At 33.5% G+C, this 72,089-nt stretch overlaps 5 protein-coding genes across 5 annotated transcripts; 3 read left to right on the top strand and 2 right to left on the bottom strand.

The window, feature by feature from the left end:
• The first annotated feature begins 1,859 nt into the window (after positions 1-1,859).
• On the top strand, positions 1,860-11,491 carry LOC18056107 (mitogen-activated protein kinase 9). The gene is made up of 11 exons (XM_006451590.2): positions 1,860-2,461; positions 3,230-3,638; positions 3,710-3,837; positions 3,979-4,038; positions 7,498-7,647; positions 7,847-8,002; positions 8,950-9,087; positions 9,189-9,262; positions 9,739-9,840; positions 10,171-10,396; positions 11,051-11,491. The coding sequence occupies exons 1-11, from the start codon at positions 2,168-2,170 to the stop codon at positions 11,126-11,128; spliced, it is 1,815 nt and encodes a 604-aa protein (XP_006451653.1). The 5' UTR covers positions 1,860-2,167; the 3' UTR covers positions 11,129-11,491.
• A 3,675-nt stretch (positions 11,492-15,166) lies between these two features.
• Positions 15,167-20,744, top strand: LOC18056108 (kinetochore protein NDC80 homolog). The gene is made up of 4 exons (XM_024178407.1): positions 15,167-16,392; positions 17,421-17,667; positions 19,844-19,990; positions 20,216-20,744. Exons 1-4 carry the CDS (start codon positions 15,302-15,304, stop codon positions 20,459-20,461), a joined length of 1,731 nt encoding a protein of 576 aa, XP_024034175.1. The 5' UTR covers positions 15,167-15,301; the 3' UTR covers positions 20,462-20,744.
• Positions 20,745-24,278: 3,534 nt separating this feature from the next.
• Positions 24,279-27,084, top strand: LOC18056126 (double-stranded RNA-binding protein 4). Its single transcript, XM_024177754.1, has 6 exons — positions 24,279-24,321; positions 24,831-25,090; positions 26,237-26,447; positions 26,540-26,659; positions 26,755-26,783; positions 26,968-27,084. Exons 1-6 carry the CDS (start codon positions 24,279-24,281, stop codon positions 27,082-27,084), a joined length of 780 nt encoding a protein of 259 aa, XP_024033522.1.
• Positions 27,085-30,875: 3,791 nt separating this feature from the next.
• LOC18056127 (pentatricopeptide repeat-containing protein At4g02750) lies at positions 30,876-34,258 on the bottom strand. The gene is made up of 2 exons (XM_006451594.2): positions 32,618-34,258; positions 30,876-31,859 (listed from the first exon to the last, which is right to left on the bottom strand). Exons 1-2 carry the CDS (start codon positions 34,145-34,147, stop codon positions 31,053-31,055), a joined length of 2,337 nt encoding a protein of 778 aa, XP_006451657.2. The 5' UTR covers positions 34,148-34,258; the 3' UTR covers positions 30,876-31,052.
• An 815-nt stretch (positions 34,259-35,073) lies between these two features.
• On the bottom strand, positions 35,074-36,008 carry LOC112095657. The gene is made up of 2 exons (XM_024177755.1): positions 35,733-36,008; positions 35,074-35,622 (listed from the first exon to the last, which is right to left on the bottom strand). The coding sequence occupies exons 1-2, from the start codon at positions 36,006-36,008 to the stop codon at positions 35,074-35,076; spliced, it is 825 nt and encodes a 274-aa protein (XP_024033523.1).
• Between the last annotated feature and the right edge of the window lie 36,081 nt (positions 36,009-72,089).

Here is a 72,089-nt window from a genome sequence, read left to right on the forward strand (position 1 = left end):
TTTATTATCATTTAATAGATTTGCTATGCAAATATTCGGTTAAATTCTTTTGCAATCATTTAAAGATTTGTTCTCCAATTATTGATGATTTTTTTTTATTCCTATCTTCGCCTTAATGCATAAACATTGACATTATAAGTAGTATATTATTATATGGGTCAATTCATGTATTGACCATGATAATAAAAGAATAAGTATGATGAAATCATATTACCTCAAACTTAACCAAAAAAACATTTCTCAGTTTGTGAAGAAAAACTGAAAAATAAAAACTTTTTATTTTTGTATTTTTTATTTATAGTTCAAAACCGCATTCACCAAATGAAATTTACATTTTTGTGTTTTCATAAAACAAAAAATAGCTACCAAAAAACAATACCAAACACACCCTTTCTTACAATGGAATATCTTTTACATGTACTATCTTTTACGTACACCCCATTATGCTCTTAATCAGCCAGTTCAATAAGTTCTCCACATCTTGTTTCTAATGTTCTGAAGGTAAAAATTACCTTTAATAAGTTGGAACGAACTGTATGCCCCACTTAATTTGTTTTCATCATTTTTTATTTTATTATTCAATCAACAGCATTATATCACGTCAATTTATACAAAATATTTGTGGTTATAATATTATACATTAGATTTTATTAATCCATATCATATTGTTTTTCTTTTTTATTTAATCTTATTCAACTTCAAGGCAAATTATATAATGTCGTGATTAAAATAATAGTATTAATACCGTGATAAACATAATTTTTTTAAATTATAAATAAGATCAGTAAAAGGTAAAATAAGTAAATTAATATAGAAGTATAATTATTAAAATAATTAACATGGTTTCTATAGAATTTTAGTGAAAATAGCTTATTCATTTACTTTAATTAAACAAAGAAAAAAATCACTGATCGATTGAAAAAAAAGAGAGAAAAATTGTATTGAAAACAAGTATAACAAGTTTTACTTAACTTGTTTGATCATACATTTTATATTCATTTTAGGACATTTTTTTATTTTCTATAATAGTATTTGTTTACTTCACAAGTTAATTAAGCAAAATTATTTATCTTAATGTGGATCGAGCCAAAAAAAATTAAAAATATATTCTTATATTATTAGATACATATATGATATATCAATAAAATTAGATATAATTTTGAGTCTTATGCATACTTGTATTATCTTTTATTTACAAGTCTTTTGTTCTATATCCAAAATTTAGGTTTTATTTAACACTTAATGTTGATTTACTAGTTTTATATTATATTTATAAGTTTTTATTTTGTTTATTAGTAATACATCAATTTATTAGTTTATATTATTCTACTTATTTTATGGTCTAGTTATAAATTTTATGTTTCATCTCCTAGATTTATTATTTCATAGTTAGTGTTAATTTACAAGTTTTATTCTAAATTTACAAGTCTTATTTATTAGTTACATAATTATGTTTAATTACTATGGTATTAATGTTATGATTTTAATTGAAAAGTATATTATTTATTAATCTAACAATCTAACTAAAAGCTATTGTAAACTATAAAAATATTGTTAAAAATTAAATGGAAATTGCCAATTTCTCTTACTGAAATCAATATATACTATACTGTTTTCATAATATCTAATAATAATTCTTTGACACCATAATTTTATTATATTATCTTATTTTTAAATATATTTTAAATTTATATTAATTATAAATTAAATAAAATATATATATTGAAATTAAAATAAAATTTTTGAATATTATGAAAATAATAATGGTAAGTGATATTAAAAAAGATGACAGCGGTCAAACCGAGTTACATATAATAATTGCATTCACACACAGCACTATAATAACGTCCACGCAACACAAAACAAAAACAAAACACAAAAATCTCCAACGCAACACCTTCTGTCTTGTGTCTCAATCCCAAATCTCTCCTCCTCTCCTCATCTCTCACCTCCGCAAGCATCGGAGAAAGAAAGAAAATAAAATAAAATTAATACAGAAGGGAGAAGGAAAAGAAGAAAAACAAGGTACCCATAAGCAAATTAGATGGCAAATATGGAGAGAAAATAGGAGAGAGAAAGCGAGGAATGCTGGAATTGATTGGCTGTGAATAAAAAGAAAGAACAAAAGGCTGAGAAGTGAGCGAGAGAGAGAGAGAGAGAGAGTTATATGGGGGGAAGTAGTACACTCGTGGACGGTGTGCGTCGCTGGTTTCAACGCCATTCTTTTACTAATAATAGTAATAATAATAATAACAACAACAACAATAATTTTGATTCTAACAACAAGAAGAGCAACAATATCAATATTAGTAGCAGCAGCAGCAGCCATGAAGGCCAACATCTACAGCAGCTTACAATTGTTGAAGACTTTGATTTCTCTGGCTTAAAGCTCATCAGGGTACCCAAAAGAATCCAATTCCCTATTGCCCCTACACCTGCCACTATGGATCCTCACAAGAAGGTCTGTCTCTCTATTTCAGATCTGTTTTGTTTTATGTTTTTGTTGTTTTTTTTCCCCCCAATTTAGTCTTGTTTGCTTTTTAAGGCTCTTTGGCTAATAATCTTTGGGTTTGTTTAAAACTATTGAAGATGCCTTCAAGGGATCATTGATTTGCTTGGTTGCATAATAACCCCATTGCCCATATCCAATGATCATCATATTCTTTCTAATTTTTGTTGTGATTGATGATGGATACTGTGGTATTCAAATGTTCGTCTAGTGTAAAAAGAAAAAGAAAAGACAGTTCGTGGTTTTGGATCAAGAACATGTTTACTTTGTGGCAAATGCAGTTTAAAGTTTGGAAAAGAAAGCATCTAGACTTTCATTATGATTGTGACGCTCATTTAGGTTTGAGCAAAAGCAAGTGAAGAACCCACTTTTTGCTCTTTATTTAGCATTGTACAAAACCACTTTTAATTGATACTTGGGATGGGTTTATGAGCTTCCTGGGTAGCTATTTGAGTCTTGTGATATTTCAAACTCAAAATGAAGCTCGTGTTCTATTATGGTTTTTTGAGTTTTCTAAATCAATTTGCTGGATCTTCTGTTGCTTATAACTAGTTGAGCAATTTTGCTTTCAGTTGTGCTTGCATCTGTCATATTAAATCTTCAGATTTATAGTTCCATAGCCATGATAGACTAATATAACTTCTACTATATCCTTATGTGATATGTACCATAATTGTTCGTTCTGAATTCTGTAATCACTGGTTGCTAAGTGTTATGCAGAGTGCACTAGAAACAGAATTTTTCACAGAGTATGGAGAGGCAAGCCGATACCAAATTCAAGAAGTCATCGGGAAAGGAAGTTATGGCGTTGTTGGTTCAGCAGTTGACACCCACACCGGAGAACGGGTTGCAATAAAGAAGATCAATGATGTTTTTGAGCATGTTTCTGATGCCACGCGGATTCTGAGAGAAATTAAACTCCTTAGGTTGCTTCGTCATCCTGATATTGTAGAAATCAAGCATATTATGCTTCCTCCTTCACGACGGGAATTTAAGGATATTTATGTTGTTTTCGAGTTGATGGAATCTGACCTTCATCAAGTAATCAAGGCAAATGATGATCTTACTCCTGAGCATTATCAGTTTTTCTTGTACCAGCTTCTTCGTGGTCTGAAATATATACATACAGGTTGGTGCAATGCAGTATGTTTTGGCATTTATGTTTCTTCACAATGACTGATTTCTTTGAGTTCCATGCAGCAAATGTGTTTCATCGAGATTTAAAGCCAAAAAATATCCTTGCCAATGCTGATTGCAAATTGAAGATATGCGATTTTGGGCTTGCTCGAGTTTCTTTTAATGATGCTCCATCTGCTATTTTCTGGACTGTACGGTGCTCTGTGACATAAATGCTGAACTTTAATCTAATTCTTAAATTTACGCAAATTGCTTAATTTTGTTATTTTGAGTCTCAAAATTCGTGCCTCGAAACTGCAATGTGCTTAATAAAATTTTTAAATTTTGCGAAGGACTATGTAGCAACTCGATGGTATCGTGCTCCTGAACTATGTGGATCTTTTTTCTCCAAAGTAAGCTCCTCTCTATCTTTGATTTCCTTTTATTTTGTTTTCCTATCCCATTTCAAGTTGCTGAGGTGGCCTCGGGCATGGAAAATAATTACATGATGTTACTTTTTGTTATAACTGCATCATCATTATGAATGTTTCCTTGCATTGGTTTCTGCTGTTGTGTCATTGTTTCTCTGTATTCCTTGCTTTTTCATTCTCGATCTCTGCATCTTATTGATTCTTCCCTGTTTTGAAAAGTGAGATATTTTCTATACAACTTGCTCTTGGAGTTGCATAAGTTGACCAGAGAGAAATGTATGTTTACCCTTTCCAAACGTCTTCCATAACTTTTCTTGAGTGGTAATCTGCTAAATGTGGTGCCAAAAATTTTGCATTTGCATGTTGCTCCAGTAAAAATTGTGATTTTTATGGATGCACCTTGCACCTAACCTAACCTGTTTGTCATTGGCTGTAGCTTATACTTAAACTCTAATCTTATGTGCTTTTCGATGCTATCAAACTCACATTTTCAGTGTTTCTTTGGAATCAATTATTTCTAATTTCTTGCTACAAAGATCCTGTTTTAGAATTGTTAGGGTTATTAAATGTTAGGATTAGTAAATAATGAAGGGTTTTATTTTGATAAATTATGTATCTTTTATACAAGGGCTAATTAGTCGTTCTAGATAAATCACCTTCATTGATCTGTTTCCTTTTCTTCTCTGCCTTATTCAATCACATATGGACAATATTCTTAGAAATGTTTTTGATAGAGATGGCCAACGGGCCGGACAGTAGGGATGGCAAAAATCCCCATAGAGACGGATACCCTCGGAGATTTTTCCCATTCGGGGAGGGTATGGGGATAATTTCATACCCAATTTCTTATTCGGGGAAGGGACGGAGAAATATTTTTACCCAATTTCTTATTCGGGGAGGGGACGGAGATGAGGTGGAATCCTCATCCCCTACCCATTTCCCCATTTTAATTTTTAATTTTATTTTATTTTTTAAAATTACTAGTAAATAAATAATAAATTTTGAATTATAAAATTATAAGTATTGGTAAAAATAAAAAATATCAAAATATTTATATTATTAAACTTTTAGGCCTAATTAACTAATTAAAGTCCTAAATTTTTATTTAGGACATAAAAAAGACCGGACAGATTCTATTAGCCCAAAACTTTTGTTTTAATTTTAATATTCATTAAATATTTTAAATTTAAATCTATTTTTTATTTATGTTAAATCTATTTTTTATTTATTTTTAGATGTTATAATTGCCCACAGCAAATCACAATTTTAATATCTAATCTAATGTAATATTTACTCTTGATTTGCTTCGACTTAACTATTGTGCTGTAAAGGGAATAATCCACATTTTTAAAGTGCCAACGCCACCATTGAAAAGTTAATTTTGAATCTAAATTTGATTTTATTTGTAACAATTTTGTATTAGTCTATTAATTTATTCATGATAGTTTGTATCCCTTGCATGCTGCGTTACTTACTAATTTAATGTATGTGACTTTTGTAATGGATATTAATGTAAGATATATTTCGAACTTTACTTTTATTTGAAATTTTTATTTTAATATGATTAACTCAAAATCGAAAACAAAAAAAATGTATTAGTTATTCGGGGATCAGGGACCATCGGGGATCCCTTGTTATTATTCGGGGAGGGGATGGGGATTCTCTTAAATAATTTTGACGGGAATGGGGAGGGGACGGGGACATACGCAAAATATCGGGGATGGGTACGAGGAGATTGGTCCCCTCCCCTCCCCTCCCCATTGCCATCCCTACCGGACAACATATGGCACTACACGGGCACAGCACGTGTCCGTATAGTATGGCACGCCACGAGAACGTTTTGTTAGGGCACGCGGCACAGCACGGCACGACACACTCGGGGGCTGGGCTAGGCTGAGAATCTTAGGCACATGGGCCTTAAAAACACAACACGGTTAGAGATAGACTAAAACACGGCACGTAAAAGGCGCACGTTTCACTTTTTTAATGAATGTAAACTTAAAATTTTATGATTTTACAAATAACTTGAAATTGAATCTTTTAATATATTTTCTTAGCGTAAGTTCTTAAAATTCATTTAACTCTTGGTTTTGGGAAAAAAAATACTCTAATTATTTTATGTGTATAATTTATTAAGTGAATAGATGATATCATGATTTTAATCAATAACATTATAAATATCGTGATTTTATGAAATATATGTATTAGTGTTATTATAGATTGTAATCTATGATTGTATGTAAGTTCAAGTTAACAATCAAGTTTACCCTTAAGAAAATTTATTATTATTATTTTTATTGTTGTTATTGTTAGGTATTAAAAAAGAATTCTAATACCTTAATGTCGAACTTAATAGTTAGTATGACATTCTCTTACTATTATTAGTTTATTATTATTGATTATGAACTTGAGTTTTGAAATTTTGATTTCATTGAATTTGATTAAAGACACATGGATCCAAAAAAAGTAAATGGGCTTGAAAAAAATACACCAACAGCTTGACATGTCCTCTTAAAAAAATTTTAAGAAAATGCCTGTGTTGCTTTTTTCTTGGGCAAGGCCCACGGCACGGCACGGCACGAAGCACATGGTGGGCATGGCACGAAGCACATGGTGTGCACGAGCCTGAGCCCGAGCCCGCATGGGCCTTCCTTTGGTGCCCGTTGGCCATCTCTAGATTTTGATAATTCTTTATTTTTTAAATGAATGACGTATTACTACCTGTCAATGCTAAGTACATTTTATTCTCATCTTGTACAGAAAAGAAGTTTCCTCATTTCAGCCATATTTCTATCAACTTTCAAGATCTATAGTTTATTTTCTGTAACCTTGCTACCTTGGCAATTGAGACTCTGTAGTGCAGGGTTGGAATTGATGTTGTCATAGATTCATAATTGATGTCCTACCTGATTGTTGTCAAAAAGGCTTCATTGTATCGAGGCGCATTAGTTTTTTCTCTTAGTTTTGAACTTAACAAAGTCTTAAAGTTAGTTCAGTTGAAGCAAAATTTAAAATGGTATACCACCAACAGAAGTTTATTAGTTGTATAGGAATTCTCCTTACTTTGATGTGCACTGAATTTGACAAGATGCTTTAATAGTTTTGGGCCTAACTACCGGTGGAACTTATCAACCGATCTAGTCTGTAGAGCCGTTAAATATTTACAATTTCGCTTCATACAGTGATTGTTGATCCAGAAGATAAAAGTTTTTTTCTAAAGGATTGTGGAGTGTTTCTTGTTCCTGACCGTTGTTCTTGCTTTCTCTTGGTATTGGCATGTGGACAAATTTAATGGTGTTGCTACTGTGTTGTTCTATACTGAGATATTTGTTTTTATCTTGAACAGTTTGCATTATGAACTAATTAGTCTATTGTTTGTAGTATTTTGAAGATTGTATCAGGAGTTTCTGAGATTTATTTTTCTCTTACTTTTATTTTCAGTACACTCCAGCCATTGACATATGGAGCATAGGATGCATATTTGCAGAAATGCTTACAGGAAAACCACTTTTTCCGGGAAAAAATGTGGTGCACCAATTGGATCTCATGACTGATTTACTTGGCACTCCTTCTACTGAATCCATTTCAAGGGTTTGTTATCTACCCTAGCTTCTGCATTTCTTTATTGTATTACTTTTTGAGGTTGCTGTAAATTTTCTGCTATATGCTTTCTCTGTTGATGACCCAGCATTCAACTTTGACCATAAATTGTCCTGCTCTTTTTTCAATCTTCTTTTTAACCTTATATTAGTGCAAGTTACAAATAGTTAATTTCTTATGACATCGGCAGATTCGAAATGAAAAGGCTAGGAGGTATCTTGGTAGCATGCGGAAAAAACAACCAGTTCCGTTCTCTCACAAGTTCCCTAATGCAGATCCGTTAGCTCTACACCTATTGGAACGCCTTCTTGCATTTGATCCGAAAGATCGTCCAACAGCTGAAGAGGTATGTAAACTTTAGGATAAAGAAATAGTTTTGTTTGATCGGTAATGAAAATTTTACTTGGATAGTTTCAAAAACTAAATGGCAGAACACACCAGTTACATGCGTTCTATACAAGAGAGACCTTCCAAATAAATTCTGAAAGAATAACGTGAAATGAATAGATCTTAAGATATTTGTTGAAAATTAAAGAATTAACTTTTATATCTCTAAATTCCTGTGGTATATGAAGCAGTGGCACCTTAACTTCTTGAATTATATGATTATTTCTGTCCAACCTTTGACACCAATGAAGTATAGGAAGCAATCATTCCATCTACATGGCTGATGCACCTCTGAAGCCTCCAGTATGTAGTGTTTGACATTTTAGAGCACCATATGAGGTACTCCAAATTGCATAAAAATGCCGCCAACTAGTGAACATTTGACTCTCTTCATTAAATTTGCTGCTGTGTGAATTCTGTAGCACACAGCATCCTCTGCTTAAAGCCAACTTTGATGGAGCACTAGTACATCAAAATTTTTCCCGGGGAGATTAATACCTGTCTTCATCAGATAAAATGATCCAACAAATCCTTTTGTTTTTTATTCTTTTAAAAAAAAGTTTTTGTTTCTTCTGGGAATCATTCTCCAACCACTCGCATCTTTTCTAGATCTTCAATTTGCAGTTCGTTAAGTTCACTGAATGACACATGCAATAGCTCCAAGGTTCTAGTGCAGTCAGCTGCAATTTCAATCCTACAGCCAGATGCTGTGTCAAGCTATTCTAGATAATCCTGGATATGAAACTTTTACAGCTTCCTTCCTATGCCAATGCCAAGTATTTTTAAAATGACCACTTGTTCTTCTCTCAATTGTACACGCAATTAAAAATAAGAGAAGAGAGATATGCCGAATAATTGTATGAACACCATAATGCTTGCTGATGTCCCTGATATTCATGCCTGCAGGCACTAGCTGATCCTTACTTTCACGGGTTGGCAAATGTGGATCGTGAACCATCCACTCAACCCATTTCGAAACTCGAGTTTGAGTTTGAGAGGAGGAAACTGGCGAAAGATGATGTTAGAGAGATGATATATCGAGAGGTATGATCTCGAATGATTATTTTCCATTTGAAATATTGTTAGAATTATGATGATGATGGTTTTGTTTTGATTCTGATTTTTTTTTTTTTTTGAGTGAACAGATATTAGAGTATCATCCTCAGATGCTGCAGGAGTATCTTCGTGGTGGAGAACAGACTAGCTTCATGTATCCAAGGTTAGGCAATCTGAAATCTTTAATTGCTTTTATTCTGTCAACGTAGAATAAAAGATATTTTCTACTCAGTATCTTACATCAATTGCATCTCATTGCAATCATGTACCCTGGAGCATTTCTGGTCCTAGAGCCGTCTACTAAACTTTCCTGATACTTTAAAAGTGGAGATTGCTTAACACTTAAGAAAATTTCCCCTTCCCCTAATTTGACTTGATTAACATTGTCCTTCACTGCCTTTGCAATTTGTTTCGTGTTGATTATGACAGTGGTCTTTCATTAGCCATTCCTCGCTATTGATTTTAACTACTGCTGCATTATTTTATTTGTCTTCAAATTTTTTGCACTGTGTTTAAATCTTGAATACTTAAATTTTGCACGTCCTTAAAACTTGAATTCCATTGTCATTATTGTCACAAATGTTCGTATATAGTACATAATTTGTAGTACAGATGTGTTATACCTTTGTTTCTGTACAGTGGAGTGGATCGTTTCAAGAGACAATTTGCACATCTCGAGGAGCATTATGGCAAAGGTGAAAGGAGCACCCCACTCCAAAGGCAGCATGCTTCGTTGCCTAGGTATGTGTGCTTCTCCTAGTTTATTGCTGTTTTTAAGCCACAACGAGGAGAGCTGCTTCAGCAATCATCCATAATCTGCCTCTTCTGTGTATGAACATCTATCCATAAGTAGGCACATGTGTGCATTTATTTGTTTGTTTTTTTCTTCTTCAAATACCCATATGTTGAAAGTTTTGATTCAATTTGTTATGAGTCATATGATTCCTGGATTTTGGATGGCATGACAAGTCAGTCAAAAAGTTTGGCCAGTCATGTTTTTATTACTATTCTTTCCCCAGTTTTTATATTTAACTATGCAAGACCTGTGTCCTTTGTGTTATCTTTGTTTAGAGAGCGGGTTCCTGCTCCCAAGGATGAGAATGCTGGGCAAAACAATGATTATGGAAGAACTGCTGATTCTGTTGCTGCAACTCTTCAGAGTCCTCCAACTGAAAATGCAAACACAGAGGAACAAAATGGAATCAACAGGCCAAATTGCAGTGCCCGTAGCCTATTGAAGAGTGCTAGCATTAGTGCTTCTAAGTGTGTTGGTGTGAAAGACAGAACAGATAGAGAGGTAACTGCTGTCATTTTACACTATTGTGTCCATGCTGATATATTCCTTTGAATTTATGTAGAGTGAACTAAAGATTAGATGGATAGAATAGTATGCTGTAGCTGTTGGTGTTTACCTTTGCTTTTTTAATCCTCCCAAGGCTTGATGTCGCATGACAAGAAGATGAGGGTAATTTTCTGGACTAAAATGGCTAATGGAAATTAAATGAAATGGTCATTTTTGCGTGACTTTTCAACTTCTGTTAGTCAGAAACTGAAAATAGAAAAATTTGGGGTTTGTAGCAATATCATATTGCTTAGAAGTTTCCTCTTATTCTGTTTTGGGATTATTACCGGACACAAGAATTGGGATGATTGGAGCTTTCTTATAAGCAATGCTACAATTATCTAGCCTTGGCTTTAGCGTGTTTTTATGGTTATTTCTGAACTCTTGGTCTTTGATGTCAAAAGATACTAGAGACAAAATGGATTCAAATGTATATACGTGGGACACAACTTAACTTATGCATAAAGCATAACTTTCTGAAATTGTAATATTGATACAACAAACTTTGTGTGTGTGCGTGCACGTGCATATGTTTTTTCCCCAATTATTTGTGCTAATGAGGCAGTATGATTTAATATTTTGTTTGTGTCATTCTTGCTGTTGCCACAGCCTGGGGAAGCAATTGCCGAGGTCAACGACGAGGCGGTTGATGGGTTATCTCAAAAGGTTGCAGCCCTTCATGCCTAATTTGGCACTGTTCTGATCTTGTTTCTGAAAGAATCAGATGGCCTCCACCATGCCCATATTTAACCTATTATGAGGATATGGGGTGCTTGTAGAGACCTGCATAAAAGATCTTTACTTATTTTAGGTAGAAACTAACTGTAGGACTCCATTGTTATAGTTACCCTATATTGTGTTACTACTGAGGAAATACCCTCTTGTTAAATAATCTTAACGATAAAATAGGGAGAAAAGTTTTGGTTTGAAGAAATGAGATTGTGTGTGTGCGCAAACGCATGCGTTGTCGTTTTCATTTTTTTAATATATAAATTTCTATTGTGATAGCTTTATCAGAAACATGACATCATTTATGGAAAAGGAAAGTTTTTATGTTAATCGTTTGCATAGAAAATAATTGTCTGTAGGTTGTTGTCATTCACTGATTAAATCTGTAGCTGCCTCTTCTGTTAAATGTTGCAGACATCAAATCTATTTTTTCTTGGTAAATTTCTGTTGTTTGCAGAGCTGAAATCCTTCTCTTATGTTAATTGGTGCATACATCATGCTCGCTAATGCTATTATATGCTTCAGGGTAAATGAAAACCTTAATCCTTATAGCTTAGGGGAGTTGAAAGCTTGCACAATACGACAAACCCTTGTCTCTTTAGTTAGGGATTTGGCTAAGCTCAAAAAATTATGTTCTTTCACTTCTTTACATTGTAGAGATTGGAAAAAAAAAAAAAAGATTTGAGCTCTATTTGTCTTATGAGATAACTTAGCCATTAAGCAATCTATTTTTTAACCTTAGAGGGCTAACCCATAGGCCAAGTAATTTAGGCAAGTGGTGCGAGAGTTTGCAGGTAGTAAAAGCTTCTGCAATTACCTTACTAGATCAGGTTACATCGCCTATGAGATTATACGGCCTCCTCAGGTTACTGGTTCTTCAATAACCAATATCATATCATATAAGACATTCACTTATGAGCTACGACCTCCTATACATGCTTAGCCAAATGTTCAATGTTGATTTTGAGTCTCACTTGGATATATTGAAGCATTTGAAACCCCAACCTATAAATGGTTATTCCAGATGATGACTTACGTCTACTAAATCATACATATCCTTACCTTAGGCAATATAAGGCCATAGACTAAGTATTGGGCTTTAGACATAAACAATCAGTAAGATAAAGGAGGCAAGGTTGGTAACGGGACGGGTTAGGATTTGCTGATTCTAATGCTGTCATGAGTAGTAAATAGAAACAAAAATGTGATTCGATTATGTCCCGATCAGAATCCCAAATTTGGTAATGGTACCTGCAAATTCGCTCAAATCCATCTGCCAAATTCCTTCCGCTGTAGGTAATTTTGTGAATTGTGGGCAGGTTTGGTATGATAAATTAAAATCCACACTGGAATATATGCGAGTATCCATCAACCAACCTTTTTCAATTTTTTTTTTAAAGTTTAATAATTTTGATAATTATTATATACAAATTAATTTCATTATATAATTATAGACTATTATATACTTATTAAAATTTAAATTATACTTATAAATTATTATATACTTCTTATAACTATTATATAATTATGAATTATTATATACTTATTATAATTTTGTTCTTCGGAGTAGTGTTTAGAAAGTGTTAGTGTTAGAAAATATTAATATTAAATCATTATTGTACCAATCGTGTTGGATGGGTGCCAATGGTAGTGAATGAAATGAAGTTCTTTAACTCTTGGAGATTGTGTTGAATGAGAATATGAGATGATAATTGTTGCCGGTGCAGTAGTGATACTTTTGTGTAATTGTGTTGTTATTTTTGATTTGGTGGTTTTTTTTTTTCATTTTTTAATTGAAAGAACTTTTGCGGTTTAATGGACTTGTATATCTTACGCTTAAATTCGAGATTTGGTGTTGGGTTGATAATTGCCGTTGGACTTGTGTTTTTCTTTTTTCTTTTTTTTTTTTGGGATTGATGTTGAAGTTTTAATTGTTTATCTACATTGATTCAATTTGGAATTAAATATTTTATGTGAAATTTTAGGTTATTGTTATAAATTTACATATTGAGTTATATAATTTAAACTTTTAGATTTTATTAAAAATAAATTTTAACATTTGTGATTTTAAATATAGGAATGTGCAAAAAAACCTATCAAATACCATTGAGGATTTGGTAATTGTCAAAACCCATAGTGGACTGATTTTTTTAGAAAAATCAAAACTCACAGCAGATTGCGAGTGGATTTGGTAATTTAAATTTTGTGCGAATACAAGTTTGGTAATGGCAAACCCATAGTTGATGGTGCTCATTGCCATCTTTATTCCAAATCTCGATTGAGATGCTTAATTTTTCTGGACAACATCAATTTTTTCTCACACCTTGAAAATTTTATCACAGAACGACATGTCATACAAATATAACCGACATGTCATATGACTGTGATGTACATGTCGTCTATCTTATTTATTAAAATGAATTGTCATATAAATATGACTAACAAATGAGATATATTTAATTCGTTAAACGACTTGTCATACACTTCTAAAAACTCAAATTTTAAGACATTTGGCATCCCGACCACGATTTGCAAATGTTTCAAATCCTGATCAAATAATATATTGAGATAAAACTGATGTTGTTGGACGGCCAGGATCTCAAATCCTAATCAAGTGTTTGAATCCCTTGTTGGATGGCCAAGATCTCAAATCCTAATCAAATGTTCAAATCCCTTGTTGGACGGCCAAGATCTCAAATCCTGATCGGGTTTCGGGGAATTATGCCAACCTAAAACAATGCTACATAACAGGAATAATATTTTTTTCTCCTCATTTAAAGTGTTACTAAACTTATTTTCCTTAATGAATAGATATACTAACATACGCTGTTTATGGTAAAAATTGATATACAAAAGATAATCAATCAATGCATATATGATTTTAAAATATTTTTTTTATTTAACTGATTTTATCAATACTTTTTTTTTAAATTTGGGCAAAATTTTAGATTGTAGCTCAATAGTGGGCTAAGTGTCGCGGGATGAGTATGTTGCATAGGAAGTCGTACGGCTCTTAAACAACTTCTAGTACAAAAATTGCTAGGCAAGTATAATGAACTTCTCAAACTAGCCAAATAAGATGATAGCGGATATGCTAGAGAGAAGAAAGAGCAATATGGCCAAAGATAATTTTATTACTCATAAAAGAGAATACATGAGAGCTTACAAGGATGCTTGAGTTGCTTGGTGTTGTGTATGGTGTGGCGTTGAGCAAAATAGAGGGTGTCTTCCCCTATTTATAAAGGAAGCTTGCCTAGGTCTAGATGGTTTTATACAAGTGGTGCAAGTTGCCTAAATATCTCCTAGGTTTTAGAGAGGTCTAGGTATGCACAAGTGTGGAAATCTTTAGACATATGCAAGTTGTAGGGAATTTTAGAAATTGGGCTAAGCTAGTTGAATTTGGGTTGTCCGCTTGCTAAGCACACAATAGCGTGCTAATTGTATGAGACGGCCCACTACCAAGAGCACCCTATTGGTAAGCGCATTCCACTATTAGGCGGATTTTTGTTGAGCGAACCCATGCGTGCCAATTTAGCCTCCGTTTGCGAGAAATTTGACCAGCCCGCGATATTAGGCCATATTTAGTATTATAGCTTAGATAATTATATCTTAAAAGTTATAATTTTAAAGTGTATAAAAACACTTATTGCTATAGTTTGGAAGATAAGTTAGTTTTATCTCATATTAAAAAAAAAAACCTACTATATTTTATACTATTTTTGTCAAAAATATTATTTAAAAATCATATTTATCCTAAACTATTAATCTTTACTTCACAATTATAAATTTTCTTCAACACTCGATGCCAACCAGCCCCTTGCCCTAATATCTCAGAGAGGGGTTCTCTTTGCTGAAATTACTACTGGTATGGATAAAAAAAAAGATGATATATGTGTGGAAATTTTAAACCATTTGGTTCTTTATGATATTGTATCTAATATGAGGGACTGCAGTGTTATAAATCCTATCTAAAATCTAAGAGCTCGTATCCGCAAATCAAAAATCTACGTAAGCGGGAAACCAGAACACCAAAATCAAAATAGAGAGCACTTCAGATTCGATTGGGGAAAAAGAAGTCACCACAATCTCAAAAATAAAAATTTTCAAAACCCTAAACGAAGTCGCCAAAAGATGAGAGGCAAAGTCCGACGTCGTCCAACAGAATCGGCGCTTCAACCCACGCCTGACCTTTACGGCGGCAATCGGTTCGGCGGTTCACGGGACTCCGATGCCAGCTTCGCCAGTAGCCGACCTTCTTCAATCGGCATGGGTCGCGCCTCGGCCGCCGATCTTTACACCGACCGGTCCCACCAGAGCTCCGCGATTCGCGCCATCAACGCCCATCTCTCATCGCACTCTTTCCACATTGCTTTCCCGCTCAAACAAGTACCCTCCGTTAAAGACATAACAGATGTTATCAAGTTCCTCATTTCTCGGCTTGATTATCCTTCGACCACTAAATTTGAAGAGGATCTGTTCGTCGTCTTGAAATCCCTAAGCTGCCCTTTCAAGATCAACAAATCAACGCTCCGTTCCCCAAATTCGCCTCACAACTGGCCGGCTTACCTCGCTTTGATTCACTGGTTGGTTCAAATCGCGTCTTATAACTACCATTTGACGACAAATTCGAAAGCTTTTGTGGAGAATAACAGTATGTATATGTATGCTTCCGACAGTTATTTGAATTATATCGAGGGAAAGGATGAGGATGTTGACAACATTGATAAAGGTTTTATAGAAAAACTAGAGAAAGAAAAAGAGAATGTGAGCGAATATGTGGAAGAATTAAAGAAGAAGGTGAGTGAAATGGAGGGGGCGATGACAGGCCCTACTGAAAGAGAGAAATTAGAGAAAGAAAAGTGTGTTTTGGAGGAGGACTTGAACAAGTTCAATGCGATAATTGGAGAGTTAAACATGCGGAAAGAGAAGATGGAGAAGCTCGTGGAGGAAAAAGAGAGGGAAATTGGAAAGAAAGTGGAGGAGCATAAAAGGATTTGCGAGGAGAATGAGGAGTTCAAGAAGAGAGTGAAGCTGCAGACTATCAATGCGCGTGATGTGGAGAGGATGAGAAGGGAGTTACAGGCGGTGGAGAGAGATATTGCGGATGCTGAGAATGCAAGGAATGAGTGGGAGAGTAAAACTTGGGATCTTGATTCTAAATTGGGACGTAAGTTTAAGGAGCTCGAGGCACTTTCCATGGAATGCAATCAAGCCATGAAGAGGTTTTGTATCTTTAACCTCTGTATTTTTTATGTGTTATAAACTTGTCTATACTAAACTAATTGCCATAGTTTTATTTATTTATTTATTCAATATCACTAGCTTTAGTGTCCAGTCAGTTCAGAAATTAATATCAGCTGAATAGGATGGCTGACAAAGTCGTGGTTGGTATTGGCATTTTCTGTTAAAACACTCTATTCTGTGTGATTTCTTTGGTCGGGTTATAATTTTTTTTATCTTTGTCAGAAACTGCCCAGAGTATTGTTATGGTTAACCTTAATTACTTTCATTTAAATGTCATAATAAGGACGTTTATGAATAATGCAGATAAATTCACCAACTTCCTTGGATGCCTAGGACTATTTAGTGCAGTTTGTGGCTTTGTTATTGTTGAATTACCTTTTTACAAAGCCAGACTGGAGACGAATATTAATGTCACACCATTGACCAATTGCAATTTTATTTATCCTATTGTTTGAGGAATGAATTAGTTATATTAATTTCAGGTGTGATGACCATTAATTGTCCTTAGAAAACCTTAAATTATAATGTTTGGATACCCTTGGTTAAGATTTTAAAATTTTGGCTGTTACATGCAATTTCAAGGAATCAGTGGAATTAATGTGTTGACTTAACATCTTTGATGTAATCACTGAATGTTGATTTTTCTCATGTGTTGTTAGTTTGAAAACAATAAATGCAAATTGTCATTTTGGATAACGACGAGTTGATTTTTTTTTTTTTGTGGGGGGGGGGGGGTGTTAGACCTTTTGTGCAGGCTAGTTTACTTAGCTTCTTGGCATGTTCTCAATACCTTCTGCACCTTTCATTTCAAACTTCTACTTCTCTATTTTCCCTAGTTTATTTGAAGACAAGCTAATATTCATGATCTATCAGAGCTGTAAGATTCCACTTTATTTTGCTATGGTGTTGGTTCTTTTTATATGTTTCATAAGTACCTGAATTTTGTGTATTAATATGCTTCTTAGCACACTATCTCTGATGCAACTGCTTTTCCTTTCGGTACTAGGTTGAAACTTGCTACTGAGATCCAGTATTCATTGAACAGTAACGGGTCTACACCTTCTGAGGTAATGGGTGTTGACTACAAATCCACACTTAAGCCTGCCCTTGAATCCTTTGCTGATGACGTAAAGAGAAGCTCTGTGGAAAAATTAGAAGAGTTGATTTCCCTTCAGCAACAGTCATCAGAAATGGCTGCCAAGATTGAAGGAAAAAGAAAACGTATTGATGCACTTCAATTTCATATAAATGAAGTAAGTGCAAAAAACTTTCTCTTCTTACAACCAAGCTAATGCATATATATATCATGCTTTACAGCATTTAATTTTCAATAGTCTTGCATTTATATGCTACATTCTGAGGATTGTGAGGCTGTGTGCTCGCTTTTCATCTTTCTTTTCTGTAAAACCTTGGTACAGATATATGAATCAATGAGAATATGGGATTAGAATAAATATAATCCCTACTTGATGTGATAATGACAGACACATTCAGGCATTAAAGAAAATGAAAAGATTTGGGTTTTGAAATAAATCCATTCCAAAATAAAGTAGGTTGTCAAAAGAAGTTTCATGTTGCAGAATTAAAACTGTTGAGAATATTTTATGAGTATTGATACTTTTTTATTCTTCTTATAGGATAAGCACACTAGGTAGACTGTTGATAGTTAGAACTTGGAAGCATTCTGCCATTATTTTTACAAGTTGATGGCTCTTTTTCCTTAGCACAATGCATGTTTATCGCTTCCCTTGGTGATCTTACTTAATGAGTCAGGTGTGGTGACTAGTTACTGTCTTAGTTTTTTCTTGGAGGTATTTACATAGCACTGTGGTAGCCACATACCTGCATTGGAGTTTTAAACTTTGTCTTTATGTACCTAGAATTGGGAGTTAGATTAGGATGGTGTAGGGTGCTTCGAAGTTTGGATTAAGACTGGGATGGTACTTAACATCTACACAGATTGAGGAGGTATTAGGATTGCACTGATTCAGAACTGATAATGGGCAAAGTTGAAAAAAAAAAGGATAACAAAGCTTTGTGGGGTGGATTTTGTTATTTAAAACATTCCTGGTTTCCTTTTCAACAAGTGTGTGAAATTTATCCATCAACACTTACATTGGGTGGTGGAACATAGAAATGTTACCTTAGCACTGCCATGGAAAGGCTTGAAAGTGAAAATATGATGCTCATTACCTTGGTTACTCTAAGGAAGTCCAGAAATAAACTAAAATTCATGATCAAACATGTCCCCTGGTCTTTACATGAGAGTCCTCACCGTGTTTCTCCCATTCAATCTTTTTCTGTCTATTTGTAATTCGTTGTTTGGCTTAGACTTTTGATAGTGTTACTCTTTGACATTAATGAATATGCCTACTTAAGGTATCTATCTTTAACTTTGCCTATTATGTAACTTTATGTGCAGTATCTATCTTGACTTTTTTTCTTAGTCATGTCATAGCAGTGTTGATAGGGTCAAGTTGATGTTAAGTCATGCCTAGATAAGGTTTTTAGCTTGCATGAGAAGTGTGCTTTTGTTTTGAATGTGTAAATTAGTTTTGTCTATGTAATTGAAAACATGCCAATATCCTCTGTCATGCACACGATGTCTTTTTGAATGATTTAATGGAAAACTAGCTTTTTCTTTCTTTTTTCTTTTTAAGAAATTATTTTTAGCAAAACTGTGATCTCCTCTGTGCTCATGATTTTTGCAGCTATGGGGCAATTTATTTGTCCAATGAGACATACAGGCTTTCTTTGCAAGGTGGCCTACTTTCCAGATAGGAAAATGATTACAACAATTTAACCTACTTTTAAATAAGGAAATGGGAGAAGACAAATTAGTATAAGTAGCCTATGAATTTAAATGGAACTTGGATGATAATTGACTACGGAAATTTTTCTCTTAGGGTTTTCTAGTGTTGTTTTTGTCATCAAGTTTTTTGTTTCACACTTTTCTCATAGTTGAACACAAATTCTGAAAAACAGGAAAGGGTGCTCCTCATATCATTTTGAGCAACAGTATTCCCTTCGGTTACTAGCGTTACTTAATGGGCTATGCCTGTTTTCCTTTAATTTCCCACTTACACACCCACAATGATTGTGTGGAGAAACATATGACAAGGCAGCTGCCTTGCATAGGTTGTTGGAATGGCCTAGAAATGTGTAGCAAAGGTGTTATTAAGGAAATTATATTGCTTAGGCTTGAGGATCTAAAGAAATATTCTGGTTTTGAAAAGAATTGGATTAGGACAAAACTAGGAGAAGAGATTGCTGAAAATTCAGCAAGAGTGTTCTTAGAAATCAGCAAGGAGGTGTTTTGTTTATTGCTTTGAATTTGATTTGAGGACATTTTTATCCAGCTATGGAATGTTGTTTTATTAGGAATGTAGTATGAGCTTTCTGTGATCCTTCATCATTGTCTTCCAACAGATGGAGACTCAGTTGAACTTGCTGAGTAAGGAGACACAAGAGATCACTAAAAGATGTGCAGAAGAAGCTAAAAAGATGGAGGAAGACATTCAAACAGAAGCTCATAACTTGGATATGGTGGAAAGAGAAGCAGTGGAGGTTCTAAAGGTGTGACTTCATCAGTTATTTGTTTTAATTGCTGAAGTCTTCTTTTACAAGAAATATTGATTACATGCCCCTAGATGGTTATGAAAGTAAATTCTGTGTTTGAAAGGGCAAAATATCCTCTAATCTCAAGTCATTTTTCCCGTCATTATTATCTGAATGTTCATCTTCATTGAATGGGAACCTCTAATATGCATTCTAATGAACCTCTAATATGTTTCTGTGAAGGCCTCTGAATCGAAGTTTCAGGAAGCCATCAGACAATGTGAAGAAGAAATTCAGATACGTGCTTTAGATCTATTTGCATTGGTTGATTCAGTCTCAAAGTACAAAGAACGCATGGAGTCCAAAATTTCAAAGATGAATAAAGGCATCTCAGAAACTGCTTTAACAGTATCAGAAGCCTACAAGAATTCCTTGCCTGCACAATTTAGCATTGCATTTGGCGAATGCACTAAGCACACTTCAACATAACGTTCACATATGAGTTTCTTGACCAAGTTGCCATCCCCGGATCTTGTGGTGAGAATTAAAGTGCCTTTCCAGAATATGTCAAGTTTTGCAAGTTCTGCATTTTGATGAGTTTCTGTTTGACTGCACTTATTGCTTCTTGAACTGTCATCTGGAAGTGATGTAAATATTTATAAATGTACTGGGAATTTGTTAATTATATTTATGTATTAAAAACTTAATGCTTGTCTAAATCAACGCTTAAGGAACAAGTCTCAAGGCTTAGGTGAATCTTGGATAGAATGAATAGAAGTTATGTAAAAGCAATTCAAATTAGTTCAGACGAAGAATCTTTTAAGTAACGAAAAGGAGCAATTTAATTTACCATTTTCTTCCTTTTATTTTGTTAATAAACCAATTCATGGTCCAAATAAAAAACTTTTAAGGGTATGTTTTGGTACCCGGCACCGAAAGAGTATGACCGTTAAAAAAAACACAACCCAAGTTTGTTTAGTAAAATTAAGACGGTCTGCTTTGTACAAAGTGACCATTTCATCCAAAAAATCCGGATTATTGGGATTTGCGCGGATCTTCACATTTCTTTTATTTTTTATTAATTAAATTGCTTTTAGTAATATTTAATTTATGGAAAATTAACCTGTTTGTTTTTTTTTTAAATACACAAATATTTTTTTTTTAGCGCATCATTTGAAGTTTGTTTTTTGTTGCATTCCTCTACTTCCGTATGATATTTGTTAATAGATTTAACGAAATTTTAATGAAATGATATTTTTACCCTTCAGAATTATAATTTAACCCAAAATAAATGAAAATTAGAAATAAATTGGCTGAATTTAAGTTTTTTTAAAGGTGGATGCTAAAAATTGGAGGAAAATAGAGTTTGTTGCTTGCTAAATTTAAAAAATTTGTATTTATTTTTTTGGAGGAAAATAGTGTTTGTTGCTTGTTAGATTTAGAAAATTTGTATTTATTTTTTCGCTTTCAATTAAGTTAAACAACATCAGTTTTTTTTTTTCAAATCGCATTAAATGGCATCGTTTTACTCTTTTTTAAAAAATTAGTATAATATAGTATAATTTTAGATATTCAAATGAAATGTTTATTTTACTCCTCTAACATCAACAATTTTTTAACAACGATTAGACAAAAGTGAATGACTACAATAAAAGGTAAATTTCAAGTGGCGCATTGAAAAAAATGTATTTTTAATAAAGATAAAACAAACATATGAACGGTGAATAATTTTTCTTAATTTATTTTCAATTTGTGATAAATGATTAAAAAACTAATAAATAGAAGCCACCACCGGCGGCCATTCGTCGCCCACCGCCGTCGATGACCATGGTCACAGCAGTTTTTTCAAATCAAATTTGACATCGTTAGATTCCTCAATGCCAACACTATGCATTCGTACAAGAATCACCGGCGAAGGAGATTCCGATAACCAACAAAAGGTTGACAACAACTGGCTTCCATAACTCGCGTTAACGGCAGCAAGTTGAGAAGCACCGCCGCCACCACCATCAACACTAGTGGACAGCAATTAAGCTGATGGTGGTGGTGTCTCCCATATCACTACCGTTAAATGCCGGCGAATAATTGAAGCTGGCGGTTCTTTGTACTTTGTAGGATTGTGTAGATCAAATACCGACAATTGTAACGGTACTAAAGACTAAGTGGTTGCCTGGTGTGGCCAGCATTTGTTTTAATAATAATTTATTTATTATAAAATAATAATATATAATTTTTAAATATATAATATAATTTATATTACACTAAACATAATTTTATGTTAAATTTAACACAATCGAATATAGTTAGTCTAATACTCTAATGCAGTGCTGTGTCGTAAATACACCCTAAATGGGTTTAGGTTGGGTGATAAAAGACCCTTGTCCTATGAGAGGAATGAGTTCCGAGTCTCTGTAGAAAATTCATTGCTACATTCAACACACCCAAGTTATGTTATATGGCAAAATTTTACTAAATTTGTCTTTAGAATCCCCGATTTGTAAAGTAAATAATTACTTCAGTTATAATTATGTAGAAATGGGGTGGAATTACGGTTTCAACAGTTCGAACACTTTCAAATAGTTAAAAAATTAATAAAATCTAATTATCTGATAGTACTTAAATTATAAGATATGATATCTTTAGGATATTGTAGTAGAAATGATACATTTAACTTTATTTTAACAAAATAAAAATCAAATTTACTAATATGTTTGGTGTGGTCACATTCAGAACTAAACCTGCATTGACCAAAAAAAAAAAAAATGAATTAGGATATAGCTGAAAGTGAAAAACATTAAAGGGGAGAACAAATACAGCAGATTGCGATCCTTTGTTGCCTTCTTTCCCTGAGAGGACAAGACTTGTCCCTATCCTACTGGTGTTTCGGTGCACTAACATTCACCGTCTGATACATGCACCATGAAGCAAAATAAACTAATCAAGACCGTAGATCTACATTCTTTCTAGATGAAAGCATCCTCGTACAAGTGGGAACCGCCATATAATATTCTTTCTTTTCAAGAGTAAGAGCCAAGAGCGTGGGACCATCAACACTAAAGGAGAAGCTGAAGGAAACCCAAAATGACAAAAGGTTTGATCTTTTTGCCTTTCTCTTCTTCTTCTTCTTCCTCATTTTATTGTTAATAGTGAAGCTACATCTCACTCAGCAACTTCCTAGCTTATCTAATGAACAGTCCATTATTAGTTTCAAATGCAAAACGTTATACTTATGTTTTCAATATTTTATTGTTCACAACCCAAATGAAAAAAAAAAAGAGTAAAAAAAGGAATAAATAACAATTTTTTTTTTATAGTTGTTTAAGGAATGAAATAGGGTGACCAAGATAAAGGTGTTTGCTCATACATTATCATGCTCTCCTCCAGAATAAAAGCGAGCAAATGGTTGAGCAGATCACCTCGACCAGGATATTATTGGTCACCTCGACCAGAATAATATGTGGTGACCTCGACCAGGAAATTACCAGAAAGCACGATTCAGTCAAAACATTTTCTCCGAAATATTAGGGACCATATTCTTAGTGGATGAAAACCGCTATAGTTTTCTATAAAAACCCTAGAAAAGGAAAGGAAAGGGGGCTTGGCGGTCTCTCTCTCTCTCTCTAAGCAACTGAACCCATTGGACATTTTTCTCTCTCTACCACAGAGAAATTTCTCTCTCGCCTGTGATTTCTTTAAGATTGATTATTTCAAATTCTTTTCCTTTAAATTTACTTAAAAGCTTTTTGTTTAAGGCAATCATAATTAAGCCACATGAATTGTGGTATGGATTTTTCCAAATAAGACTCGAATCGCTGACTTGAGCGTCGGAGGGTTCTCGCCGGAAAAACTTCCGGCACCTCCTGACTGTTGGTTGTGTCCACAGGCTCACAGGTTATCTGCTTATGGATCGTCTGCTCATGGATCGTCTGCTCATATGTTTGTCTGCTCATGAGTTCTCTGCTTATGAATCGTCTGCTCATGGATTGTCTGCTCATGGGTTGTCTGCTCACAGAACATCTGCTCATTGAAAATCTGTTCATGGTGCTAACTAATCATGCTAACTAATCATCAGCTTCCCACCAAACAAATTTAATGATGATGCAGGGATCTGAGATCTGACCAACTCATCCGGATTTCTGCATCAACAATAGTTTCTAGAGCAAGAAGCCCACCATTTGGGCAATTGTTTGGAGTCCCAAGACAGAGAGAACATTTTAACTTTAAGAAAAAAGAAATGTTTGTCTTGATAGGAAAATGATTTTTTTAATATATATAAATTTTGTATTATTAAAGAAGCTTTTAACAAATGGTGGGTGGAACACTTTTTGTTTGTGGCCGGTTAATAGAACGTAGTGACTTTCTTCTTTAGTTTGATCTGTTTATTTTTCTTTTTATTTTTGTTGTTACACTTTATCTCTTTGCAAATTGCAATGCCCATTTGTGATAACTTCTAACTAGAAATATTTTGATCGATGATGTATAACATTTGCAACAAGGCATAAATTCAATTTTATAATTGGTGTTTTCTTTTTTTTAAAAAAAAATTATTAAAACTTTGGGCCTTCAAATCATTAATAATTGTGAAAAAAAAATGAGCATAATAATAACAGAGTCTACTGAATCTGGATGCTAAGGCATGTGAACAAATCCTGTTGTCGTGTTCTTTTGACATTGAATTGATTCACGGTTCATTCCACTAATATAATTGTTTTGTGAAAATGTAATTTATTAGTGATAGTTTAGGCATCGAATTTTCTGTGACATGTATTAGTTTCTGTTATGGCATTAGTTACTTTTTGGTCTTTAACTGTATGATTGCTTGTTGGGAAACTAACTTTATCAATCAACTTTGCTTTAGGCTTACCAGAAAAACATTTGTGCAAGAACCGATTGCAAGAGTATACCCAGAAAGCTGGCTTACCATTACCAACTTATAGGAGTAAAAACGAAGGATTCCCTCATGCTCCAAAATTTTGGGCACAAGTTGAGGTTAATGGAAAAACATATGCATCTACAGGAAGATTTACTCATGTGAAAGAGGCTGAGCAGGATGCAGCTAGAACTGCTCTGGAGCACATAACTCAAATTGTGAAGAATGCTGGAATCCCTACCATTCAGGTGGTCTCTGATGCACTTTTAGGCTTGTTTATTTACTTTTGACTAACCAAGTTGAGTCATATTAAGAGGTTCTTTTTTTTTTCTTTCTTTTTTTTTTTTAATATATATAATATATACCACTTGCTATTGTATTATTGTCAAATACCAGTTGGTTTGACTCGTAAGGTTTCTTGGTGTAAGAGGTTTTAGGTGGGCTTGAACCTTGCTCAGTGCTCACATCAATGTCACAGAAGGGTTTGGTTTACTCTTATATCAAAGTTTATTTTTTATTTTAACTTATCCTAGTATATAAGTAAGTCACAGTGCTTCCCTGCCAATTATTAACTTCTTCCTTTGACTCATTGACTTTGATTGTTGTGTTGCTTCTTTTATTTTCAAAAGCTCTGATAGTCTCACATTGAAATTTGTTAGTAGTGCTTGTCAGTTGTCACTTCTATAAGCATGAATGCTATTTGTTAAGGTTATTTTGATAATGTGGGAAACAAGAGGAATAGTTAGTTATGTTGGAAAGAATGTCGTGATAAGTGATAACTGGGCTGTACAAACTTCTGCTTAAATGTAGACAAGCACACTCCTTGATGTTTAAATTTTGATCTGCTTTTATGTTCTAAATTATTGAATGCAGATGTAATCACAATTGTTTCTGCAGTTTGTGATACTGGAGAACGGATTAATTCTAAGTTTTAGGTGCTTGAAATTGATTAATATCACCTGATTACTTTTTCTCTATCACTAAGCCACAATACTAGAGATGTCAAAACCTTACATAAAAGTTGGTGCTCACTTTTATCTAAACCTGATTGCTTGTTCCCTGTCACTCAAAATGGTTGTGCTCTGATACAAACAGGGGTGAACACCATTTGCTGTCGCTACTTTAATTTTTTATCTCATTTTATTTATTTAAAACGAAATTCCTGTTATCTTATAATTCTATCACATCTCCCACATGTTTATTATTGACCAGGAAAGTCTGCTGTATGCCTACTGTAAGATTGCATCTTACCTGTTCTTTATTTTAATTCTTACCTGTTCTTTATTTTAATTTTTAGTTTTTTTCTCCTTATGCTTATAAATTATGCTCAATCGAATGATTATTCTACCCAGGAATTCAGGGCTAACTGCTAGATTTAACTTTGTGTTTTCTAGGATCCAAACTACTGCAAGTCAATCCTGAACGAATATTGTGCCAAGATAAACTTGAAGAAACCTGAATATACTACCACTTTTGGCAACGAAAAACATCCAGTTTTTATCTCTTCTATGGTTTTCAATGGTGAAACTTACAAAGGTGAGGTAGCTGGAAGCAAGAAAATGGCAGAACAGCTAGCTGCACGTGCTGCCATTCAGTCACTTTTAGGTACTTTGTGGGGCTTTAATATCTAACAAGATCTTGAGTTTAAACGCATGATTTGAAGAAACATGCTCTCTCACTTCTTATTGCTTTTACAGAATCTGGTTCAGAAGTCATTCGTCAAATAATCAGTTCCAAGTTTAATATTCATAAGCCGGCATTGGGGTTTAAAGACTTGGGGACTGATAGAAGCAATTTACAAATTGTTGTAAAGTCAGGTAATACTGTTGTGTTTTTATATGATCAGAGACATTAATTAAGTTAAACTTGCTCTTGAAACTGACCACCCATCAACATCCATATGTCCCTACAGAGGCTTCCAAGAAGAAAGTGGCTGCTTTTGTAAGTTTCCTAACTCTCTTAAAAAATTAGAATACAGACCAGTATTGCTTTTAACAAGTGCTAAAATAAAATCATACATAAGCTGATGATGCTGTAGCACAAAACCTTTGTAATGTGTATAAAGATGTCTTCATATATGTCCTATTTGACAATCTAATATCTAGTATTCTTATCTCCCATGTAGCCTTCGACTTCTGAGATGAAATCTGCAGGTCCACATGCTAATTCAAGCGGGGAGAATAAGCGAAAACGTTTGATTGAAGACTCTTCACAGCAGAAAAAGCGAGTTCATAAGCAGTGAGTTTTTCTTCTGCTGTTGAAGTTCACTGAAAAACAAATTGATTTTCATTTGATATTGTTATGGGATATAAATTGATAAGTAATTATTCTCATTTTGTGGAAGAGAATTTGCATTCACTGAAGCTTGAATATCTAGTAACATTTGATTTTCTGTTCCTGCTACAAGCGAGCCTTGTATTGATATTCTTGATAGCACAGTGGCCCCAAGGGAAAACTATGTTTGAGCTGTTTATAGTAAATTTCCAATGACTAATAGAAACTACCAAGAGTAGCAATCGAATAACATTTTGCATAAGAGATCCCGCAATTAAGATGAGACAATATTTTCACGCTCTGTTTATTTCAGTATCACGAAGTTTCTGTAGGTAAATATATCGCATCTATTAATAGAAGAATTTTATTATATTTGTTAGGATCCCACGTGGATTAGGTATGAGACTAGTAAGCAGTTATTAATCCTAGGACACCCTTCTCTTAAAATTTGGTTTTCAAGAATGAGTTCTACCTTGTGGGTTCGTAACAATATTGAATTCAATGATGAAATTATTCGGATGAATTTAATTCTGCTATTTTGATATTGCAGGTTTTGAAGTTGCTCTGGAGGGGGTGGTGTTGTCTTCTTCGGCAATCGCAAGAACAATTAAAGTATGGAGTAATTTGGGTTGCTTGGGCACTTGAACCTTCTATGACAATGCCCTCTATATCTATACATGCGATGTTAACCATTAACTAGCTGGAAGAAAAATTGATAGGTTTCTTAGACTAAATTAGCCTTTGAACTTATTCATCAGTTAGCCCATGATTCATATTTACATAACACTGTACTCTAAATATGAACATACATCCTTCATGGAACAATTTTCTGACTTGAAATTCTATGACAATTATTACCATATATATTAGCTATAAATGGGATTCCTAATGTTTTATAGTACAACAGTTGCAAGTCTTTCGTTGTCCGTTATAAGATTTTTTTTGGTTACATTTCCCAATTTTTTATTACAGGGCACAAATTGATAAATGTAACGATTATTTTGAGAAATGAAATAAAAAATTTATAACCAATAATAAAAATAAATTTGTGATTGGCACATCATATAGTGGTTGTACAAAGTACCCATGAGCAATTCAATTGTTTGATAATGCAATTGATTTAGATTTAAATTCGTTGGATAACAATTCAAACGTGATGCATAAAAAGGAAAAAAAATGCTACAAGTAATGTTAATGCTTTCAAACTTACAAGTGGAACAAAAAAGATTAATAATTAGAGTTTTATGATTATTTTATTTGATTTGTGTTTTCTATTTGAATTTGGTTACTTGTTTAGAATTTTATTTCTTATTTAAGTTGTTACTTGCTTATAATATTTGTCTTTTGTAACTTTAAAATCATGGCATTGATTACTATCAAATTTTTGTTTCCGGCTCTGAGTAAGTTTTGAGTTTACGTTATTTTTCGGTATTCTATGGAATCATAGAGTTTTAACAATCTAAATTCATGGGTATTCTTAGAATCAACAAATTCTAGTTTATTTCACTATTCCACATATATTTAGACTAAATGAATTATTAAAAGAGTAGAGCTATTGGCACCCCTCTAATATCCTTTAAAAACCCCTATTATAAGTACACCCCATTAAACAATGTTATAAAATTTATATTTATTATTAACACCCACTTTAATTCCAAAACTGCCCTTCTTCTAAATTTGATTTTCTCTCCAACACCCAACAATAAACGTCGGCAATATTTATGTCGCCGATCTCATGTCATGTTTTGGGTCCCTCATTTATGCAATTTCCTGCCCATCTCTTGAGTTCTTCTTTTGCAATTTTGCTCCTTGATAAATTCTTTTAGTCCCAATCCTTGATTTATGCTAAGCCATTGGACAGTCCTAAGGGTTTTTAACAAAAGATTGTTGCTTGTATAACACTTTATTCAAAAGATTGTTGCATGTATAACACTTTATTTTAGTTTTCTAGATGCGTAAGACTCAAAACAATTCATTGATCTTTGGAATGGGATTGAAGATGAATGCCAAGAAATCATAACCAATTAAAAATTGTATTTATGCGGCGTATGGCAGCGTTTGAATTTTAGAGAGAAAAATATAATTGATACATTTATCCTTAAATGTAATTGTAGAAAATAGGGGTTTTATAAGTTCAATAAGGGGGTGCCAATAGCTCAACTCTTATTAAAAATACCCCTATCTTTTTCTATCAATCCATCCCCTGTTTCAGTTATATCTTCCACTGTAGCATGGAACTTAAAATCTATTGGAACTCTACATACATATAATTGTAATACAACATAGAGGTCAAACATTAAAGGTGTGTTTATTTTTTGGATTGAAGAATGAGAATGAAAATGAGGAGTCATTCGCATTGTGTGCCTTCAATTTAAAAAAAAAAATCAATTATGAAATGAGAATAAAAGTGGTTGGTTCCACAAAATTTGAGAATGAGGATTAAGTATCACTTTCCATGGAGTGGCAGAAATGAAGATAGGGGAATGGAAATGAGATATAAATTGATATTTTGTTCTTAAAAATTGCTTCGATCGGGTGTTTCGTGAATGACTAGCCATTATTGCGCATGTGGGTGTGACATGCACTTTAAGAGACTAATAAGCAAAAAAAGTGATTTTTTTAAAAAATAAATTTGAAAGAAAAATTACTGGTTTTTTTAGTTGTGCATCGAGAAGAAATTGTGAATGGATAAATCGATGAGATCATTATTAGTATATTTATAGAGATGACCTCATATACTCTTATTAAATTAATTATTGCCTTCCCATAACGCATCAAGTGGTGTTTGTTCATTGAGGATGAATACCAGGTATATTTTTAGAAAATTGATAAGGCAATTAGGAGTTTGAGTGATGATAAAGCCATAAACTCTTATACAAACTGATGTGGCATTAATTCATTAGTTGAATGAAAATATAAAATAATAAAAATAAATCATGTGAGCCAAGAGATATTTAATTCAATCAATTTTATTATGCCACATCAGTTTGTACAAAATAAATTTGTATAAGAGTTTGTGACTCTATCATTACTTTTAGGAGTCTATACCGTCTATAATATAAAGATTGAAAGCTAAAAATAATAGACAACATAAGATCCATTTCGGTGTTTGTAATTAGCTTTTCTATTATTATTATTATTATTATTTCCAGTTAGGCCTATGTATTATAAATTCATAATACACACACGATGTTTGTGTATATATATTTCAAAGCCCACCATGATGGTGGAGTGAAGAGGGACTTCTACCTATAATATAGATCATAACATAACAAATACATATGGAGAGGGATATAAAGCAAAACCTTCAAATTTAAGAAAAAAAGTATAAAAACACACTAAAGAACAAGAATAAAAAACAAACTAGCAAAGAGTAAAAACGAAATTATCTCCTAATATAAGGGATCTCTTGTGCATCCAAATAAATGATACTAGACAAATCAACAGAGAAACCACAAGGACCCAAGAAATTAATGAGTTTCATTATTTAAAAAAAAAATTGTCAGGGGACATCATTTACTTAATTGGACACATTTTTTTAATTAAAAAATAAATAGTAATAGCATAAGAAAGATGGCTTTCCATTTTAATATTAAAGTGGATGGAAGGCTAAAATAATTTGAAAACACTTGCAAGGGGGAAAAATAGTAAGTTGTGAACAAATCAAGAAAATGCTGCTACAATTATTTTATGTAAATTAGCAGTCCTAAAGTAATAGTATGCAGTGGAATAATTAAGTCACACAGAACATACTTGTATGGTCGGCTGCAATCCTTCTTATGTAAATTAGTAGCCGTCATGGCGTCATCAATCAGTAACCAACAACCGAGAGATCGAGTTCATCCTGAGGAGAGGCTTCATGAAAGTTTTCTTTCACTCTTGCAGCTGAAATGTCCACTTCTTTGAGGTTATATACTGAAACAGTTCTCTTTACGCTCACCAGTAATCTCCACAAGAACATGAACCACCACTGAAGTGGTGAAAGCGGTTGTTATCCCTTAAGATTATCAACCTTCCCACAATCTTGGATATGTGTTTGATGGCATTGTGACAGTCTTCACACACGCGCAAGTTTTTCATCACACGTATTGGTCTACCTGCTGGTATGGAAAGTATCCCATATGCCACAGCTAACTTTTCACTATGATACCTGAGCATATGCTCCTTTTCTTCCTCACCCACATCATGTAGAACCAATTTCGTTGAGTACACAAATCCGTCCTGCTTCAGTTTAAATTCCAACTCTTCTAAATAAGCATATATTCTATCCTTCTCTGGGTGGAGAGTATCACCAACGGAAAATGTATGCACTTTATTTTGAACCTCAAGCCAACTATAGCCAGTTACTTTCTTCACACCCCTGTCTCGCATTTTCAATCTCATCTTACTAACATCACCCCATCTACCTGAAGCTGCATATAAATTGGATAGGAGAACATACATTCCAGCATTCTCAGGCTCCATTTCAAAAATCACCTCTGCAGCTTTTTCCGCTAATTCAGTTTTACCATAAAGTCTGCAGGCACCAAGTAAAGCACCCCAAGTTGCAGCATCTGGTTCGAAAGGCATGTTTTTCATCAAATTCTGTGCCTCGTCCAGACGGCCGGCTCGACCGAGAAGGTCCACCATGCATGTGTAATGCTTAGAATTTGGTATTACACCATAATCTCGATTCATTGAATAAAAATACTCTGTGCCCTTCTCCACCAAGCCAGTGTGACTACACGCAGACAATATACCAACCTGCAATACAGATAATAGAACTGAAAAATGAAGAACCATATTTGCAAGAGAGAAGATCCACACGTTGCAAGAGAGATATCTAATAACAAGAGATAAACATCATTCAATGACAAAACAAGCATCATCACAAAGCAAAATCAGATATCTAATACTATTGTACTGATTTTGTGTAGTGCTTCTAATTGCTCAATCATAAGCAAAAGCTGAAAAAGAAATTCCCTCAAATTTCAAGAGTTTTCCTTTCAATTCTCATTAGTGATATTTTGGTCACTAAGAACACAGAACAATAAACTAAAGGGCAGTTTCAATCCTGCACCAAACCGAATACGTCCTTTGTAGTGCCTTTGCTGCCATGCCGGTTGGTTCTTAATTGTAAAGGGTAAATAATTTCTTGCCAGAGATGAAAGCCAGAACCTCAAAAAGCTCAGTCTCAAGCCACTCAGAGTTCTTCTTCCAATAAACAATTTCTCAATTAACAACAGTTTGAAATACTATATCTAGTTAACCTAACTCCCAATGCCAGCCACATGGGAATTGCTACATCAATCTATTAGCTCCATTTTAGGTTACATAGAAATATCCTCTGTTCACTCCTTGGCAGTGAAGTCATCAAATTGAGAACAAGAAAATAGTGGGTTTCAATTTTACGATAGGATGCATTAACATTATAATGGAAATATTGAATCAAGCATCAACAGTGTAACAGAACTAACATATCATGCGGTTTGATTTGATAGAATTAAAATATCAGAACTCACCATAGTGATATCATCTGGTTTGATACCCACTGTTTTCATTGACTCAAAGAGCATTAACGCATCTTTTCCAAATCCATGTCTAGCATAACCAGCAATCATAGTGTTCCATGAAATGACATCCTTATCTACTATTTCTTCAAATGCATGGTATGCTTCTTCTACACTTCCACACTTGCAATACATTACAAGAAGGGCATTCCCGACAAAGCACCCAGCTTCGAAACCAACCTTAACCAGTTGGCCATGCAACTGCTTCCCCAATTCCAAAGAAGCTAAATTGGCACATGTGCTCAAAACACTAGTAAATGGAGATCTGTTCAATCTTTCCCCATATCTTTTCATCTCTATAAAAAGGCGCAAAGAATCTTCACTATAGCCACTCTGAGCATAACCAGCAATTATAGCTGCCCATGAGATGCAATCATGCTGAGGCATCCTATCAAACAAATTCCTAGCATGGGTTATCTCACCACTTTGAGCATAACCTGTGATCATTGTATTCCAAGAAGCCACATTCTTACAAGTCATTGCCTCAAATAACTCCCTCGCCATGTCCATTCTCTTAGTCTGCACATATCCCGCAATCATTGCATTCCATGAAACTGTATTCTTTTCAGGCATTGCATCAAAAATCATCCTTGCCTCATCAACCTTTCCATTCTGCACATAACCTGACACCATGGCCGTCCACGTAAAGACATCCTTAACTGGAGCCTCCTCAAACAATCTTTGTGCTTCTGCCAGATAATTATTTTGAGCATAACCTGTAATCATAGTATTCCATGAAACTTCATCTCTCACAGGCATCCGATCAAAAATCCACTTTGCATCACCCAATCTTTTTTGCTTAACAAAACCTCCCATCAAACTATTCCAAGAAACTACCTCCCAATTTGCCTTCGACTCAAACAACATGCATGCCTCTTCTATCCTCCCATTCTGCACATATGCTGCAAGCAATCCATTCCATGAAATCTCATTCTTTTCCAACATTCTATCAAAAATCCTTCTCGCCGCATCGGCATACCCATTCTGTGCATACCCAGACAACATAGTGTTCCAAGAAACAACATCCCTTTTCGGCATCATTTCAAACAAATTCCGTGCTGCAGAAAGACTCTTATTCCTCACATACCCGCTAATCATGACATTCCAAGAAACCAAGTCTCTTTGAGGCATTTGATCAAACACCTGTCTTGCGGGATCAAGTTGGCCATTTAACAAGTACCCTGAGATCATGGCATTGTAGGATACAGAACTCCGACGAGGCATAGAGTTGAAGACATGGAGAGCAGAGTCGCAACAGCCGTTGCGCATGTGGGTTGTAATAGCCACGTTCCATTGTCTTATGTCCCAGTCTCCGGCGGGTTTCGGCTTGTTTCTGGATTTACTATTCAAATGTCTTTTCAGTGTTTTCTTTGATGGATATGGATTTGTGTTTGCTGGAGACTGAAGCCTATTGATGGATTGGGTGTGTTGATGGAGTATGCAGCTGCTGTGTAACTGTCGTAAACGATTATTCCCGCGCATTACTTTACTTTGGTATCAGAGTTTCATTTTCTCCCGCTCATTACTTGTATTCAAAGTTTCTGCGTGTAATTTGAAGTAAGCAAAAATACACCAATTAACCCCCAAATTGCCGATTGGTGTAAACACTTGCTCACTTTGATAAATTCTCCAATACCCACGTGCGCTAAATGTAATAAATCAACTGTTTGGGCTCTCTTTAGTGTGTGCAATTAAATTCATTGTTGATACGGAGTCCAATGTCAGAAAATTCATTTTTAAATAGGTAATTCAAGATAATTGATTTAGGATGTGTTTGACATACTGTATTATATTATATTATACTATATTATTTTAATATAGGTGTATTGTATTACACTATATTGCATTAGCACTGTATTATAATAATATTATATAATGTTTGGTGTTACACTGTATTGTATTAATTTTTAGTTCTATTATATTCGATGCTGCACTATACTGTATTAATTTCTTTTGGTGATTAATTTTAATTATATATTTAAAAAATAATATCTACTAGTACTTAGAAAAATACTAAATATAGAAGTCTTAAATTTAAGAATTTTTACATCAATTTTTTTGGTTTAAATAAAAGAATCATAATTCTTTATAAGACATGTGTAAAACTAACAAATTCTAAGATTTACAATGATATAAGATTTATTTTTTCAATAATTCGTAAATATATAACCTATGAAATAAAAATTAAAGCGAATAATTCAATCAAATAGCATTTAAAAACTATCACAGAATGAATAAATAATTAAAAAATAAAAGATTCATTCAAAGTTAATACATACTTCAAAAGCATCACAAATTAGTAAAGTAATACAGTTGTTGTTCGCGTCAAATAATTTAAGTACACACATCTGCAAGCCAAACTACTAATGCAAAATATCATTGTTTAGTTAGAAATCCATACTCTCTAGTCAAACTCCACCTCTCCTCTCATGTTCACGCAAAAGCATCCTAACATAAGCCAACTTACGATCATGATCATTTCGTAATACCTTAAAAGCCCTTATATGTGAAGGCTTCTCAACCATCAAATTTAAGGCAATAAGCTCATCATCCACAGAAAGTCTCATCGAATCAAGCTCTCTGCTAATGTAATCATTATCTTCACTACTTCCAAACGTATTCTGAGACATGTCAGCGTTGGCTTGATGAAATGTTGAAACCAATTTGTTAATACCAACCGCAATTTGTTCATCTAATTTAGACTTCCTCCTGTTTGATGATTGTGAATGTGATCGAGTAGTGTATTGGGAATTCGAAGGCAGTGTAGTCGACATTGGAGAACCTTTATCATCAATCTCGTTATCATCATCATGAATTTCTTCTTGAAGTGCTGCTATAGCCACATCATTTGGATTTTTTGTCGAACTTTCAGTTGCATGGTCTTTTCCAAATATATTTGCTAGCCTCTCATAATATGGAAATGTCTTATCTCTCCAATTGCTTGCATCTTTATGGGACTACAATAATAAAATAAGATAATTAAATAAATTCTATTATATTCACAATAAACAAATTAAGGACAATGTTTATAAATGATGACATAAAAAAAATAATTGTCTTTACTAACCTCCACAAATGATCTCCATACTTCTTCATTGTCAACCACTACACATTTTCTCACATCATTCCAGCCAAAACTACTAGTGTTCAACATATCAAATATCACCCCATGACTTTTCTTCCATATCTTTATCTTAGAATCAATATATGGGTACGCCTTCAAACCTCTCCTTAGTAATAATTTTTCTAATTCATTTTCAATATATTTATAACTTCCAGATTTAAAGGTGTCGTTATCAGCTCGACCACCATTTGCAACTACAACATCTAAAATGTTCAACATTGCTTCTTCTTTATCTTTTGTTCATGTTCGTCTTGAGCCTGTCCAGTAGTATGGCTAGGTCCTTCACTCTCCATTCCTACAAAATAAATATTATAACAATTTTTTAAACAAGTAACTAAAATATAACACCAAGTCAATTCACATCTATATACTAACAAAAGTACAACCTCAGATGCTTTTCTAATCACATCTATATACTAACCAAATATGTTTTCCTAATGATATCTGTATACTAACAAAAGTACAACCTCATATGTTTTCCTAATGACATCTATATACTAACAAAAGTACAGGCTCATATGCTTTCTTAATGACATCTACATACTAACAAAAGTACATGCTCAGATACTTTCCTAGTGATGTCTATATACTAACAAAAGTACATGCTCATATACTTTCTTAATGACATATATATATTAGATGAGTCTAATTTCCAAGCCAATTATTATACATAGTAATAGATAAATCATTCCTCCAGCTCGTCCACTGGTCTGAAGCTTCAATGCTACTTATGCTATCATTATCTTCTACTTCATTATTAGATAAGTCAACTAATTCATGCTCCATTGGATCCACATACATTTCTCTTCTAATCAAATTATGCAATAAACAACATGCAGTAAGAATGCATTATTGGGTTTTAATTGGATGAAATGAAAGACTTTGAAGAATGGCCCATCGCATTTTGAACAATCCAAAACACCGTTCAATTACATTTCCTACTGATGAATGTTTCATATTAAAGAATTCTTCTTTATTGCGAAGAGCACACCCATCTCTCCATTCCGATAAGTGATTTCTTGTTCCCCTATATGGTGCAAGGAATCCTTTAGCATTTGTATATCCAATATCCACAAGATAGTAATAACCTATTTATTTCACTTAAGCATTAATATAATTTTGTTTTTGAATATGTAATTTGATTAAATTAAATTTTGGAATGAATAATACCTGTAGAAACTTTTAAGCCAGTCGGTTTATTTAATGCATTGCGAAGTACTCTTCAGTTAGAGGCAGAGCCTTCCCATCCGGGCATCACGAAGATAAATTTCATATCTTGTGAACATACCCTTAAAACATTTGTAGCAATCTCACCCTTTCTTGTTCGATATCTTGGCTTATCATTTTCTGGCACACAGAGTCTAATATAAGTTCCATCTAATGCCCCCAAGCAATTCTACATGCATAAAAAAAATAAAAATTTAATTGGGATTAAATTATAAGTCGCTATAATAAAATATAAGTAATTGAAAATGTACCTTAAACCACTTCCACTTCTCATCAGCGTAATTATTTGGTACGGGGCCTGGCACCCTCAATAAAACATTGTGTAGCCGCAATACTTTGTTTAACACTGAATTGAAGTATCTACTAACAGTCTCACCAAATCTAAAAAACCTAATGCCAATTGTGCTATTCTTAACATGATGAGACAAAGTGTGTAGGAACATGCAAACTTGCTCTTCAAGAGCCAATGAACCACTAGCCTTTAGTCCCCTTGATCGAAGTAGCTCACATAGTAGGCCAAATGTCCTTCTATCCATTCTTAGTTGATTTACACATTGTATGTCACTATTGCCTATAATGCTATCTAAGTATTGCAGTCGAGTAGCATGGAATTGGAATGTACGACTATGAATCATTTTTCTTTCGTTATGCCTTCGGATCAACATCATTAACAAAAAATACATCACAATGAACATGAACCTCAACTTCATTTGCCACATGATGAAAGAAAATTTTCTTCCCATGTCCATATCTAACACAACTAGTAAAATTGGGGGAAAAAAATCAGTTAGTAGACCATTTGATACATTTCCATAAAGTTAGATTTCCATATAAGGGCTAGATTTCAACGCTTGAGCTAAATAGAATCATAAAGAAGAGAATAGAGGTAGATTTTATATGTATGTATGTATGTATGTATGTATGTATGTATAATAATAATAATAATAATAATAATAATAATAAATAAAGGGTAGAGGGAATAGAACATGTGATCCATTCTTATTTGATTTGATTGGCCACAAAATCATGCCTATCACACATATAACAGAGCATACAGGAAATATAATGAAATCCAAGGAATTATATTTCATAAGCCATTTCTTGTTGAAGAAATAATAAATGGTAAGAAATTGAACTCATTGGAAGCAAGCAGCAGTCGTTGGAATGAAATGCCAGTTTATCTATTTGTTTTGGAACCTAAATAAAAATAACCCATTGAAATTAATAAAAAGATGTCAATTTTAATGAATAATTAACTCTAGAAATAAAATTTATATAAGGTATTCAACATTTGCTAGCTAGAATAGCTATAAATATGTGTGTGTATATAGCAACTAATGAGTACTTATAAAAATTCATATGAGTACTTAAACTCAAACTCATTACTCATAAACTATTTTTTTTCCTTTTAATTTATGAATGGACAACAAAACTTGAGAACTTTTTTATCCCTACACAGCTAGAGATGGCAAAACCCGGGCCGGGTCCGGGTATTGCCATGACCGGACCCTGCCCGGATGCAACCGGTCCGGGTCCGGGTCTGGGCCGGGTTTTAATCGGGGTACCCGGATTTTATATTTTTTAATATTTTATGTGCATATATTTTTTATTTTTTGGTAATTTTATAAGTTTTAAATTTATTTCAATAAAATTTGACATGAAAATATAAATTTTAAGTGTTTAAAACTTTATATATGTATAATAAATAAGTCAAATAAATATAAAATATTTAAAATAATATATATTTTATAATTTTTTTTAATAAAATCCGGGTTCCGGATTTATCAAGTGATGCCCAAGACCGACCCGGCTTCATTTCAATACCCGGCCCGCAACACCCGGGTACGGTCCGGGTCTGGATCGGGCGGGTATTTTTGCCACCTCTATACACAGCATGAATTTGCTCGCAAAAAGATTATCCATTGCACCAATATTACTCTACAAATGGTTATATATTATATAAAAGAAGATAATGTTCAACAATAATGGTGCTTTTGAATTTTTGGTTTGGTCTTTAATCATTTGTTCAAAAAGTTATTGTCTTTTGAATTTTACCTTTTGACCAAAAAGTTTAGCACAATTAGTTAGCAATGCAAATTCTTACTAACATAAGTAGTAATAGTAGCAGTAGTAGTAATAATAATAATAATAATAATAATAATAATAATAATAATAATAGAAGTTAATTATCCTGCTTTGCTAACAAGATTATAAAAGCTTTAGGCCTCCAATCTTCATGGTAAAAGATGAACTACCAGTTTAATGGATATGTCATCCTTATAATAAAGCTTAGACCCCACATTTGGCTACCTATTACTAGCTGCTCATTATAGATAAAGACATTCAAGTAGATGCTTTTGCATTTTACCGCAGCATTTCACACACACATATATAAAAGTATATGCAGAGAGATGTATTCCTTTGTTCTCATCTAATCCAAATAGGGGCAATTTTCTGTGCTTGGCTAAAAACCCACCGCGAGCAATTAGCCCCTTATTTTCCATTTATCAATTACCACGAATGTTTGATTATAACGGAAAAAATATGATTAAATTGAAAGCAAATAAAATAAAACCTTAATAAATAAATAAAACCTAAATGAAAAAATTAAACCCAAATGAAAAATCAAACCTTAGGTAGTGAAGGACAGGGAGAATAGTTGTATTGCAAGGTGGAGATGGTGTCACATAGTGGGTTGCAGTGGAAGTGGTATTGCGCAGTGGGTGAGTATCGTACGATGAGGTTACGGTGGAGTTGGTGTTGCGCGGCAAAGGCAGCTGATATGGTGTGGAGCATCGTGGAGTTAGCTCTTGTTAAGCCACTGCACAGGGAGAAATCATAGATCGACAAGGAGAGCTACCGTAGTTGATTTGAGAATAAGATGAGAAAGAGAGAGAAGTCTTAATTTTTTTTTCTCACAAATAGTTAATAACCCATATAAACCTGCCCCCCCTCGGGTTTAGTTTATGCGGGTTTGACCGCATAAGATTTTGAGTTGACCACATTATAATACTATATGGTGTAATTGCCAAATATGGTATTATAATACTCTAATACAATGACGAGCTCTAATAATATAAGCAAACATGCTCTTAGTAAAATATGTATTCAAATACAAATCTACAAATACATGATATAAAATTACGAGTCCTAGAAAAAAAGAAATTTAACGCGGAATGATACCATGCCGAACATAAGATCGGTATAAGTGCGGCTTTGTGACTCATGGATAGAGATGGGTTAGGACGATCTAATCCCAATCTTATCGTGATCATTTGTTAGGGACATAAAAATCGTTCTAAATCTCATCCTAATTGTATATTCAAAATTCAAAATGTGTCTAGATGTCTCCATTTTCTCAATTCTGTAAATACTAAAATTAAATTTTTTCATTAACCTATTTAAAGAGATTTCACATTGAAGTGAACTTATATTCAAAATTCAAAATGTGTGTAGATGTCTCCATTTTCTCAATTCTGTAAATACTAAAATTAAATTTTTTCATTAACCTATTTAAAGAGATTTCACATTGAAGTGAACTTTTAACATTTATTTTTTAAAAATATGACTTTCGTTTGAAGGATCAGAACACCAATAATACAAAACACCTCGAGCACATGAGGCCTAGCAAGACAAGCGCCATGAGGTTACATTCGACTTATGTACTATGACTAGGATAGAGAACTATGATTCCAGCCTAACTTCTGCAATGAGACTAACTTAATACAGTCTCAAACAATAAAACACGGATATTAAAATCTCCAGACACTAAGAATTTCTAGTTCCTAGGAGAGAAAGATTTCACCCATTAAATCTCTAAAAATATAAAGAAATTTACAGGACTTGTCCTACCTACCATAACTAGCGTAGGGGAAATCCCAACGGACCCTACCAATCGAAAAAAGAAATCAAAGAGTCTGGTTACACACAGCAATACAACGCATCACCAATACAACGTACTATTAAAAAAATGAAAAACGAAGGACATAAACATAAAACAGAAGAAATAAACAACTACAACAGCCCCCCTAACACCAATATTTGTGGAGAACTTGTGATGTTTGTTGAACTTGAATCCGACGAGGTGGGTACCTAAAAAAGGCATTCCGATGCCCAAGTCACTGTTTGATTAAGATTTGAAGAAAGAAGAATAATAAATAAAATTACGTTTTTCTATCTTTAAGGGTCTCCCATTTCTTAGTGAGATGGTTCCTAATTATAGGTGATGAGTGACATTATTTTAGGGTTTTGCCTTGAACTCTTTTCCTAATGACATGTGTCACCCATTATTATTGTACAAATGAATGTGAATTTGATGTAGGGAAATAAACATATTTATTTCGCACCTACGTCATTTATTATGTTCTTATGTGCTTCCTTATTCTTATGATCTTGGCCGTGGTCCCCTTAAACCCCAAAATCATGAATTAGAATGAGTTTTTTGCTTCTAGTTATTTTCATAAGTTCATGGGGGATTTTATTCCAAGTGTTACTCCACTGGAATAGATTAGATACTTATCACTATGCTGCCATTTTCTTCTTCACAAACAATCAAAAGTTTTCTATTTAATGTAAGAGAATTAACTTGTTCATATACTAGCTAATTAAGTAATTTAAAAGAGAATTAATGTTAATATTTATATTTCAGGTGGAGTGGAAAACGGTGAGTCGTTTGTGCAATACAAAGCTACTACTTCTGACAGTGAATGGAGAATATTCTGGGCTAGCCATTGCTGTCTATGAAGGAGCAATGTGCAAATTAAGGTCACTAATCGCGTTGCCCAAAACACTACCATCCGTTGGTCAGTACACTTCTTTTTATTTATTCGTATACACTTCTTTTTATTTATTCGTATATTTTATACATAACAAAATGTAGACAAAATTATAAAAACATTCTTTAATTCAAACGTGTCTATGAATTCATTCCCTCCATCTTTTTTTTTTTTTTGAGTTGTAGCATTTCCTTTTCTATCGTTTGATGAGTTCTCTTCGTTTATAAATTTGAATCCAATGTTTGTATCTTTTTTCCCCCCTTTTTGAAGTTAGGTGGCTAAGCCATATTGATTTTTTTTTATCCCCTTACCTTTTCAAAGATTTCGAAATCGGATTATTAATTAAAGAAAGTTGTTTGAAAATTAATTGACCAATCTACTAGAAGCATCACCAAGCTTACGTCTTGAATAATATATATATATATATAGTAGTTTTTTTGTCTTGAATTTTAAAGTGCGGGAAAATCCAGGAAAGCTTTAAAACCGCACGGTTTTAAAAGCTTACAATTTCAAGCATTTTAAACCATGCGGATTTAAAGATTTACCGGACTTTTCTTTACTTTAAAATTTCGGATTGAAATATTTCTATATATATATATATGTAATCTCTTTTAAATCACCAAGTACATAGAAGAGAAATGATACAATAAAATAGCATCAAAAAATTATAAAATAAATCTTGAAATATTAAAAATTTTAATAATGCCACAACATATACCATAAGATTTGAAATATAAATTTTAGGGAATGGCTACCTTGGGGCTGTTCCAAGGTATAGCACAAATCGCAATCACACACGTAAAATGATAAATAATAAAAAACACGTTATAATTTTGATCGTATGGTTATGAAGACGTGCTCTACATTAGAGCGATTCTAACATATCTGTATCCTAAATTTTATATCTCGACTTTGTAAGTTATAGTCATTTCACTTGATAAGATCTGTTCAATAAAGTCATAAACAATTGGATCTCGTTAAGTTATATTTATTGTAACTTACAACTCAACTAAAACAATGCAAAAAATATACTTATTTATGACTTAGTAAAACCCTAAGCGGACATAAAAAAAACTTATTGTCATGTGTGAAAGTTAACAGCTGAAATTTTCTTTTATCAAACTGCCCCGAATGAGTCAAAATGCACATTATATACTATATTATTTTTTGTTTCTTTGATATATTCAGCACAGATGCATGTTCCTGAAGAAAGATGTCCCATTTTGCTGATCTGCATGCTTTATCTAGGTTGACAGCCTAGCATATCTTTTATAACTTTATTTTTAAAAAACAAAATTACATAAATAATCATACTAATAATATTTTCGACAACGTTTTATTTTATTTATAATTTTGTGGTTGATCGACTATTCAATCATATTTAATAATAGCGTGTCTTAATCCTTTTACCGTAGTGGGTAATATTTAGTTGAATTATTACCATCATAATAGAACTTTAGTTTTGATTATCATTATAATTATTATTACAGCAATCTCATATCCGAAAATAATGAAGCATTTTAAACAACGATAACAAATTGGACAGAAATTAGTTGGCCAGCTCTAAAGTAGCTTATTACATTATATATATATCCCGTGCGGCACTTAGACAACTTTTAGCACAAAAGTTATTAAATAAGCCTTCCAATCTTCTCAAGTTAGATAAGCAAGTATGCTTGCGATAATGTTGGAGAGAAGAGAAAGCAATATAGTTAAATATAATTTTACTACTCGTAAAAGAGAAAATAAAAGAGAGCTTTTTACAACAGCTTGAGTTGCTTGTGTGTTGCTAGTGTAGTTTTGTGTGTTGTGCAAAACGGGGCACTAGTCCCTATTTATAGAGTTGGATGCCTAGCTCATGAAACTTCCTAGCAAGTGAGTGCAAAGTGCCTGAATATCTCCTACTCTTAGGGACTAAAGTATAAAAGTATGGAAACTTCTTGATTATTTACAATTGTAGAGAATTCTAGAATTTGGGCCGAACTTGTTCACTTGTTAAGCATACTATGGCTGGTTAGTTTTGTAAAGCGGCCCATTTCTAAGCCACCCTACTGCTGAGTGCATCCTGCTGTTGGGCGGACTTTCATTGAGTTTACCCGCACGTCAAGTTAGCATTTGTTTTCAGCAAATTTGATATATATATATATATTTCTTTTACTTTCATGGAGCGTGGTTCATGGCTTTTAGAGGTGGCAAAAATATCCGTCCGGTCCGGACCCGGACCGTACCCGGGCGTTGCGGGCAGGGTATTATCCGGCCCGGGTATGAAGCCGGGTCGGTCTTGGACATCACTTGATAAACCCGAAACCCGGATTTTATTAAAAAAAATTATAAAATATATATTATTTTAAATATTTTATATTTATTTGACTTATTTATTATACATATATAAAGTTTTAAACACTTAAAATTTATATTTTTATGTCAAATTTTATTGAAATAAATTTAAAACTTATAAAATTACCAAAAAATAAAAAATATATACACATAAAATATTAAAAAATATAAAATCCGAGTACCCGGATTAAAACCCGGCCCGGACCCGGACCCGGACCGGTTACTTCCGGGTAGGGTCCGGTCATGGCAATACCCGGACCCGGCCCGGGGTTTTGCCATCTCTAATGGCTTTGGCCTTGGCCTTTCAATTGGTTTTTATATTACAAGCCAAAAGTTTGATTTTCCAGCCATATCAATTCACAAACAAGACTTGCACTGGACCGTATATTTTTTCAGTTATATGTATGTGTGGGCTATGTAGTATTTTCGGTGCTTATGCAACATCTTTTCATTAATTTCTAATGGAATAATACAGAAAACATATACCTTATTCAATTATCACAGTTAATTATTCATATAAAATTTAATCCAACTATTGGAAGTGTATGCATCCAATGGATTAAAAAAATGTGTTAAAGATTCTTGAGATTTCATTAATAAATATATATTTGGATTTAGATTTATTGTTGATCTTACTTGTGCTGATCTTTAATTCTTCGCACCAAGGCATGGCATTCGGCAATTGAGGACGGGATGGTCAGATGGACCCGCTTATATTACCCAATGCCCTATAAAAGGAGGGCAGTCCTACACATACAAGTTCACTATAGTAAACCAAAGAGGCACATTGTTATGGCATGCCCATCATTCCTGGTAAAGAGCCTCTGTTTATGGTGCCTTCATCATCTACCCTCGCATGCCTTATCCATTTTCAGCTCCAATTCAAGCTGAAATCCCCATTATATTCGGTACTTATTTCAATTGTTTATGTGTCTTTTGTTTGTGTGTGTATACACGCACAAACTGTCTGTATCATATAACCCATTTCAAAAAAGAATAACATTAAATTATTCCATTAAAATATGCTACATAAAAAAGGTGTCATTCTGATTTCATTATCAATGGTCTTATTCCATTGATATAAACAGAAAGTGGAAAACTATTTTCAAAATTTCCAAATAATCCCATTGGGCATGCAGTTTGGCTTTGGTTTTTGCATGTTCGTACTTGTTTCTTCTTTATTGACTAGATTTGGGCAAATAATTACCGGTAGTTTCTTTGAGCAAATCAGGCCTATTTTAGTCACTAAATTTTAGAGCAATGATAGAGAGCTCATTTCAAACCCCGCGTCAACCCAACACAGTAATAAATAAAAATTAAATTAATAATAAATTGTCCCAAATTTTGAATTTATGACAAATTTGCACCAAACATTTATCTTGGTGGAGTTCATTGGTGGAATGAGTATCATTTTTTTTAACATAGTAAAACGGACAGGTTTTAACATTATTTTTGTAGTTTTTTTGTCTCTTTATCAATTTTCAAAATCTTATAATTTTATATGCATCCTCTCTTTCTCATTGGTTATTGGTGAAGAAGCGATGTTACATATATACATGATCTTTCATCAATTGACAGGTAGTGTAATATTGTCATTTTAATAGTAATAAATATAAACTCGATCAAGATCTAACACATGTTAAACAATACTGAGATGGTGAATTACTTTGTCGTGACAAAAGTATGTGTGTGGTTGAGTAGACGTGAATGATGGAATAGAGATGTAAATGCAGTAGAAAATGATATGAAGTATGGAGGAGGACCCGATTCTTCAGACGCTTGCACAATAAATGGTTTGCCTGGACCTCTTTAATTAGGAGATCACCTTCACCACCCTTAGATATGACTGACATAGGAGCTGAAAATTTTTCAGGACACGAAGATAACCAAGCTTTGTAAAATCTTCATGAACAGCCTAGGACCATTACAGACTTCATGCATCCTACTAGAATAGGGTCACCATCATGCATAGTTTTTCCTCCTGATGCATCATGTTTTAATTTCAAACATGGTATTATTCAACTTCTTCCCACTTTTCATAATTTTGAGTTTGAAAATTCATATTTGCATTTAAGGGAATTTGAGGAAGTCTATAACACATGTACTGATCAAAATTATAGCATGAATATAATCAGGCTTGAGTTTTTTCCTTTTTCACTAAAGTATAAAGCTAAAACTTAGCTACAAAATCTTATGTCAGGATTTATCAGAACTTGGGATGAAATGCAAGCACAATTTTTGAAAAAATTCTTCCAACCCCACAGAACAAATTCTTTCAAAAGACAAATCACCACTTTTACTAAAAAACAAAGAGAAACCCTCTACCAATGTTAGGATAGGTTTAAATAACTACTTAACATTTGCCCTCACCATGGTTTTGAAATATAGAGATTATTGTCTTATTTCCACGAGGGATTAACATCCCAAGGTAGACAAGTCGTTGAAATGATGTGCAATGGTGAGTTTAGGGATAAAAGTCCTGAAGATGCATTAGATTATCTTGACTATATAGCAGAGAATGCACAACAGTTGGTTCTTATGAGTCATCAAGTAAACCTCAGTCATCTCCATCTGGAGGAGGCACGCATTACCTTAGAGAAGACCATGATTTTCAAGCAAAATTTGCATCCTTAGATAAAAAAATCAAAATATTAGAGTCGAAAAAGAATGATCATGTAAAGTCTGTTCAAAATATTTTATGTTATGTTTGTGATTCTACTGACCATTCTACGCAGGACTGTCCAACTTTGCTAGCTCTGAGAGAAAGTTTGCATGAACAAGTAAATGTCGTTGACAATTTCAAAAGGCCAAATCCAAATCTATACTCCCAAACTTACAACTCTAGTTGGAGAAACCATCCAAATTTCAATTGAAGAAATGACAATCATGCACAACCTTCACAACCAATTCCTTCACGTCAAAATTTCCAAAACCCCCATAATTACCCACTATATGTCCCACCACAAAGAAAAACTCTGAAAGACACATTACATTCGTTTATTGAAAAACAAGAGTCCATCAATAACTAAAAGATATAAACCTTAACCAATTTGACAGAAACTATCTCCAAACTTACATCTGTTCTGACCATGCATGAAAAAGGAAAGTTTCCTACTTAACCTGAACCAAACCCCAAAAGTCAACAACATCCTGAAATGGAAAATTCAGGAAACCAAAATATGAGTCAAGTGAAATCAATTATAACCCTCGTGGTGGTAAAGTTGTCGAAAAATATATTTTGGACCCTCGTGAAACTAGTAAATATTCAATTTCAGAAAATAGAAAAGAGTCTGTTGAACTTTTAACTCATAAAGAAATCACCAACTCTCCTCTTGTACCCTCATTTTCTCAAGCACTAATCAAACCAAAAAAATCAAACCACAGTCTAGAAATTTATGAAGCTTTTAAACAAATAAAGGTCAACATTCCTCTGCTGAATGTCATTAAATTGGTGCCTTCTTATGCTAAATTTATGGAAGATCCATGCATGATGAAAAGAAAACATAAGGTGTAAAAGAGAGATTTTCTAGTAGAACATGTAAGTTTCATTCTCTCAACCAATAATTCTTTGAAATACAAGGATCCTGACTGTCCAACTATTTATTACATTATTGGGGATCATAAAATTGGACATGCTCTACTTGATCTTGGTGCCAGTGTTAATATGCTTCCTTACTCAATGTACCAACAACTCAATCTCGGTGAGTTAAAACTGACTTTTACCACTCTTTTACTTGTTGATAGATTGATTAAGGTTCCAAAAGGAATAATTGAAGATGTATTAGTCCGAGTCGATAAATTCATATACACTTTGGATTTTATTGTTTTGGAAACGGAACTAATTGCTAATGAATGCAAACAAATTCCTGTTATATTGAGTCGACCATTTTTAGATACTGTTAATGCTTTGATTAATTGTAGGAATGGAGTAATGAATTTATCTTTCAGCAACATGACATTGAAACTCAATGTGTTCAACATGCGTAAATAACCTCATCACCAAAAAGATGATGATAATGAGAATGAGGAGATTGATCTTATCGAGCCAATCATTGAGGAACACATTCAGGATGATAATCTATAAAATCTATGGAAATTTATTTTGCTGGTTCTTTTGAATCAAGTAAAAAATTAGATTGTGATACTGCTAACATATACCATATACTTGATTCTATGCTGGTACTTATAAGTGATTATGATCAATCAAACTTTGAAGATACGACACAATCTTAAGAACCAATCGAAAAAGAAGCACCAGAGCTCAAATTAAAGCCCTTACTGGAAGAATTAAAATATGCTTATCTTGGAGAGCATCAAACATATCCGGTGATAATTTCTTCCTAACTCACGCATGATCAAGAAGATAAGTTGTTGTTTGTACTAAAAAGGAATAAAACTGCATTTGGTTGGACCTTAAAAGACATAAAAGACATTAATCCTTTAATCTGCACACACTGAATATACTTAAAGGAAAATGTCAAAACAACCCGTCAACCATAAAGAAGACTAAACCCTCATATGAAAGAAGTGGTAAAGAATGAGGTTCTTAAACTACTAGATATAGGAATTATCTATCTTATCTCTGATAGTAAATAGGTAAGTCCAACACAAGTAGTACCAAAGAAATCTGGAATAACCGTTGTAAAAAATGAAAAAGGTGAACTAATCCCAACACGAATTCCATTTAGTTGGCATATTTGTATTGATTACAGAAAATTAAATGATGCCACCAGAAAAGACCATTTTCCCTTTTCATTCATAAACTAAATTCTTGAGAGAATAGCTGGACATCCCTACTACTGCTTTCTTGATGGCTACTCTGGTTATTATCAAATCCCTATAGCCTTAGTAGACCAGGAAAAAACCACATTCACATGCCCATTTGGAACATTTGCATTTAAGAGAATGCCCTTTGGACTTTGTAATGCTCCTACAACATTTCAAAAGTGCATGCCAAACATTTTTAGTGACATGGTTGAAAATTGTCTACAGGTTTTTATGGATGATTTAACTGTATTAGGTAATTCTTTTGATACACGTCTTGATAATCTAGTAAGAGTTTTGGAAAGGTGCAAAGTAAAAAGACTAGTTTTAAATTGGGAAAATGTCATTTCATGACCACTTTTGGAATTGCCGTGGGCCATGTTGTGTCTTCAAAAGGAATTGAAGTTGACAAAGCCAAAGTTGAATTCATTTCAAAATTATCCTCACCAAAGACAATTAGAGAAGCCCGTTCTTTTTTATGACATGCAAGATTTTATAGGAGGCTTAGAAAAGACTTTAGTGTCATATCTAGACCACTTTGTAACCTCTTAATAAAAGACACACCTTTTGAATGTACTAAAGATTGTCAACAAGCTTTTGAAAAACATAACTACTCTTTTGACATCAGCCCCAAAATGTAACGCTTTAATTGGACTTTACTTTTTGAGCTAATGTGTGATGCTAGTGATTATGTCGTTGGTGCTGTTCTGGGACAAAGAAAGAAAAGTAAGCCCTTTGTCATCTATTATGCAAGTAGAACTTTAAATAGTGCTCAAATGAATTACACTACAACCGAGAAAGAACTAGCTATAATATTTGCATTAGATAAATTTCGTTCGTATTTTATTAGTTCATTTATTATTGTTTATTTTGATCATGCTACAGTGAGATATTTAATGTCGAAACCAAATGCCAAACTAAGGTTGATACGATGAATTTTGCTACTTAAAGAATTTAACTTGACAATTAAGGATAAAAAGGGCGCCGAAAATATTGTTGCATATCAGCTTTCAAGACTTACAAACGAGTCTTCAATTAAAACAACACCCATCAATGATTCTTTCCCAGATGAATTTTTGTTTTCTATAAACAAAATGCCTTGGTATGCTAATATTATTAATTATCTTGCAACAGGTGAAATGCCCTGTGACTACAGTTCCCAAAGAAAAGATTCTTAACAGAAGTGAAAAGCTTTTACTGGGATTATCCATACCTATTCAAGTATTGCTCTGATCAAATTCTTCGAAGATGCATACCAGACGACGAGGTAAGTAGGGTCATTCAATTTTGTCATTCTAAAGCATGTGGTGGCCATTTTTCTTCAAAAAAGACAACTGCAAAAATATTACAACATTGATTTTATTGGCCTACATTATTTAAAGATTCACGTGCATTCTGCAAATTGTGTAAGAATTATCAAATGGTAGGGTCCATTTCATGATGCCTTTAAACCCCATCCTTGTCATTGAAATATTTGATTGTTGGGTAATTGATTTTATGGGCCTTTTTGAAATACTAACTAGGCAAACCCAAGAGGGGGGGGGGGGTGAATTGGAATATTAAAAATTATTTAATTCTAAAGCAAAACTCAATGCAAATCCAGCACAAATTTAAAGCATTAACAGATAAATCAATCACAATATAAAAAGATAAGGGAAGAGAGAGCAAACACAATGATTTTTACGTGGTTCGGCAATCCCCGCCTACGTCCACACCTCCAAGCTCACCGGGCTTGAGGATTTCACTAAGCTAGCCACCCAAGGCTTCAAACGCTTACAATTGACTTCCAAGGTGTCAATGGACCTTTACAACAAGAGATTATCCCCAATCTCTTAACCCAAGTGTATCCCAACACTTACAATCACTCAAAGTAAAAGATTGCAAATTGTTTTTCTCTCACACAATATTTAAGATTACAAACCAATGCCCAATGTGTGAATAGATGAAGAGAGAATGTGTTTAAAGCTCTATGAAGATTGTATTCTCGGATATAAGCTCAGTGGTAGTGTTGTGATCAACCTTCTTTGGATTTGAATGAGCTTATTTATATCTGGAGCTGAAAATCTAGCCGTTACAAACTGTCGGACAGAAAACGGTTCGCCGTTAACCCTAAACGGTTAACCGTTTCGGTTGGTCAAAGTTACCGTTGGGCCAGATTTCAAATAAACGATTTGCCGTTTAGGATTAACCTTTCGCCGTTAAATTCCAAAGACCTGCAAGATGAACATTAGTTATCCGTTTAAATAAACGGTTCACCGTTTATAACCAGAATTGCATTTTAAACCAGTTTTTGCAGAGAATCTTTTTCTAATTTGAAAGTCCATCTTTTATAAAAAATGAATGAAATGATTATTAAGGCTTTCGTTTATTAAGAAATAGCTCCAATATTTTTATTAAAAACCATTTAAAATTTGTTATCATCAAAATCAATATTATTAACATATTCATGTTAACAATCTCCCCCTTTTTGATGATGACAAATTTCGATCAATGTTTAGCTCCCCCTTAATATGTGCTCCCCCTAAATGTATGGCCAAATTGAGAAATGTTCAATAACATGATTTTTGCTCAAGAAAACATTTTTAAATTCATTCTTAATCTCCCCATTTTAAATCCTTCTTAAATACCATAAATTCATTTTAAATACCATAATTATCTCCCCCTTTCATCATCAAAAAGAAAAGAGAGAATATGAAAAATGCAAATCCGTTAAAGAAGTTACCCGGTTTTGGCGAGCGAAAATTTTGGCAAAGTTTCCCCTTAAAAATGATCAAAACTACTAATACAAAACGAAATTAAAACACTTCCAAAATAGATTAATACCAACTTCATCTTTTAACAAACCAACAACTCCATGAACAAACAAACCAACACTTCAATATCCACAAAATAAACCAACACTTCAATAGCCAACAATCAGCAATCACCAATCATCAAGAACATCACAAACATGTCATCAAAATCTATAAAAAATATAAATGCAAACAACCAAAATATGAAATGTATGTGTGAAAACAGAACTTAGAAACTACGGAGACGGAGAAGATGTGCTCCCCGGATCATAGCCGAAATAGCGGAGAAGAGTCTGCTGTCCAGCGATAAGCTCAAGTTGCTGATCAATGCTCTGCTGCTGGAAAGTTTGAAAGTTAGAGCTGAACTGCTGGTGGTCATGGGAAATAGTGTCCAACCGATCAAGAATCAGTTGCTGGCGCTCCGAAATCCTGTGAACATCAGCAACCAACTGCTGCATAGCATCTGAAGCAGGGGGCTGAACTGGTGCAGAAGGCGACATAGAGGCAGATGGCTGCTCAGGAACAACAGATGGTTCAGGAGCAGGAGGTGGCTCGGAAGAGGAGGGAATATCAGCATCCATCGCACGCTCCTCAGAGTCTGAGTCAGTTGGAGGCCGAGGGACAAAATGGCGACGCGGAGGATGAGGATGAGCTCCTAATCTAAAGTCAGGAAGCTGATCGGGAGAATAGACATCATTGAGCATCCGATCGTCCTCTGGAGCAATCAAGGTATCCCGGTTTTTGGAGTTGCTTGTCTTTATCCACTCTCCATTCTTTCTAGAGAAACCGATACTAGTCATGGCCTCGGGACTAATCCGTCTAGTCTTCGTGTGTCTAGTATCAAGAAGAGGCACCTCAAAGCATTGCAGTATCTTAGTAATGATACTGCCATAAGGAAGCAAGCAGTGATTGACCACGGGAGTACTCAACATGTGCCGCACAATAATATACCCGAGGTTAATGGGACGGTTTGTAAGTAGGCTATCTAGTAGGGCAACGTCCAACATCGTAACCTCATCCGAGTGACCTTTTCTAGGTGTCACTATATGCTGTAAAATAGTGTGAAGAATGCGGATTTGGAGGGGTAAAAGTTGAGACCGAAAAATAAGCAAACAAATCTTATCGGACAAGTCTCGACGACGACAAATATTGCGGACACCATCAGTATGACGAAAAGTGTCAAAGGAAAGGGCTTTCCTAGAGGTGTAAATATCAAGCCCCTCACAAGAGATACCAAGAAAGTCAGCTAAGTCCGCATCATCAAATTCTATTGGCACACGACCGACTTGAGTAACTATCCTATTTGGGCGAGTATCTAAGATTTTCATGTTGGAGTAAAAGACTCGCACTAAATTTAGATAAACCCGGTCATCAAGGTCAATGGCAACCTCCCAAGGCTGAAGCATATCCCGAATGCTTCTACCACAAACAACTAAATTGCGGAAATCATCAATGTCAACAAAGAAAGAGTCAAGTACCTTTCGACCATCGAAGCGTTCTTCGAACCGCTTGGCCAAGGAAGGTGTGGGGAAGTGAATCCTTGCAAATTCAGAGACTTCCCGAGGAGGTATAAGATTCCTTGGAGGCACAAATTTACGCCTGGGATTTCTCCGAGAGGGTTCAGCCATGGAAAATGCAGGAGAGAAGAAAATGAATTGATGATTAGCTTATGGATGAATAGGGGATGTGAGTTGGGTGCTCAATTTGGTTGAAGAAGGGGAATAATCGGATTAAAAACGAAGAAATCCGACCTGCGACAGTTAGGGTTTCGATTTGGGATTTTTGAAGTTTAGGCTTGATTTGACGTTTTGAATCGGTGAAATTATTCTAAAGGTGATAAGAAATGATGTTGAAGGTTTGATTTGGCAAGAAAAGCAAGAAAAATGAGAGTTTGAGGGTAGAGAGACCTTCGGCTGCGCAATAATGGCTGAAACGGTGAGGGGATAGCTGGAGAAGGAGAAGAAAACCTTTGAACAATTTTTATACTCACGAAAACGGTTAACCGTTTATTTAAACGGTTAAAGGGTAACTTCCAGAGGCTAAAGAAAGGGCAACGGTGAAAGCCTAAGCGCTTAACGGCTAAGGAGTAACTGTTAGAGGACTCTCTATTGTAAAACGGTTTACCGATTGTAGCAAACGGTGAAAGAGTAAATGGACAGACATATAATCTCGTTTCTAGAATTAAACGGTGATCCGTTTATTGGAAACGTCTAACCGTTTATTTTATCTGTAATTTCGTACATTTGATTTAATTTTTGGCCAGCAAATAATATATTCCAAGATCATTGAATTGATCTGAAAATATTTTATGAGCCATTTTAATGCATGATTCATGAACATGTTTTCAACCAATTAATTCATATAATCAAGAATTATCAAGGCAAATTCATCATTTGACTATCAAGCTCAAGCATTTCATAAATATTTGATCACAACTAAGTCAATCAATTTAGTACACTCAATAGCATGAATAGAGACGTTAATGCGAAAATTTCATCATCCCAAGTTCATGCCGAATTTTTGAAAATTGTTCTTCGCAAAGCGGTTTTGTGAAAATATCGGCAAGTTGTTTTTCCGTAAAAATAAACTCTAATGCAATATCTCCCTTTTGAACATGATCTCTCAAGAAATGATGTCTTATTTCTATATGCTTGGTTCGAGAGTGTTGAATGGGATTCTTTGAAAGATTTATAGCACTAGTATTATCACACTTAATAGGAATTTATTCAAGATTAATGCCATAATCTCTAAGTGTTTGTTTCATCCAGAGTGCTTGTGCACAACAACTTCTGGCAGCTATATATTCAGCCTCGGTAGTTGAAAGTGCGACAGAATTTTGTTTCTTGCTAAACCATGAAACAAGAGAGTGTCCTAGAATATAGCAAGTACCACTAGTGTTCTTCCTATCCACTTTATAACCGGCAAAGTCCGCATCCGAATAACATGTTAAATCTATATGAGTTCCCCTAGGATACCAAAGGCCAATATCTATGGTTCCACTCAAATAACGGAAAATTCTTTTAACAGCAAGCAAATGGGATTCCTTGGGACATGACTGAAATCTTGCACACAAACATACACTAAACATGATATCGGGTCTACTTTCAGTAAAATAAAGTAGGGATCCGATCATACCTCAATACATTTTGATATCCACTTCTTTGCCTTTTTCATCTTTGTCCAGCTTGGTTGTTGTGCTCATTGGTGTATTCTTGGTCTTTGAGTCATCAATGCCGAATCGTTTGAGTAGATCTTTTACGTACTTGGCTTGATTTATGAAAATTCCTTCCTCGTTTTGTTTGATTTGATGTCCAAGGAAGTATTTCAACTCTCCCATCATACTCATCTCAAATTCTTTGCTCATACACGATGAAAATTCTTTACACAACAACTCATTAGTAGAACCAAAGATAATATCATCAACATAAATTTAAACAATAAGTATGTCTTGGTTCTTATGCTTAACAAATAGAGTAGTATCCGCTTTACCCATAGAAAAATCATTTTCTAGCAAGAAATTTTTAAGTCTATCATACCATGCTCTAGGTGCTTGTTTTAATCCATACAAGGCTTTAAGCAACTTATAAACATGATTTGGAAATTTTTCATTTTCAAAACCAGGAGGTTGTTTCACATAAACTTCCTCCAAAATATATCCATTTAAGAAAGCACTCTTGACATCCATTTGATATAAAATAAAATCCTTATGACATGCATATGCTAACAACATCCTAATGGATTCTAACCTTGCTACAGGTGCAAAGGTTTCATCAAAATCAATTCCTTCTTCTTTGTTGTAACCTTGAGCCACTAATCTAGCTTTATTTCTTACAACCACACCGGATTCATCCATCTTATTTCTAAACACCCATTTAGTACCTATTATAGATTGATGTTCTGGTTTAGGAACTAATTCCCACACATTGTTTCTTTCAAATTAATTTAACTCCTCTTGCATTGCCATAATCCAAGATTCATCATTTTCCGCATCCGCAAAGGATTTGGGTTCAATTTGAGAGATAAATGCATTATGCTCACAAGTATTCTTAAGAGATGATCTAGTTGTAACACCTCTTGAGGGATCTTCTAAAATTACATCTATAGGATGTGAAGAGACATACCTCCACTCCTTAGGGAGTGTTTGAGAAATACCTTCTTGTTGTTCCAGCTCCATATTTATTTGCTTTTCTTGTCTATCCTCTTGATTTTCTTGTGATGCATTCTCTTGAATCTATTTTGATGATTCTTCTTGTAAATCTCCATCTGCATCATCATTAGCAACTCATTTCTCCGCAGATGAGGGGTTAGACTCATCAAACGTAACATGCATGGATTCTTCCACAACTAAAGTTCTTTTATTATACACTCTATAAGCTTTGCTTGTGTTTGAATACCCAAGAAAGATGCCAACATCAGATTTTGGATCAAATTTACCAAGATTATCTTTTGTGTTTAAAATAAAGCATTTGCATCCAAAAATCTTTGAAATAACCAATGTTGGGTTTTCTATCTTTCCAAAGCTCATAGGGAGTTTTGTTGAGATGAGGTCTAATCAACACCCGATTTAAAACATAGCAAGCGGTGTTGACGGTTTCGACTAAAAAATATTTAGGTAAAGCATTTTCATTTAATATGGTCTTAGCCATTTCTTGAATAGACCTATTCTTTCTCTCAACAACTCCATTTTGTTGTGGAGTTCTAGGTGATGAAAATTATTGCAAAAGTTCTCAAATGCATGATTTTCAAATTCTCCTCCATGATCACTCCTAATGCATATAATATCATACCCTTTTTCATTTTGTAATTTCTTATAAAGCACTTTAAAAGCATCAAGTGCATCATCCTTATTGGCTAAGAATAATACTCATGTATATCTAGAAAAATCATCCACTATTACAAATGCATAATACTTGCCATTTAGACTAGCATATCTAGATGGCCCAAAAAGATCTAAGTGAAGGAGTTCAAGTGGTTTTGAAGAAGAGATATGGTTTTTATTTTTGAAAGAGGTTTTGATTTTTTTTCCAAATTGACAAGCTTCACAAATCTTATCCTTTTGAAAACCAATTTTCGGAAGACCTTTAACTAAATCATTTTTTGAAATTTTTGAAATTAAATCCATACTTGCATGACCTAATCTTCTATGCCATAGCCAACTATCATCATGCAATGCGGAAAAACATTTATCAAGAGTAGATGCACATTCTATGTCAATGATATAAACATTACCACATCTATTACCAACAAACAAGATTTTGCCATCACATGAGTTCTCAATAACACAACTAAATTTGTCAAAGATAACTTTATAACCTTTGTCACATAATTGACTAATGCTAATTAAGTTGTGTTTCAAGCTCTCAACCAAACATACATTCTCAATTAGAGTTTAGGAGACTTTACCAACATTTCCAATTCCAAGAATTTTTCCTTTTGAGTTGTCTCCAAAAGATACATCTCCACCATTTTCAATTTTGGTGAAGCTTGAGAACCATGCATAGTTTTCGGTCATGTGCCTTGAGCAACCGCTGTCCAAGTACCATTTATTTTTCTTCTTCTTCAAGCCCTATAAGGAAAAATCTCAAGTTTTAGGTACCCAAAGCTTTTTGGGTCCTTGAGAGTTAGCAACGGTTTCTTTTAGAACCCAAATGCATTTGACAACATAATATGCATTCCTTTTCACGGGACATCTATATTTCATGTGACCATTTTGATTACAATAATGATATACAATCTTATGATCATTTGTGGAGGTAGCTTTAACAAAATAATTCTTATAATACTTTTGCTTCAAGTTAGGCTTATATCTAAGTCCTCCTTTATCAAAAACACATTTTTGTGAGTTAAGCATATTATCCAATATCTTTTGCCCATTTGTAAATTTCAAAACAATTTCATTCAATTCATTACTCTTTTTCTTGAGCATTTCGTTCTCATTTTTCAACTCATCTATATGTGATTCTAGATGCTTATGTAAAATGTTAGGTTTCTTATTTGATAATGCAATTTCATCATGCAATGTTTTGTTCTCTATTTCTAGGCATACAATTCTTGCATTTAGATATTTATTTCATTTTTAAGCTTTGCCATTTCCTTTTAGACATACATTCTTTTTACCAATCTTCATCAACTCGTTATGCAAATCTTTAAAAGCATCATACAATTCATCATAGGTGGGATCACTTACCTCATTGAGATCATCATCCTCTCCTATTGCCATGAGTGCTAGGTTTGATACTTCTTGCGATCCTTCTTCATCACTTGATTCTTCCTCACTATCATCCCAAGTTGCAACCATTGCTTTCTTCTTGAGTTTGTTGATAAGTGGGCACTCCGATCTTATATGTCGAGGCTTCTTATATTCATAGCATGTGATTACCTCATTTTTCTCCCTATGGTTCTTGAAGTTTCTGAAATTTTTCTGCTCTCCGATTTTCTTAAAGAATTTTCTGAATCTCCTTGCTAGCATGGCTAGCTCTTCATCATCCGGTTCACTCTCCCCATAACTCTCATGTTTTGAAGCTTTAAGAGCAATGCTTTTCTTCTTCTCTTCATGTCATTTTTCTGCAGCTAAATCCTCTTCATATAAAATGAAAGAACCAATTAAATCATCAAGAGGTAAAGTATTTAAATCTTTGGCCTCTTCAATGGCAGTTCTTTTAGGTCTCCATTCTTTTGGAAGTGACCTAATGATTTTCTTAACTTTCTCGCTATTTGAAAAGGTCTTCCCCAAGGCACCTAGAGTGTTCACTATGTCCGTAAATCTAATATACATAGAATACATATTCTCATTTTGTTCCATTTGGAACAGCTTATATTGACGAGTGTATCTACTGATTTTAGACTCTTTAACTTGATTTGTCCCTTTATAGACAACTTCAAGTTTATTCCATATTTCTTGTGCACTTTCACAACTAGATACTCTATGGAATTCTTTCTTATCAAGGGCACAAAACAAAACATTAATAGCCTTGGAGTTTAGAGACATCTTTATCTTTTCTAACTCACTCCATTGACTCGACGGTTTAGGCATATCATCTTCTACTTCATCTTTAAATGTAGGCATGAACGGACCATCACAAACAACTTCCCAAATTTCATAATCTAAGGCTTGCAAATAGATTCTCATTCTAGTTTTCCAATAAGCATAGTCATTACCATCAAAAAATGGTGGTCTAGTTGTAGATTGCCCTTCTCTAAAGGTTGAGTCATTTAGGGTTGCCATGGATCTTTTACTCTTAGATGATTAAGTCCTAACAAGAGAACAAGGCTCTGATACCAATTGAAATACTAACTAGGCAAACCCAAGAGGGGGGGTGAATTGGGATATTAAAAATTATTTAATTCTAAAGCAAAACTCAATGCAAATCCAACACAAATTTAAAGCATTAACAGATAAATCAATCACAATATAAAAAGATAAGGGAAGAGAGAGCAAACACAATGATTTTTACGTGGTTCGGCAATCCCCGCCTACGTCCACGCCTCCAAGCTCACCGGGCTAAGGATTTCACTAAGCTAGCCACCCAAGGCTTCAAACGCTTACAATTGACTTCCAAGGTGTCAATGGACCTTTACAACAAGAGATTATCCCCAATCTCTTAACCCAAGTGTATCCCAACACTTACAATCACTCAAAGTAAAATATTGTAAATTCTTTTTCTCTCTCACAATATTTAAGATTACAAATTAATGCCCAATGTATGAATGGATGAATAGAGAATGTGTTTAAAGCTCTATGAAGATTGTATTCTCGGATATAAGTTCATTGGTAGTGTTGTGATCAACCTTATTTGGATTTGAATGAGCTTATTTATATCTGAAGCTGAAAATCTAGCCATTACAAACTGTCGGACAGAAAACGGTTCGCCGTTAACCCTAAACGGTTAACCGTTTCGGTTGATCAAAGTTACTGTTGGGCCAGATTTTAAATAAACAGTTTGCCGTTTAAGATTAACCTTTCGCCGTTAAATTCCAGAGACCTACAAGATGAACATTAGTTATCAGTTTATACTAAACGGTTAAGGATTTGCATGAAGTGACTTCTCTGGATATTATCGGTTAACTGTTTATAATAAACGATTCACCGTTTGTCTCCAGTAACCTGCAAAATGAACATCAGTTATTCGTTTACATTAAGCGGTTAAGGACTTGCGTGAAGTGGCTTCTCTGGATATTATCGGTTAACCGTTTGTAATAAATGGTTAGCCGTTTGGCTCTAGTAACCTGCAAAACAATTTAGCCTTATCAGGTTTTGTTAATCAGTGCCAGAGGATGACAACCTTCAATTCTGGACGTTATCGGTTAACCGTTTAAATAAACGGTTCACCGTTAAGTTCCAATAGCCATCCCATCTTTTGTGTTTTCCGTTTTTCATAAACGGTTAGAGATTTAGGCAATATATTGCTCTCTGGATGTTATCGGTTAACCGTTTAAATAAACGATTCACCGTTTATAACCAGAATTGCATTTTAAACCAGTTTTTACAGAGAATCTTTTTCTAATTTGAAAGTCCATCTTTTATGAAGAATGAATGGAATGATTATTAAGGCTTTTGTTTATTAAGAAATAGCTCCAATATTTTTATCAAAAACCATTTAAAATTTGTTATAATCAAAATCAATATTATTAACATATTCATGTTAACACTTTTCCATCATCATTTGGATTTATATATATTTTGGTTGCTGTTGATTATGTTTCAAAATAGATCGAGGCGATTCCTTGTTGGCACAATGATCACAAGATTGTGATCCTTTTTTAAAAGAAAATCTTTTGAGCAAATTTGGAATATCGCGAGCCATTATCAGTAATGGAGGTAAGTATTTTTGTAACAAGCCATTTGAGTCTTTAATGAAAAAATATGGAATTACACATAAAGTTGCTACCTCTTATTACCCTCAAACAAGTGGTCAAGTTAGTTGAATTAGCAAATAAGGAGATAAAATAAATTTTAGAAAAGACAGTTAATCCAAATCATAAAGATTGGTCTCTTCGACTAACTAATGCACTTTGGGCATATCATACTACTTTTAAAACATCTTAAGAATGTCATCATGTCGGCTTGTTTATGGAAAATCTTACCACTTACCGGTTAAACTTGAACATAAATCATTTTAGGTCATTAAAGCTTTTAATTCAAATCTTGATGATGCTGGTAATGTGCGTAAATTGCAATTGAATGAACTTGAGGAATTAAGGAATGATGCATATGAGAATTTCAGAATTACCAAGGCAAGAACCAAATTTTTTCATGACAAAAGAATTTTTTTAAAAATATTTAAAATTGGTAAAAAAATGTTGCTTTATAATTCTCGTCTTTATTTGTTTCCAGAGAAGTTAAAGTCAAAGTGGAATGGTCCATTTGTTGTAAAAAATGTATATCCATATGGAGCCATAGAAATTGAGAATCCATAGGATGATGTCACTTTTAAAGTTAATAGTCAAAGATTGAAACTATATCTGGAATACCAACCACGTGAAGCAGACACCGAAATCAATTTGAATGACCCACCAAATCTTGATTAAACCTTTTTGTTTTAACATTTTGTGAATTTATTTTACTGTTACTTCATCATATGAATTGTTTGAATTTTTTTTCTTTTTTTTTTTCATGTGTCTTGAATGGAGTGCATTACATTATTTTTAATTGTGTGTTGTTTGACAATTGTGTTTTAACTCACCAAATTTTTATACTTGTCATGAGTACCTCCATGAGAAGTATCATTTTCAAATATCTTAGAAAACTTTTACATGTAAAATTTCACCTGAGGAAATTGCTCCGGTTTTGTAAATCACATACAATTTAGGAGCTACAACCACTAGAGTTAGTATCCCACGTTAAAGAACTAGAAAGACAATTCAAAGAAATAAAGGATGGTATTTATGAACTGCAATTGGAACTAGAGGTAAATTCAATAAAAGAACGAAGGTGAGTTATATTCTTTGTGTGTGTTTTTTTATTTTGTTGTTTTTTTTCACTTTTGATCTGACTTTGCAGATTTGATTCGTTTGTTTTAATTCACTCTCCTGTATAAATGGCGGATAACGGTACTCTGTGACTTTTTAAGTCGGTATTCTCAGTTTCCCACAATAACTGAAATTCAAAGTCAAGCATGAAAAAAATACAATGTAAATTGCATCGACGTTTTCCTTCTCTCCCTCAAAATGCTCTTAAGAAGATTTACAAAGCTCGATGTGAACAACTACGTTTGTTAATGATCAATGGGATTCCTACTGACATTCGTTGATTAATTGAAGTAAAGGTCCGACTGGTAAGTGAGTTTTCTTATCCATTTGTTTCCTACATGCCTGGTTTGGGTAAAAATACATTTACTAAGAAAAAAAAGCTAAGTGACTTGGGCTCTAAATGTCCTCACTGTGTAAGACTTGTTTGCAACAAACCACATTGTAAACTTTAGGAATGGTTTCTGTAAATCGTGAAGATAAAACCAAATTCGTTAAGGATGGCATGAGTAAAGAATCATTGGATGATATCTTGCGATCTCTTGATACGCATTCGAGCGGATATGTTCAACGTGAAATTCATAATTTATGGAAGCTGTTCCAAAAAGAAAGTGCACAGTTTAGTCTTGGGCATCTGACTCTAAAAGACCTTATTTGCCAGTTTATAAGAAAACTGGATGGGAAGCCTATCCTAGACCCATAAAGGGTGTTCAAGCCGTTACTGGACGTAAAATCAGAGGAAGATGTGAGCCACAATCACAATTACCAGTGAATATCCTTTTATTTTATCTTTTACATTATTATTATTTTTATTTTTTTGTGTGTGATTTTATATCTAATCACTGTTTGCTTTTTCTTTTCACTGTTTGCCTTTGAATTATTGAGCCAAAAGCTTCACGCGTCATTTGACAAACACACCACCTCATTTACAGATGTGTAAATCAGAGGAAGATGTGAGGCACAATCACAACTACCAGTGAATATCCTTTTATTTTATCTTTTACATTATTATTATTTTTATTTTTTTGTGTGTGATTTCATATCTAATCACTGTTTGCTTTTTCTTTTCACTGTTTGCCTTTGAATTATTGAGCCAAAAGCTTCACGCGTCATTTGACAAACACACCACCTCATTTACAGATGTGTATCATTATGTCCGTCACTAAAATCCTTAAATAGGAGCTCATTTTCAAGCACTCACAAATTGTTTCTTTTTTATAATTGTTCTAATGGCAGCAACTTAAAGCAGACAACTTAATAACATTTGTATGCTTTCTGGATTTCGCTATGGAAAGTATAAGGAGTTCGTTCAGGCAGTCATAGATATTGGTTGTGCTATAGCAAAGAGAAAACTACATTTTATATATGGAGGAGGTGATCGAGGGTTATCGAAGCTTGTCTCTGAAGCTGCTTTCGTTCGAGGAAGTCAAGTGCTAAGCATTATCCCAAAAGCTTTAAAACATTTAGGATGTCTACCAGACCCACAAATTAGAGAAGAGTTAGTTGTCTCAGGTATGCAGAAAGAATATTCGAAATGTTAAATCATACCGACGTTTTCATTTTCTTGCCAGGAGAACTTGTAACTTTAGATGCGCTAATTACATTTGCTTCTTGGACCCATTTGAATATTTATTAAAAACCTATCAGTTTGTTAAATGTTAATAATTTTTATGAAGGCTTAATAACATTTCTTAATTATGCAATTAAAAATTATTTCATTCCACCCTCAGCGAAAAAACTCTTTGTTTGTGCTCCTACTGCTAACGAATTACTTGATCTTTTGCAAGCTTACAAACCAGAGTCAAATCTCATGACTTTGACATTGGATTGGGTAACTAATGACGATGGCAGTAACTCTCGTAAAAAGTGTAAATTAGATTTAACTCTCCATTTGTAAATATTTTCAGTAGTGGCCAAGTGATGTCTTCTGAATTCTACTCCTTTCTCTTTTAGACATTGAGGACAATGTCTCTTTCAAGTTAGGGGGAGAGAATAGTTGACGGTTGTGGAATGTCTCAGTCCAGGCGATATTTTTACTAATTTTTGTTGTAAAGACTAACTTTGGATAAAAATTTAAGTCGAAGGTGGCAAAATATAGAATTTAGTGTATCTAGAAACACATATTCTTAATTTTAGTGTTTTTTTCTTTAAAAAAAAATCTAACTTCTTTTTTCTTTCTTTTTCTCTTTTTCTTTTCATCATCTCCTTTTTAAGTTTCTGCAATCAGTCCTAATTTTTTTTTAGTGTCTTCTTTTTTTATAAAAAAAATGTTTTTCTTTTTCGGTGTCATATTTTAACATTGGATAACATGATGATTTTTAAATTTTAGTATTTGTATTATCTTTGGCCTTGAGTTATGTTGCACTATGTTTTCCCCTTTGCATGTTGAAACGTAAATTAAGAAATTTGATGAGTGAAATTGATTAAGTCATTTAGAGGAATGTACATGTCATGAAAAGTCCAAGCGAGTTTTTGAGCTTATTATCCTTAGAGAGTAACATTATTTGCCTATACAGCTTCACAATTTATTATACAAGATTTCTATATTTTCCTAGAAGTAAAAAAAAAAAAATTTACAGCCACATCTAAAAGTCTATTGAATTAGTGGATATGAAAGATTATTTAGAGTCCTAAAAAATTACTGAAGGTCATCTTTGATCCGTTTGAGCCTTTCTAGCCAACCTTATTATAAAGTATTCATAGTTAATCCCTTTGAGCCTTTGAAAAAAAAACATTTCTTTGATAACTTATTATCTTATCCCACTCCAATATGGAGTATTACCTTATATTTTATATTTTTCACCACCCAATTATATTTGGAAATAGGAATGATTATGTATTCCTGATGATTGTGTTATGAAAAAAAAAAGATATGTATATATATAAATAAATAAATAAAATAAAAGGAAGGAAAAAAAATTTTCCAAGCAAAAAAAAAAGCACCTTTTAAAACTCCAAAAAGTTTCCTATTTTTCAAAACATATATTTTTGTTTTTCCTCTTACCCTTTTTTGTTAGTCATGACCTTAGTCGACGTTATGTCCTAATAAAAGTCTTTCTCGATTTTAGAGAACTATAGTTTGAAGTAAAATCTAGTAATATGGACTAAAAGATGTGGTAATGCATAAAAATAAAAATAAATTTTGTTAGTAATTTCTTGAACTTGAGATCATTTTATTTCTAAGCTGTGAGTATTATTCTTTTATCTTGGTGAGAGCGTGTGACATTGTTTTTCTATTTTCTCAATCTATCACTTTATAGAGTGATAATTTGGGGTATACTTTCTTTTGAGAAAGTCACTCTTAATCGTGAAGTTTTGGGGTTTGACGTATCATTTTTAAAAGTGGCTTGATTAATGTAGCTCTGATAAGTGATCATTTTACATGATTTTACTTAATTGATTTATGTGGGTGTGATTTTTTTTAGGCTAAAGATAATGCTTATACTTTTATTTTATTGTTGTCATTAATCCGATGAAAAAAGTAAACACAATTTTCAAAAAAAAAAATTTAATTTGGTTTTGAAATTTCTCTAAATTTTTATCGCTTAAATTGCTAGGGCCTAGCAATAAGCGGCCTAGCAATAAGCTGGTTGGGAAGTGTGATGGACACTAAAAAGTGTACATTTAATAAGGATAAAATTATTAGTTTTTTATTTATTATGTCGATTAACGCGCTCATTATTTATAAATTATCTTAATACCCCCAAATATATTTTTATAGTAAATTAATTCACAATATGTTAATTTTTATGTTATAAATATTTTTTTAGAAATAAAGATGGAATTGGAACTGAAAGTTGCAACAAAGAAGAATTACTAGAGCCATTTAGAATGCACAATTGAGGAGATGTAAATAAATAAAATAAAAATAAAAAATGAAAATGAAAAAATAATAAAAAAAGAACAAAAGGTGAGCAATTTGGTTGCTCGTGATGGTCAAGTGGCCATCACGGCCACCTGACCATCACACTTTTCAAAAAGATGATAATATAAATAATAAAAATAAAATAATAAATAAATAAATAATAAAATAAAGGAAAAATGACACAGACACCCCCAACGTTTAGTAAAAGGACACAAAACCCCTTAATATTTGAAAAAAGACATACAGGCCCCAATTTCTTAACGGAAACCGTTAGTTTTAACGGAAATTATAATTTTAACGTGTAATTACCGTTATACCCTTCTAGTATATAAAAAAAATTATTTATTGTCTATTTTACCCATATATTATTAATAAAATTACGAATATACCCTCATTATCCAATTTCTCTATTAAATTTTTTGTCCATATAATAAAATTATTAATAATTTTTTATCAAATTCTCTTCAAGCCAAATAATTTTAATCCATTATTCAAGAATAAAAATAAATAAAATTAGTTATTAATGCCATAAGAATGTCAATCATTTAAACTAGTATAATAAAAAAAATTAAAAAAAACTGGTTAACAACATCTTAATTGTACTAAATAACATATCAAATAGACATAAAAAACCACCAATAAACATAACAAATAATCCTTATATCATAATATTGTATCAAATTGATACTAGTAATCATTACAACAATAACCATAATATTTTTTTGAAAAAAAAAACATAATTTATTCACAAATTTGTATGACAACTCTAGCTCCTAGCTTGTGAACTTCCTCTTATAGCTTGTTGGGACGTCGTTGTAGTATTGCCTGAAAGCAGGCCATTATTTGTTACCATCTGCAAACCAGTACAAGCTTTTCATTGATAAATTAAGCACAATAAATCTCCAATAAGCCAGACAAATTAAGAACTATATTCATCAAACAGCCATAAACCAACAAAAAAAAAAATTATCATCACCATTTATTTATATTCTCGTATAAACACTATGCATCAAATAGGTCAAAAACTTTTTGAATGATAATAAAAAGAAATAATTAAGCCATTCTGAAGGGTGAATAATTAATAAATGAGTCATCGAAGAGCTGGCTTTGTCATCTTCTAGCATTATGCCCATGGTAAGCCCATTTTTTCGGTGAAATTAATTGTCTAAAATTCTCCAAAATTAATTAATTGTCCAAAAATTCTCCAAAATTCTAGTGGATTTTGAATGATAATAAAAAGAAATAAAGTTAATTTAGTAAAAAAATGAAAATTAAAGAGGGAAAAGCTAGTTTAAGAGAAGTGAACCGTGGATTGAAGATGCATGAGCAGCATCCACGCACGAGCAGCAGCCACATGAACGAGTAGCAGCCAGACGCAGTCTCGATCGACGCAAGAGCGGCAGCGCGAGCAGATCCAGCGGCTTGCGGCAGCGCGAGCAGTTCCAGTGACTTCCGGCAACCCCAGCACTTCCAGCAGTTTCCGGTGAACCGTGTGAATGTGTCCGTTAAGGATTTGTCAAGATTTAGGAGGAGTAGTGTCAGTGCGAGTGTGTTAAGCGTTTTGTTCGTGTGTGGGTTTTTGGTCAATTCATTTGTTATTAATATGCAATTACGATATTAACCTTTGACTGATTTAACAAAACTGTTTCCGTTATGAAATGAGGCTGTGTGTCATTTTTCAAACATTAGGGAGTTTTGTGTCTCTTTATTAAACATTGTTTGTGTCCTTTTCCCTAAAATAAATGAAGTTAAAGGCATTTGTTGTCTATAAAAAGGAAGCAAATGAGCTTAAGCTAGAGGAAGCGAGTAGAGAGAAGCGTAAGGCGAGAGAGAATAGAGTGTAGCTGAGGAATTGTGTCTTTTTTTGTTCTTTTTCTTCTTTTATTGTGTAATAAACTTTTTTGTAATATATTTCAAAATTTTGTCAAATAAAAAGAGTATTATGTTTTCTTTCATTATGAGTGGCTAATTTTACTAAACTGAGGTGAAGCGTGAAGCTCAAGGTTTTAAACTATTAAATTTATTACTTTCTCAAGTGAGTTTTTAAGTTTATTTTATTCTTTTCTGGTTATTTTTATTTCATGTTAATTTATAGATTCTCTTGGATCTATATGGTATTTTGACATAATGTCGACACATTAATACAGTTGTGGCACATTAGGTACTTTATTCAATATTTATCCACACACATAGTTAGTTGAGAATTAAATAATATAATAATTAACTGGTAAAAGTGAGGCAAAATATAACAATGAGAGAGTATCAAAATTATAGTTTGAATACTGAGAGTAGATCCCGTAACCTTAGCACATTTTTAAATTGATTCCTAGTAATTTCTTTTCCCGCAATTAATTTTCTTTATTTTAAATTAACTACTAGATTTTAAATTCCTTGTGATTCGACCTCAGACTCACCAGGTTATATTATAACTAGACACTCTTATACTTGGGAGTAATAACACTTTTGGGTCGTGTCATGTGCCAAGTTATTAGAGTGAACCCATACTAGGTCAGGGTTCCTTCACTGATGGTGTGCAGTGGCCAATGAGTTGTGCGACGAGGGCATTAAGTATCCAATGTAGGCCATTGCATATGAAGTATAGACCACGAGGGTTGGACGACTCTTTCTTTCCATCCAATTTACCTTGCTAGCTCTTGCCACTAAGAGGCTTTTTCTGCCCCTAATCTTTGTGATTGTGGCCCTTGTCCTTACGAACCTTTCTCCTACCTTTGCTTTGGTTAAACCTCTTGTCCTTGAGTTGGGTAGAGTAATCGACAAGTTATTTCGCAATGGCGATGACATCATCAAGGATGCCTTGTCTATCAAGTTTCACTTTGACCCAATCCTTGAGGCCATCTTAAAAGTAGAAGAGAGTTTTTGTCAGACACATCAGTGATCTTAAGCATAAGGGGAGTGAAGTCTTTGATGTAATCACGAATATTACTTGTTTGCTTGAGCCGACATACGCGCGGTCTCACTTTCTTTTTTGTATTGCTTAAGGCAAAGTGCTTTCGAAGTTCATTTTGAAAATCTATCCACGTCATATGCCTTTGCCATCTCGCCATGCTTCTACTGCTACCTTAGTTATGTAACACGTCACAAAAACATAGGTGTTGTACCTACCTTGAATGTCTTATCTCAAACACCAACGACCTTAAAGAATTGTTCTAAGCCAAATAGAAAGTTATCCACAACAGTGGTATTGCGTGCGCACCTTGTGTGGTATTGGGGTTCGACATATTAATGCGGCATGCATCACTCGAGATTGTAGAAGTTGAGCTAAATGTGAGTGTGTGCTTGTGCCCATCCAAATCTGAGCAGACTTTCTCCACTTTCGTATGGATTGCTTGTAGCTCCTCTTGCACAAAACTAAAAAGTTTAAGTAACTCGTCATGGAATGCTCGAAACTCCCCTCGGATGGGAGTTGGCTTGGTCATGAATGAGGGCCTTAGTGACTACTATAAAGTTGGCATACCCGCCTTCGAAACCATCAACCCTTTCTTCCAAACTTTTGAGGTGTCTTGAGCGGTGGACATTGATATTTTGAGCACGGCAACACAACGCTCTAAGGCATCAATGAAAGTGGCCTTGAAATTTCCATGGGTCTTTTCTTGCAAGCGACCCTCCTCGCGGCCACAAGTAGACTCTAGTGGCACCACACTAACAACACCTTCTTGTGATGTACTAGGAATCGAAGGGTTGGCCATTGCTCGTGAGCTAGATTATGTAGGTGTAACTTTAGCTTTGATACCACTTGTCATATGATGGTCATCTTGCACAGCAATCTGTGCGGCACTTAGATAACTTTTAGTACAAAAGTTGCTAAGTAAGTCTAGCAAACTTCTCAAACTAACTAAGCAAAGATGATTGTACAAAATCTAGAGAGAAAAGATAGTAATGTAGCCAAAGACGAATTTTATTACTCGAACGAGAGAATACAAGAGAGTTTTACAAGTATACTTGAGTTTAGGGATGACAAAATGTGGGCTTAGTCTGGGCTTGCACATTAGAGTGGAAGTGTAAAATTTCAGCCCCTGCAGGGCTAGGCCAGGCTTGAGCTTTCACTTATTTTTTAAAATTTTTTAAATTATTGTAAACTTGAAATGAGCTAATAATAAACAAGTTGTTATAATCAACAATGAATTAAAGAAAATAAATATTTCAAAATAAAATAATAAATAAAGGAAATGAAGCAAATAAAAAAAAAAGTTTAGAGACTTAATTTTTTAGCATTGGATTTTCTAGTTGAAGCATCCTCTTAGTTAATTAATACTTAAAAGAGAGTTTAGCATTATAATTTTAAGTTTTTTAATTCATTATTGATATATGAATTAGGGTTTAAGCTTTCAATTTTTTTTATTTTTCCATTATTTTTTAAATTTTAATTTATTATTATTATTTATAAATTTTCTTTTTCTAAAAAAAGCAGAGGGCTTGGGCCTCGCCTAGCCTTGGGTCGGCTCGGACATTTTTGCCATCCCTACTTGAGTTGCTTGTGCTTATTGTGTTTTTTTTTTTTTTTTTTTTTTGCGCAAAATGGCAAGTGTCATCCTCTATTTAAAGAGAGGTTTGGCTAGGTCTAGAGCCTTCCACGCGACTTGCTTAAAAGTCTACTAACTTCTAGAATACACAAGTGTGGAATTATCTAGATAACTATAGGCGTAAAGAGTTGCAGAGAATTCTGGAGTCGGGACAGGTTTGTTCACTTTGGCTTGCAGATTTAGGCTTAATCTTGGGCTAATCGCACCACGGTTTGCAAATGTATGATGTCGTCCACTACTGAGCGCACCTTGCTATTAGCGCATCATGTCTTTGAGCGGTCTTTTATTGAGCACACCTTCGCATGCCAATTTAGCCTCCTTTGGCGGTAAATTTGGGTGGCCCGTGACAATATGCATATTTTGGTACGAACTACTCCACATTAGTCTCCTCCAGGAATTTAACTGAATAGTTTTCAAAAAATAAAATCTCTTTTCAATATGATAGGTAGTAAACACTTTTTTGTCATTTTCCTCGGTCTAGTAACATTTTGTGCATGGATGTAAACAAAAAGTTTCATAATATTTATAAAGAAATTGCCTCATTTAATCTCAAGTCGTGGATTACATAATTATATGCACTATATAAAATATTATGAGGTTTTGTATTCATCTTAGAAGAAAAGATATGGTACAATAGTAAAATCTCTCTATTAAATTACAACTACTAAAGCTAAAGTTATTATCGATGCTTATGCTAGAGTGAATACAAATTAAAGGTGAAGACGGATTCAAGAGGAAGTATAGAAAGGAGTAAGAATTTGCTTCCTCCCCTATCTAGGTCTTTCAAAGTAAATGTCGATCCAAAAATTAGTCAGGATAAGCAAAGCATCAGATTAGGAGTGGTCATTATAGATGAGCATGGAGATTTTGTAACTGATGCTGTTCAAAAAGCTCTGTTTGATGGTAATGTAGTTTACGCAGAGTTAAAAGCTGCTAAGTAAGGAATCCATATTGGAAAAGTTGCAAACCGTCTATCTCTGATGTTGGAAACCAACTCGAAAAAAGTGGTTGAACTAGTCTCAAATAGATGGGGCAGTAGAATTGAATTTTTTTAGACTATTGCTGATATTCAAGACATGGTGGACATGCCAAACAATATCACAATCCAGTATACTCTTATGCTGTGTTTACTTGCTGGAGTAGGGGTGAGGAGTGTGGATTCCTCCCACTCCAGCGTTTACTTACTTAAAATGAGGAGGGATTGGGAGTCCCACTCCGTGGGCCCCACCCATTTTTGGAGTGGGGAGTGGGAGTTGGACTCCCATTGGGGGAGGTCTCCCATTTCTACCATTTTTTTTATTTTATGTTTTATAATTAATAAAATAAAATAAATAATATTATATTTATTTGAATAATAATATTATATTTAACTAAATAATAATTTACATTAATTCTAAGTTAAAATTATTTTAAAATAATATTATTATACTAATAGAGAATTAATAAATATAATATTATTATATTTATTTTAAAAATAATAGTACTATATTTATTTAATAATAATAATAAATACTTTATTCTAATAAAATATTAATTTTGTACTAAATAATATTATATTATTATTTTATATAATAATAAATTTAATATAATTATATTAAATAAAATAAAATAACATTTCATTTTATATTAAAATTAAAATTAATAATTTATTGTTCAGAATTAAGAATATTAATAATTATAATAAATTTACAAATATAATAAAATAAATATTATTCATTAAATATATTTTTTATTAGTTTTGTAATTAAAAACTATAATTCTTTGAATAAGGATAAAATTATAATTTGAAACTATTTACTCCCAATCCAAGACAAAGTAAACACATAAATTGGATTCTGATCTCCATTCCATGCTTCCATTCCAGTGTAAGTAAACAACCTACTCCCACTCCCACTCCACACTCTCAATCCTAGGATTCCCACTCCTCAGGATTCTCAATCCAATCCAAAAAGTAAACGCTACCTTAGAGCATCATCAAAAGGCTTTTCAAATGAAATTTTATTACTTATTTGAAGAGTAGTATCAACAAAAAA

This window comes from Citrus clementina, unplaced genomic scaffold, assembly GCF_000493195.1.
Source record: "Citrus clementina cultivar Clemenules unplaced genomic scaffold, Citrus_clementina_v1.0 scaffold_1, whole genome shotgun sequence".
Classification (NCBI taxonomy): Eukaryota; Viridiplantae; Streptophyta; class Magnoliopsida; order Sapindales; family Rutaceae; genus Citrus; species Citrus x clementina.

What these genes read in the sequence shown, in the direction of transcription:
- LOC18056107 (XM_006451590.2), top strand. Translation starts at nt 2,168, where the DNA reads ATGGGGGGAAGTAGTACACTCGTGGACGGTGTGCGTCGCTGGTTTCAA. An exon ending in CATCTGCTATTTTCTGGACT is followed by an intron (nt 3,838 to 3,978) that starts GTACGGTGCTCT and finishes AATTTTGCGAAG; the next exon opens with GACTATGTAGCAACTCGATG. An exon ending in ACTAGCTTCATGTATCCAAG is followed by an intron (nt 9,263 to 9,738) that starts GTTAGGCAATCT and finishes GTTTCTGTACAG; the next exon opens with TGGAGTGGATCGTTTCAAGA.
- LOC18056108 (XM_024178407.1), top strand. Translation starts at nt 15,302, where the DNA reads ATGAGAGGCAAAGTCCGACGTCGTCCAACAGAATCGGCGCTTCAACCC. An exon ending in TTCAATTTCATATAAATGAA is followed by an intron (nt 17,668 to 19,843) that starts GTAAGTGCAAAA and finishes GTCTTCCAACAG; the next exon opens with ATGGAGACTCAGTTGAACTT. An exon ending in AAGCAGTGGAGGTTCTAAAG is followed by an intron (nt 19,991 to 20,215) that starts GTGTGACTTCAT and finishes GTTTCTGTGAAG; the next exon opens with GCCTCTGAATCGAAGTTTCA.
- LOC18056126 (XM_024177754.1), top strand. Translation starts at nt 24,279, where the DNA reads ATGGTGGGTGGAACACTTTTTGTTTGTGGCCGGTTAATAGAAC. An exon ending in TGCCATTCAGTCACTTTTAG is followed by an intron (nt 26,448 to 26,539) that starts GTACTTTGTGGG and finishes TTGCTTTTACAG; the next exon opens with AATCTGGTTCAGAAGTCATT. An exon ending in ACAAATTGTTGTAAAGTCAG is followed by an intron (nt 26,660 to 26,754) that starts GTAATACTGTTG and finishes ATGTCCCTACAG; the next exon opens with AGGCTTCCAAGAAGAAAGTG.
- LOC18056127 (XM_006451594.2), bottom strand. Translation starts at nt 34,147, where the DNA reads ATGCGCGGGAATAATCGTTTACGACAGTTACACAGCAGCTGCATACTC. An exon ending in AACCAGATGATATCACTATG is followed by an intron (nt 31,860 to 32,617) that starts GTGAGTTCTGAT and finishes TCTGTATTGCAG; the next exon opens with GTTGGTATATTGTCTGCGTG.
- LOC112095657 (XM_024177755.1), bottom strand. Translation starts at nt 36,008, where the DNA reads ATGTTGAACATTTTAGATGTTGTAGTTGCAAATGGTGGTCGAGCTGAT. An exon ending in TATGGAGATCATTTGTGGAG is followed by an intron (nt 35,623 to 35,732) that starts GTTAGTAAAGAC and finishes TTATTATTGTAG; the next exon opens with TCCCATAAAGATGCAAGCAA.